This window comes from Terrapene carolina, unplaced genomic scaffold (genome assembly GCF_002925995.2).
Source record: "Terrapene carolina triunguis isolate 2854851 unplaced genomic scaffold, T_m_triunguis-2.0 Scaffold247, whole genome shotgun sequence".
NCBI lineage: Eukaryota > Metazoa > Chordata > Testudines > Emydidae > Terrapene > Terrapene triunguis.
In genome coordinates this window covers 5,514,124-5,584,487 of record NW_020664598.1, presented here as the reverse complement: position 1 = coordinate 5,584,487, position 70,364 = coordinate 5,514,124, and the positions used below count along the sequence as shown (strand labels likewise).

Here is a 70,364-nt window from a genome sequence, read left to right as displayed (position 1 = left end):
TCCCCCCCCCCCCCCCCAGTGTAGACCAGGGCTAACAAATTTATTAGAGCATAAGCTTTCGTGGGCTACAGCCCACTTCTTCGGATGCATATAGAATGGAACATATATTGAGGAGATATATATACACACATACAGAGAGCATGAACAGGTGGGAGTTGTCATACCAACTCTGAGAGGCCAATTAAGTAAGAGGAAAAAAAACTTTTGAAGTGATAATCAGGATAGCCCAGTACAGAAAGTTTGATAAGAAGTGTGAGAATACTTACAAGGGGAGATAGATTCAATGTTTGTAATGGCTCAGCCATTCCCAGTCCTTATTCAATCCTAAATTGATTGTATCTAGTTTGCATATCAATTCCAGCTCAGCAGTCTCTCATTGGAGTCTGTTTTTGAAGTTTTTCTGTTGTAAAATAGCCACCCGCAGGTCTATCATTGAATGACCAGACAGGTTAAAGTGTTCTCCCACTGGTTTTTGAGTATTATGATTCCTGATGTCAGATTTGTGTCCATTAATTCTTTTGCGTAGAGACTGTCCGGTTTGGCCAATGTACATGGCAGAAGGGCATTGCTGGCACATGATGGCATATATCACATTGGTAGATGTGCAGGTGAATATATATATACAGAGGAAAATATATATACACAGAGAACAAGTACTCCTCTCTTGGTAGGCACCTATGCCATTTTAGCAAGAGGTTAGGAAGGACCTCCCCTCTGATTTTTAGCCCAGTGGGTGATGGAGAGAAAGGACTTGAACAGAGATCTATCAGCTCTCAGTTGAGAATTCTAGCCATTGGGCTGTGGGACCTTCTGATGTAGGGCTACCCCAGTCTCTCCTTTTGAAGCTGCTCCACTGTGGCTAAATCATTTAAAAAGTCATTGGAGCAGGGGGACTGGATTCTGGGTCTCCGATGCAAGTGTTCTAACCATTCTAAGTCATTCTCATGCTTGTGAGCTCTCTCTCTCTCTCTGACTTTTTAAATTATTTATTCACAGTGGAACAGCTTCAACAGAAGAGACTGAGGAAGCTCCACTTAGACTATTCCACACCTGAGCGAGTTATGTCAGCGAGGGTAAGTCCCTGTTCAAATCCCAATTCCTCATCAGGTGAGGGGGGTACTTGAACCGGGGGTCTCCCACATCCCAGCTGAGTACCCTAACCCCTGGGTTAAAAGTTATGAGGGGGTAGGGCCTGCCACCACTGTCGTTTTGTGTGAGTTTGTTTGCCCATGGGAGCCCGAGCCCGTAGATGAGCTCTGAACACACTTACCGGATCAGGCCCTGCAGGTGAGTTAGGTGGAGGAACATCTATCTTCCCCTAGATGCATGTCGCTCTGAGACTTAGCTGTCAGGACAGCCAGAGTGAAGCTGCAGCGTGCATGTGCCCAGGCCTGAGGAACTTCTTCTGCAAACATTTAGGCACCTGCAGCATTCGGCAGCAGCTGAGCAGGGGCTTTGTGAATCTGCCTGATTCTGGAATTTAGGCATCTGAAGTGGCAGCTAGATGTCAGCTCCTTTTGTGAATCTAGTCCTGGGTTGTGTGTCAGTATCAGTATATAAAGCATTTTGGAATCCTTTGGATGAAAGGTGAGTAGAAGATATTTGTACTAGTTAGTCTAATAATTTTCTCTATTAGCCACAGGAGCGTTTAAACAAGTATGCAACAAAGTCACTATCATAAACAATCTCAGGGGTAGATTCTGCAAGCACATATTACCAGGCATGGTGCTTTCTACTCTGTGTACCCCCATTGAAGTCAGTGGGACTATTTACAGTAGTAAGTGTGCTCTCAGTATTAAGAACCTGATTCTTACCTCCACTAAGACCCCTTTATACCATGCTGGCAGTGTACAGGGGCCTTTAAGTGAGTGTGAATGTAATTTATGCCCACTTTACAGCTCCTTTACATTGCTGTAAATGAGAATCAGACCCCATGTGTTTTCAGGATCAGGCACTTATTCTGAACACACACATTTTTACCTGATAACAGGCAGTACAAATAATTATTCCTACTATTACAATTGTAACAATTGCCACCTGGGGAACTTCCTAGAGTGGGATTAGATGAAGAAATTATCTTTTTATGGTAATGGATAGAACCTGCATGTACAGGGGCATCTGAAAAGCGTCTGCCCCTTTTGTATGAAATTACAGGTGGTTCTTTACATGCCTCTGATAAATTATGTTCTCAAGTCCGGATGTGCAGATGCCTGTGTATAATCTTATTAAATTTCCTTTGAACAAGTAGAAAAAATATTAACCAAAGGCATAAAGGACACATACTGTGCTCAGTCTTATCTTTGCAGCTCAACAGGTCCGGTTTCTCAATCTCCAGAACCTCTTCTTTTGGTCTCACTGACTGGTGCCTCAGCCTCCTCCTTCTCCAGAAAATGTTTACTCGCTCTTAGCAATCAGATTCTCAAGGGCAACTTCTTCTAACTCACAGTGACTGGGAATACGGTAAACTAACCGACGAAAGCTGACAGTGACCCAGTGATTATTTCTATCAAGAGGGTTCCGTATAGCGTTGGAGATAAAGCGTTCTCACTTTAACATCTGAAAGCAAAAAATCCACTCTAGCTTTATCAACATAGCGTTTGAATCTTTCTACAGGATGGATACTGTGCAAAGAGAGGATAGCCTCAATATACTGTAACAGCTCTATCACATTAGCCACTTTCCACTTGGTGTTTGCTCTGCGGTATTGTTTACTATTCAGCCTCACATATGTGGTCACTACGGCGTGGCCGGGGCCTGATGCAGCAAACGACTTAAACATGTGTGACTTTAAGCATGCAAGCAGTGCCATTGACTTCAATGAGAATACGTTCACGCTCAAGTACCTTGCGGAATCAGGACCTATGTGTTTTGCAGACGAGTTTGACAAATGAGCCCCAGTTATGAAGCGTTTACAGTCTAGGGCACCAATCGTGCAAACGCTTATGCACATGAATGGTCCCATTGACTCAGAGGTACTACTCATATGCACAAGATTACTCTTGTGCCGACATATCTCGGAGGATCAGGGTCTCAATCCTTGTTTTGAACCGTACTATACTGGGCCGTATTCACTGGCGCCTTTAGAAACTGTGTAAGCACTTTGAGGCGGAGATTCTGCTATTTGCTCTGCGCTTTTCCCCAAGAAACATCTATGATACTGTATCAATAACCATTTATAATGAGATACTAAACTTATCTCTGGGCATAAACTGCATGCACTAAAATGCAAATGGCGGAAGTAGGCAGGGCATGTGGGGGCGACTGGAGTCACCACTGCATAGAGCCAATACACTAGAAACATTGAAAACTATACACTAAAGCAGTGTCATTATCCACAGCCCCAGAGCCTGGCTCCAGTGGGGGCTCCCTGGGAAGTGTGATGTCAGGAAATCCTGCCTTCTGGGGAGTTCCAGCAAAGCGGGAAACCACCAGCGTATTCAGAGGACCTGACATGAAATGAAAGGGAGGTTCTCAATGGTTCACATGCAGCATAGCACCCTCAGCCTGACTTGTGGGGGACAATTTGGCACATTGTACTACAGGAAATGGAATTTGCTGTTCTTATTTGCAGGTCACCTTTAAATAATTGCATGTGCTCCATGCAAGCCTCCCATCAACATGCCATGACCAGCCTGGTCTATCGGACCCCACAGCTGCTCCTCTTCTTTGCAGGGGCATAATCATTCATGGATCTAAAAGAGTTTTTTGCATGAAATCATCTCAGCTAATAAAACACAACAGATCAGCCTAATCTCCTGAATTCAAGAAGTAATTTAGAGCACTGATTCCAGAGAGAATGAGGAAGGGAAATAGAAAGACTTGGGCGGGATGGCCAGCTGGGTAATGAATTTTTGTAATGTATTTGTTGAGAAAGTACTGAGGTGAGAGAGACTGTTTATACTGTTTTGTTTTTGTTTTTTTTTCTCCTTCTCATTAGCTATGGACAAGCTGCTGCCTGAGATTTCATACAGGAAGGAGTTTTAGGAATCTACATATTCTTGGCTATGTTTGCTGCCCTTGGTCTGTGCCAGAACTCCTACTGAATGTTAAATCGCTAATCTAACTATGCATTTCTAAAGCACCTATTGCCATAGTATTGAAACAAAATTGGTAGTTACTGTCAACTCATTCTTTTTAAACAAGTACAAAGTACATTGACGCCATATTGAAACACTATACTAAGTTAGACTGGAGACACACTGCAAACATGCATGACTTGTTTCATCCCGAAGGATGGGGGAGCTTGTGCAGTCTAACCCATTGTATAGTTTTAGAGCCTAAATATCTTGGTGGTTAAGCTTCAGGACTAGGACTCAAGAGAGCTGGGTTTCATCCCAGCTCAGCCACAGATTCCCGGTGTGATTTTGTGCAAGTCACTTAATTTCTCTGTGCCTCAGTTTCCCAAGCTGTAGTATGGGGATAACATTTCCTTTCTCCCAACCGTTGTCTTGTCTGTACAGATCAGGGGTTGGCAACCTTTCAGAAGTGGTGTGCTGAGTCTTCATTTATTCACTCTAATTTAAGGTTTCGCGTGCCGGTAATACATTTTAATGTTTTTTAGAAGGTCTCTCTCTATATGTCTATATATTATATAACTAAACTAGTGTTGTATTGTAAAATAAACAAGGTTTTCAAAATGTTTAAGAAGCTTCATTTAAAATGAAATTAAAATGTTGCTCTTACGCCGCCGGCCCGCTACTGGTCTGGGGTTCTGTTCACCTAGGCCGGCAGCGGGCTGAGCGAGGCCTGTGGCCGGGACCCCGGCTGGCAAGGGTCCAGCAGCCAGAACCCCAGACCAGCAGCGGGCTGTGCGGGGCCGGCGGCCAGGACCCCAGACCGGCAGTGGACTGCGCGGCTCAGCTCACTGCCGCTCAGGGGTTCCATCCGCCGGCTCCTGCCAGCCGGGATCCCGGCTGCCGGATCCACTCAGCCCGCTGCCAGTCTGGGGTCCCGGCCCTCCCCACATACAGTGGGTACCTACCTTCTCCCTGGTTCTGGCCATTCTCTTCCTCTCTTTACACTGAGCTGAGGGTGGGAGTACACTGAGCACAGGGCTGGGGGTGAAGGGTTGGGCCAGGAGCTAAAATGAGGGACGGGGCTCAGGGTTGGGGCAGGAGATTCGGGTGTAGGGCACTTACCTGGGCAGCTCCTATTTGATGCAAGGGGTGCAGATGGGAATGTGGGGGGGGTGCAGGAGCTCCCATTTGGTGCTCCGGGTGGGGGTGGGGATGTGGCGGGTGCATGGGGTGTGGGGGGCTGGGGATGTGGGGGGGTGCAGGTGTCAGGGCAGAGGGGGGGCTGGGGATGTGTGGGGGTGCCAAAGTCAGGGCTAGGGTTGTAGGGGTGGGATGAAGGAGTCAAGCAGAGGGCTGGGTGTGTATGAGGGAGGTACAGGGCTCAGGGCAGGGGCCTGGGGGGTGTGCGGGGCTCAGGGCAGAGGGTGGGGTGTGTGGGGGGGGGGGTCAGGGCTCAGGGGAGAGGGCTGGGTGACTGCCACCCTAAGAACTCCCAACCCCCCTGCTCCTTGTCCCCTGACTACCCCCTCCTGGGACCCCTACCGCCAACTGCCCCCCAGGACCCTACCCCCCTACCTAAGCCTCCCTGTTCCTTGTCCCCTGACTGGACCCTACCCCCCTACCTGTCCCCTGACTGCCCTGACCCTTATCCACACCCCCGCCGCCAGCCAGACCCCCGGGACTCCCACGCCCCATCCAACCACTCCCCGCCCCCTGACAGGACCCCCAGAACTCCCGACCCATCCAACCTCCCCCCGTTCCCTGCCTGCCCCAACCCCTCTCCACACCCCTGCCTCCTGACAGGACCCCAGGACTCCTAACTCATACAACCCCCCCAGCTCCTTGTCCCCTGACCACCCCCCACCCTAACTGCCCCCCCAGGACCCTCCTTGCTCCCTGCCCCCTATCCACCCCCTGCCCCCTGACAGACCCCAGGACTCCCATGCCCCATCCAACCCCCCTTGCTCCCTGACTGCCCCCTCAAAAGACCCCCCCGCCCCTAACCACCTCCCCCCCGGGACCCCACCCCCCCATCCAACCCACCCTGCTCCCTGTCCCCTGACTGCCCCCACCCCTTATCCAACCCCCACCCCGGCCCCGGCTCCCTTACTATGAGGCTCCACGCAGAGCCAGATACACTGTCCCACGGGAGCGCACAGCCCTGCCCCCCAGAGCTCTGCGCGCGGTGGCAGGGCTCCAGTTGAGCGGGGAGCGTCTTTCTCTCCCCGCAGAGCCAAACACTGCCCCGTGGGAGCGCGCAGCCCCGACCCCCAGAGCGCTGCGCGCACGGCGGCAGGGCTCCAGGGGAGGGGAGAAGGCGGGGGAGGAGCCAGTAGCTTGCTGCGCTCGGCCCGGCGCTCCGGCCCAGGAGCGCAGACCCCGCGGCTTGCCATGCCGGGAGAGTGGGGCCATTTGCCTACCCCGTGCGCACGGCTATGTTTCTGCTTCTTGCCCCCGCGGGAGGAGCGGAGGGCAGAGGAAAGCGGGCCGGGCTGGGCAGGATTTTTAATGGCACGCTGGAGTCCCGGCAGGCTCTAGCGTGCCATTAAAAATCGGCTCGTGTGCCATCTTTGGCACGCGTGCCATAGGTTGCCGACCCCTGGTATAGATGGTAACCTCTTCAGGACAGGGGCTGTCTCTTACTATATGTTTGTACAGCACCCAGGACAATGGGGCCCTGTGTAACCCAGGGATTTCCTCAATGCCAACTGGCAGAGGGTACACCCCACCATAACTCACATCAGACCTCACACACTCATTGTCCCAACACACTGTGGCCATAATCTGTATCTAAAAGGGTTAAGTAAGGTGTCATATGCAAACCAGTAACACACTGGTCATTAATATTATTGCATGGTGTATGTACAGGGGGATCAGATAAAGAATGATAGATGTGTTTTGGAAACATATTCATAAAAGGTATTTTGCAAGCACTTCATAAGCCCAGCCTGTTCTAGACATAGGAATGTTACTTGTTTTGCCTGTTTTCCTGTTTCTTCAGTGTCTATAAACTGAGCCAGGTAGCACTGCAGAGGGCAGTGAAAACTACATCTACGTAGAAGGTAAACAAAGCCATCAACCTCAAAGAGCAGGGGGGAAGAGGGCTTAACGATCATAATGGGGAATGGATCCTGCACCCTCAGGAAGCCTTCCTGGCTCTTTAAACAGAGAAAATAGACTATGGGAAATAAAAGCAAAGGCCATAAGCCATTTTGGCATCCATCAGCTAGGGGACAAAGGGTGAGCAGTGCCCTATATTTGGATGAGAAGTGGATCCTCTTGGCCTGAAAACCCAGAGTAGATGGAAATGACTATAGGTGAGAAGCCAGCACAGACAACAATTATAAAGTTCAGTTTTAGAGTTCAGAGCCACGAGAAAGCTCGTTTTGTTTCCCTTGTAACCACATCTGTTGTCTTCTCTTTTTACTTATCTGTTCTTTGTTAATAAACTTACTCTTGCTTGATCACAAAATTGTCTCAGGGCTGTGTATTAAACTGAAGGGCTGTTGGTGTCACCTTGCAAGGAAAAACCAGGCTTGTGGAGGCCAGAGTGAGGCCATGCTGCTGGTGTCAGGGCTCTGAGCCAGAGGTACACAGCACAGAGGCACTCAGGGTTACAGGGCAGGTGGTGACAGAACCTCTGACTGGTCTCAGTGAAACCCAGAAGCATCAGACCCTGATCTCGGTTGCATCCTAGAAGCACCACTTAATGCACGAGAAACTTCCATTGACTTTAATAGGTGCTGCACACCCACAACTGACAATGTGATTGGGTCTTTATGGTTCCCACTAAATTCATAAACAATATATTTTTCCAGAAGTTTAGTCAATGTCAGTTAAAAAGGACTTATATTCTGGGGCAATCAGGAGGAAGATCATAAATCTTTGTAGTTCATAGGATCTCTTGTGCCCATGCAGTACAGTCCCACCCTTTTTAAATAATGTAGATAAGAAATATGTGAGATTCTCTCACTCCACCTATATTCTTCCTCTGTTAGGCGAAACAGGAGCTCTGGAGGAGCTGTGACTTAGGGAGTGTCTCTGAGTCACAATTCCTTGCCAGGGCAGTTCCTGGGGCATCAGCGCTACATGCCACCTGTTTCTGAGCGTGAGCTTTCAGTCTAGCTCTGTGGGAGCCATCTCATTTAACCAAATGCAGACACTCACAGTAGGAAGGCACAGTCCAACAGGTAAATATGCCCAATGGTCTGTGATGGGATGTTAGATGGGGTGGGATGTGAGTTACTACAGAGAATTCTTTCCTGGGTGCTGGCTGGTGAGTCTTGCCCACATCCTCAGGGTTTAGCTGATCGCCATATTTGGGGTCGGGAAGGAATTTTCCTCCAGGGCAGATTGGCAGAGGCCCTGGAGGTTTTTCGCCTTCCTCTGCAGCGTGGGGCACAGGTCAATTGCTGGAGGATTCTCTGCACCTCGAGGTCTTTAAACCACGATTTGAGGACTTCAATAACTCAGACATAGGTTAGGGGTTTGTTACAGGAGTGGGTGGGTGAGATTCTGTGGCCTGCGTTGTGAAGGAGGTCAGACTAGATGATCATAATGGTCCCTTCTGACCTTAAAGTCTATGAGACAGAACTGGGGTCCCAATTCCTTAAATCAAGGAATTCTCCACTTGGTTTTCTTTAGGACCACACATACAGTAGAACCTCAATTTTACAAACACCAGTCTTATGAATGACCAGTGATCTGAACCATTCTTCCCAAAGAAGGGGGAGGAGGGCAAAAAAAAATCACATAAGGAAAATGATGTGGATGAAGAACAAATCGACATCTCTTCACATTCTGATGCCTTCAGTGCATTGGGCATGGCTTAGGAGAGGTTTGAATGATGAGGAGAAAGTGAGGCAGTGCACCATGCTGCAATTTATGCAACATACCTACTGTAATTTTGAGATGTTCAATTTTATGAATGTTTCAATTTTAGGAATGTCTTAATCCCCAGTTAGTTCATAGCATAGGGGTTCTACTGTATTCCTGTATCCCTGATAGGAAAGTTAGTGCAATTAGCGACAAATTAGTTATTTCAGGATATTCCACCACCATCCTCCTGGACAAGTAGAAACTATGTCTTTGATGTTTTGGGAATCATTTACTTTTAGTTCCTACTACACTCTCAGCCAAACAGCCATTGAGCCTGTGTGCACAGCTCCCTCTGCTGGCTATTGGCAAGATGTGCTTCCTCACCTGTGGCCCCTACACATCCGTGCGTCGAGTGGGTAGCTATAAATGAATTAGCATCAGCACAGTTACTTGGATTTTGTTTTAATTAATCCCAGATTGAGCAGCAAAAGAACCACTAAGCGGAAGGAGAGAGGGGGAGGCAGCAAGAGCTGAGGAGTGTGATGGCTCACGGATAAAACTCCCCGACTGAAGGGATGATGTGGGCAATAAGCCAAGGGAAGTTTAGCTTCTGATGAGGGGCTTGCTACTATTAAAATCCCTGCTCCCCACTTCTCCTGGCTGGCACTGCCAGGAATGCCAGTCATCACCCGCTGCACAAGACATCCAAATCTTTTCCAAAGCGACTGACTGCGATGTCACAACGAACTACGACCGAAGTGGGGAAACAGGCAGCAGGAGCAGCTTGAAGTCTTTAAAAGACAAAGATCCCAACTGCATGTTAATGTCCCTCCCTAGTAATGAAGAACAATGCAGGGGGAGGGGGGGCGGGCGGGCAGGAATGCAGGATTTTAAAACCTAACAGAGCATGAACAGAGGGCCAGATACCCCAGCTCATCAGAGCCACATCCCACCAGATACAGGATGAAAAAACAATGGGATGTTAATGACACATGGATGTCTGCATCCACTGGTGTCACTTTAGAGTGCAAGCTCTTTGGGACAGGGGTTGTCTTTTTGTCCAGTGCCTAGCACAATGGTCCATGACTGGGACCCTTCGGCACTACGATTATACAAGGAATAAATACTGTAATAATATGCTCCTCTGCCAGCTACTTTGTGAGGAATGAGAGCTGCGTCGACATACCTCGAGCACTGTCTTGGAAGAAATACTGCACACTGAACCTTGGGTTTTCCAGCCAGGGCCCAATTGAACATCTTTGCAAATGACGGGAAGGGGGACTTAGATCTGTGTTAGCCAGCCTTGACCCATAGCATCTATTCTGTTCTGTTGAAATAAATCAGATTACTGTTCAAATGAACCATATATCCCCACTGTAGACCAATATCCCTATTTCCAGCATGAAAACAATGCATATCAAGAGCCTAACCTCTTGTACACCTATCCCTATGAGACTGTATTTTTCATTGAGGAGTTCCTGTGCTCCACATTAAAATACAGAAGCTGGTCGTGTCAGCAGCTCACTGCTTGAGTGGGGTGACTCACTGGAAGTACCTGACTCCAGTGTTCCAGGATCAGAACGGGCTGCCTATTGATCTCTGGGTGGAGTTTAAGGTGATGGTTATGGCCTATAAAGCCCCAAATGACCTGCCTACCTCTGAAATAGTCTCTCTCCCTGTGCCATACTGCTGCAGCTAGCAGAGACATTCAAGCTGGATTCCCACTCATAATAAAATAATGGGAGATGCCAGCAGGTGTTCTTTGGGAAGGCCGCAGGACTTTGGAATTTGCTCCCCCTTTGATCTGAAACAGCCTGGCCTTGATGACTTTCTGGACACGCCGTAAAAGATTTTTAGGTAACAGGGTTCTTGGCGAAGGTCGAGGGTGTGTTTTAGGGGGCACATGAGCTAAAGAGACATGTTTGCTGCTTTGATTTATTGACTGGCTGAGTTAATTCATTAGTTGTATATGGTTACGTAGTTGTTTATTCTTGCTGATGGGTGCTCATCATGTGCAACTGTAGATCTAACTGATGGTTAGAACACCTAGAACATTTTCCAGGGGTGGTTTTTTAATGGATATGTAATATCTATACTCAGGGCTTGTCTACACTTGTCTACACAGCTGTAGCACTTCAGTTTAGACACAACCTATGCTGACAGGACAGGAGGTGTTCTCCCATCAGCGTAGGTAATCCACCTACTCAAGAGGCAGTAGCTAGGTCGATGGAAGAATTCTTCCATCAACATAGCACTGTCTATATGGGGACTTAGATCAGCTTAACTACATTGCTCAGGGATATGGATTTTTCACACCCCTGAGTGATGTAGCTGGGTCAATCTAATTTTCTAGTGTATACCAGTGAGCCAAATACAATATAAACGCTGAGTCCAAAGTATATGTCACCAGAAGCCCTGAGCTCAAAACACAACCTTAGAAAATGTACAGCTTAGATGCACTTCATGCTTTCTCACACTTGGGTACCAATGAAAAGCAGACACTGAAAGCCTGATACAGCTGCCTTTGTAATCAATGGAGCTTTTCCATTGACTTTAATGGGAGCCGGATTGGGTCCTGAGTGCCCAGCGTTTCAGTTTTATTTAACAATGTGAGTGAAAATGTATTCTTCAGCTAGCAGTCGGGATGCTTTGATACAACATATTAATTCAAATTCCTTTTATTGTCCTTGGAGGCAGAGCTCTGTGGATTTAGTAGAAATTCTAGATAAGGAATTTTATGAGAGGGAGAGGAAGGAGGTTAGCCTTACTGAATGTGTTACTATTGATAGCCAAGTGAGAGATTATCTCTATTGCTAATAGAGCATTGATTTAGAGCTCATGGATTTTGGAACTGAAAATGTGAGTTGGCTCTCTGTTACTCACCTAACAGAGTGAGTCAAATACATGCTTTTGAAGAAGGAGAAAGTGGGCAATTAGGACCAAATCTTAATCTGATCTAATCTACATCATCCTGGTATCCAAATGCAAACCAAATTACAAAAGAATTCATAAACACTGCACTGCATTCTCCCCTCTACCGTGTAACATGTCAAGCAAATGTGTAGGATAATTTTTAAAAATTATTTGCTTTTCACAGGGAAGTGCTTGTAGAAAAGCTAATGTAAAATCTTGCCTACCTTCGCAGAGCAGAGATGGGCATTGCTGCATGGTCCCAGAACCAAATTAAGACACAGGAATGTGCCTAGGGCCTTAGCTCTGATTTGATGACATTAGAATCTCCACTTTCCTGTAGAAAACAGGTTTCTGGGCCTCTTGATTGTGAAGAGAAACTTGAAAAGGCAAGCTGAGTGTAACCGATGCAGTGATGTCTGCCTGAGTCTGCAGACAGCCTCCAGTAGAGGGAGAATCAGCAGCTAGAGCTGGTGGGGAAACTACTTTTTTCCCCCCATGAAAAATAAAGATGAAAATGAAAAAGGCTTCGTTTAGGTCTCAGAAATCTGAAAACTTCTTAGTTTTAAGCAAGTGAAAACTGAACATTTAAAATTTTAGGGCTTTCGGCCAATTTTTTTTATTTTTGGCAACCTAAAACCAAACTGTTGCAGGTCTTCAGGTTTTCATTTTTCACACACTCCTCCCCCCACCCCTTTATTATGATGATGATGATTTTATGAAAACAGACATTTTCTGTGAAAATTTCCATTTTGTCAAAAAAAAACCAAAAACAAAAAAAACCAAACCCACAACCAATTTTCCATCAAAAGAACATTTGGACAGAACATTTTCCTCCAGTTCTAGCAGCAGCCACTCGAGCTGCGTGGCCCCACCCCCACCAGTAGCGCAGATCAGGACTCAAAGGGAACCTAGCTACCAATACTGACAGGCATGAAGGAGCCATTGTCACCACTGGAGTTCCATGTGAGGGTGTGGCTAGGGCCCCCAAAATGCCTAATCTGGCCCTGCATGGTCCAGCTGTCCTGTACGCCATGGCCACAGAGGCTAGAAATTTCCCAGCTGCCTCCCTGTGCCCCCACAGGGGGGACAACAGAAACCTTCTATGGTTGGCCAGCATGGTCCCTTGTTCACACGCAGAGTCACAGATCTGGGCACTGGGTGTGTGCAATCTCTCCCTTACTTAGGGAGGGGTGATGGGTTCCTCCTGGGCTGTCCGTCCTCTAAAGAGACTGAATAGGCCACCGAGCCCAACCCAGGGGTCACTCAGTCAACAGCTCCAAAACAGAGCTCTCAGCCAGGAGTGAGGTTTGAGGCCTTCAGGCTGAAGAACATTCTTTCCTCCATATCAGATGAGGGAAGACATAGGCCCTGCAGTACCCCTTTGTGCCTTCCCCCTGCCTGAGAGGGTACCTATTTGGGGAATCCAGTCCTCCTTCTGCTTTCTCTTCCCACCCACCACAGTAGCACCATGGCATTTACTGAAGTCACATGGTTTCAGTAACCCCTGGGAGCTCTTAACAGACAAAGAGAAGGGCCTGTGACCCACAGAACAGGCTTCTCTGGGCTGTGGAGGATGGAGGGCACATGCAGATGAGTTACTCGTAAGTCACTCAATTGGCTCTGGTTGTAGAGCAAGCTCTTTCCCCTTCCATATTAACCTGACCCCTCCTCACGACCAGTCGGCATATGACCATGTAACTAAGGACAGTATCATAGTGCATGTGTACAGGCAACCTTAATTCTGGTATTTCCCAACTTTCCAGTGCTTGACTTTTCAGCCTTAGTTTATAATGTTCTTTGAAGGTAGTTGTCTTGTATGTCATCTTATAGATAAAATGCAAATGATGTACTTGATGCAAGGACAGTAGGACCCACAGCTAAAGCAACGCTGCTTTTGTTTTGTAGACAGCTGGGGGAAAAGCCGTGATGCCTAGGCAACTTCACAGCCCGGGTCGGGCGGCTGGTTCATCAGGGTGAAGCTTCTGAAGTGTATAAAGGAAACTAATTTAAATCACTTCTGCTCTTAGAGAAACGGGGGCGGGTTGGCTCCTGCTCGGAATGTGTTTTCATGTTTAGAGTGTGTGACGGCAGCCCTCTTGGCTGACATGCCGGGAACTGAAGCAGGGACCTCCAGAGCTAAAAGCGTGAGCAGCTGTAGCTTGAACTCTACAGCCACGGCTTTTTAGCTGCAGCTGTAACAGACTCACCTCCTCTGCGGAGCAGGTGCAGCGCGGAACACGTAACACACAGCCACCGATGGGTCACAGATGCACCTACCTAAACTTGTAAGTGTATGGGCAATTAAATGAATGCAAATATTGCAAAACATAATCAACCAACAGAAGTGAAAACCCAAGTCTGCCCTTTAATCGGTTACATCAAGAGTCTCCATACCCAGCTGGACTATTCATACCCATTCAACAGACCCATGTGCTTCTTCATATTTAAATGGATGGCTTGCCCTTATCCCAAGGAGTGGTGACATGCTGCTTCCAGCCTGTGACCCTCTGAGCCACAAGAGCCCCTCCTGCCCCTGCCATTTCAGCATGTGATCTGTCTCCCTCGGGAGATAAGACAAGGAAGTTGCTTAATGGGCCCCCCATGAGATATTACAGGGAGGTGCAGGAGTGAGGAAAAACATCAGCACATAATTCATGATCAGGCAGAAGGGGACAAAAAAAAAGAAAAGTGTCTTCTCCCTAGAGTGGATTACACAGGAGATCCCGCTGGAACCCATCAAAGAAAACAAAACACGGAGAATCTAGGAACACTGGGCACTTCACATTCTTCTGAACATCTCTAGGGAGAGGCTGGGGGGATTAGAACTTCCTAAAGGAGGAAGAGGGGGGCTGTTTTAGGAAGAGAGCAACAGAGAGATGCATACTCTCCCCAGCAAGGGACAGGAGTCTCCTTTGGTTTGTCTGTGTGTCTTTCTGATCTGCTACGATTTATTTAATTTCCACGTAAAGACATAAAGTTCTCTCTCAAGTTGTGTTGGAAGGTAGTGGATTGCTCTCTTGTTGTGGCAGGTTGCCAGCTGGTCAGCCTGACATAACTTTCTCTGGCAGAGACTGAAATGTTGATGCATCGTCTACATTTGGAAGTGACATTTTTCTCCAGCTTTCATAAGCAGAACTAATGGAATCACTAAAGTGCAATCTCTTTGGTTCCTTCTTGGAATTTCAGCTGAGTTTTAGTACTTCTGAAAGTGAAGCCTTGACAGCACTGGCAGCTGCCATCCGTAGTGTGGATAAGCCCTATGCAAGACCGAATCACGTGGGGCTCTGCCAGTGCACCTCACTCCTGACCCAGCAGTGCTTCCTGGTATTCAGGTCTGGAATCCCAGACAGCTCTGCCAAAGCACCTCACTCCTGCCCTGCAGCATCCCCAGAAATCCCAGGCCTGGATCCCACCCCACGGCTCTGTCACTATACCTCCCATTCCTAACCCTGCAGCGCCCCTTGCTATTAGAGGTCTAAGACAGCCACCACATGACTCTTCCAAAGCATCTCAAACCTCCCTTGCAGTACTCCCTGCTATTCCTGGCCAAGACCTACAGGTGAATTTGGACAATACAGATTACCCCTGACTTGCAGCACACCCTGCAGCTGAAGCAAGGCACTATCACACCCGGGTTTGTTTGAAACAGCCCCGATGTGTTGCCATATAGGGTATATGGCAAAGTCCACCAATTCTCTCCAGCTTTGGTGGGAAGTGAGGGGAAAGCAGTGAAGTTTAAGTCATGAGAGAGGGGGATCTTCTCTCTTGCTTGGTCATTTCTAGCCATGGGGGGTTAGAAGATATTGGATTTGTCATTGATAAGAAGTGAATTTTAAATTCTTGACAAGGGTATGTAGCTATCTGTCCATCCATCTACACACTTACATGGCTTTCCTCACCACAGTACCTGAGACAAGAACCCGGAACTATGCTCTTTTACATTTTGTATAAATCAGAAGGAGGAAATAAAAACATTGCATATTAGCAAGGCCCTCAGATCTCACGCAGACATCAAAGGGAACATATGGATCTCCACCCCCACAAAATCTCTCCGGAATGTCAAAAGGATGCCATCTCTTCCTCACCCCTACCCCTCCCCGGATTTCACATGAATATCAGAAGGCTCTTATGCCTCTGGATCTCATGCAAATAAGGGAAACATCTCACAGCCTAGGCTCTTATGTGAATATATCAGGAGGAGCCTTGCACACCTGGATCACACATGACTATCAAACAGATATTCCCCTCCTCCTCCCCCAGTCACATGCTGCTATCAGAGGTTCACTCCCTGCCCCCCTCATTCCTCCTCCACGTGAATCCCTCTGATTTCATATGGATATCAGAAAGTGTCCTATACTTCTGGAACTCATATGGCCACTGGAAGTCTTCCCATCCTCAAAATCTCAAGCTTATAACAGAGAAAAATCAAATCTTTAGTCAGAGGGAGCCTGAGGCATGGATCACAAATGGATATAGAAGAGGCTAGCCCATGGATTTCACAAAGTCACCAGCGTGATTCCTCTAGATCTCAGTGAGCAGATGCAGTCCCCTGAACATCACATGACCATCAGAGGGATTCTCCTTGGAACTCACATGACTGTCATAGGCATACCCCACTCTAACCCCAAATCTCCATACCAGAGCTTACCAGGAAGCCTGGAAAATGCACCCTGCCTTGACTTCTCCCTGTCTCCAGTGATTGTCAATATACCCTTTGTGCTGAGTTTTATAACCTCTCCAAAGCCCAGGTTCTCTCTGAAATGATTACTCATAAAGGCTAAGGTAAACATGGGTGACACTCAAAATTACTTCATCTAATACTTCAGAGTCCTTTCTTTTCAGCTAAATCCTTCCTATAGCATGTACTATTCTACCAACCCCAGAAGCCCATTCTGAAGTCACAGACATAGTCACACATTAACAATCTATAAATAGAACAAGCATTGTTTGCTCAACCAGTTAGACTCTCTAGCACCTTTACAAGGGATTAACCCTCATAAAGAGTGCACCAATAAGAATAGGTTTGGGCAGGCATTCGGTGACAGGGATGAGAGGAGAATTTATTTGCCACAGTGTTTGCCCAGCCCTACGTAAAATAACAATGGTTGGAAAGAAATGGAATATACCAAATGCTAGTTTGGCTGGGACGTAAATGGGCAAAGTTGGGTGGTGGTACACTTTGAATGTGATGCTAACTTTTGACACAGCCTTCAGCTTATCTGGCAGTGGTGACAGAAGTTGAAGGTCACATAATGGCTGCTCTGTTTGTCTTCACGGTTGCTTAACAACCAGTACCTAAATTATTGCTTGAGAAAATCTAGCGCATGAAAGATGCAGCATAAACCAAATCCTTACATGGTAAGTGAGCAGGTTTTGAACAGCTGCCTAAAGCGCTGGGAAGAAGACCATGGTTGAGAGCTCCCATTTCTCTGGCACAATGGAAATTTCTGCCATAAGGGTAAAGCTCATCAGTGCGGGAGGCTTCTAAGGGCCTCACAAACCTCACCCTCCTCCACTCCCAGTGCAAGGCACACGTCTTCAACCTGCCTCTCTAACGTAAACACACAGCAGCACGCACATAAAAAAAAAATCCTACCACACCAAAACATTTCCCTGCATGTACAATTCTTCCCCTGGGGAGAGGATGAAACACATGTGACAGACGTGAGTCATGTTGCTTAATGTACCGATAGAAAGCGTTCAGAGGCTACAGTGACAAGGGAGATATAAGAACCGGAGTAGAATAGACTTTTTGTGTGTGTCTGTACTAGAGCCGTGTAAATAACAGGTGTTTTGGTTCACTGGCAAGTCCAAAAAACTGGGGTGAGGGGGGGATTCGTTTTGGGTCAAACTGAAAATGAAATGTTTTGAGATTTTTGATGAATCAAAAAGTTGAAAATAAAATTCATTTCAAGCTAAACAAAATGTTTGGCTTCAACAATACCGAAACATTTCATTTTGATTTTGAGCATTTGAAAATGTTTCTCATGTTTTTAAAGGAAATTTTGAAATGAAAACTTTGCATTTCAAAAATACCAAAATGAAATGTTGCCATTTTTTCAGAATTTTTTTTTAATAACATAAACAATTTGATGAAACTGACACGAACGCCAAGACATTTCAGTCACTGAAACTTTTTGCCAAGAAAAAGTGTTGGACAAAATTGTAGCCTAGCTCTACTCTGTAAAGCCCCTAGCAGAATGGGGCCCTGATCTTTGATTGATACCCATCAGTGATGCTGCAATACAAATAATAACAATGACAACACAGCAGAAGGGTCTGGTGGATGGAGGGGCTGAATGTCCTCTCCACATCTGGGTGATGCAGCATTGCTCCAGGACACGGAAAGCTCATTTGCTTGCATAACTAAACACATTTATTCACTACCAACCTGAGGCCGCACAGTTTAGTCTCCTGAGGACTGAAATACTTTAGTCTATCTAAAGTCTTTGGGCTTAATACAGGGGTATACGGGTGAAATTTACTTGCCCTGTCCTAGATGATTTAATCCTGCCTTCTGGCCTTAAACTTTATGACACTATGAAATAATAAGTTAAAGGTGATATGCTCCCTATTTGATTCTGTTATCAATCCCCTGGGCTATTACCTTCAAGGATTCCATTGTTACCATACAAAGAGCCGCCATATCATAACAAAAGACAGACGTGTGTTCTCCATACTACTGCAAGGAGAGCTCGTGTTAATCACGTACGTTCTTGTTTATATAACTTTGCATTTACCTAACAGCACAAAAACTAGACCCAGCTTCTACCTGCAGCAGGCAGCTCTGTGTTCTGATCAGCAGTCAAAGCCCTGCACTGCCACGGAAAGGGTGACCCTTTGAACTCTCCAGCTATACCCACCCATACATAACAACGGCAGCTGTGCAGCACAAAAAGGCACCTGGACTCAAGCAGCAGGTTAAATAAAGTTGCATGGATTTGTACTGGATTTTTTCCCCAGTGGAAAACATTTATAAAGTTTTTAGGGGGAAAAAAAACGCCTCAGCATTACAAAAGGCGAGAATAACTTCAACTTGAATTGAAATTGTTAAAGCCCATCACCAGACTGTATAATCAACGTCCTAGACCTGGGGTTGGCAACCTTTCAGAAGTGGTGTGCCGAGTCTTCATTTATTCATTCTAATTTAAGGTTTCGTGTGCCAGAAATACATTTTAATGTTTTTAGAAGGTCTCTTTTTATAAGTCTATAATATATAACTAAACTATTGTATGTAAAGTAAATAAGGTTTTTTAAATGTTTAAGAAGCTTCATTTAAATTAAAAGACAGAGCCCCCCGGACCGGTGGCCAGGACCCGGGCAGTGTGAGTGCCACTGAAAATCAGCTCGTGTGCCGCCTTTGGCACGCGTGCCATAGGTTGCCTACCCCCCTGTCCTAGACTCAAACTATTTGCTCTTCTCTCTTTTCCAATCCCTTTGTTTTTGTTACTATTTATTTATTTACTCACTCGCTTCCTTACCGTGGAACAATAGCGCTCTGAGTCCATTTCACCTCGAGGGCAGGTGATGCCATCTCCACCGTCGGTCGATGATCATTGTGTCGTAAAATAAAACACCGTAAATGTTATCAGTTCAAACCCACAGGGCCGCTTTATTACCATTTATAATGTATGGGCTTGTTGGAATAGCTACAGAGACAACAGGGCCAATACAGCTAAGGTTAAAAGAACTCCGGAAGGCTGGTCACAAGGGCTTTCTGCTTGGATTGTTGCCAGCTGTTGAGCTTTGAGAAGATCGTTGCGACTGTCACTGAGGAGACTGTCAGACTCCAGTAAGGTGTAAAGGATGGAAGACAACCTACAAGGAGATGATGCTTCAGAGGTGACATCGACAATTTACAGCTGCTCTGCATCTAGCAAATGGCTTGTGCCTATGTGTGCCAGTGCCTTCGAGTGGCTAGAACGGCTCCTGATTGCTGACCAGGCTCAAGCTGTGGAGTTGCTAGCCATGAGGTCCATTCCCAGTGACAGCTGGCCATTCTGACTGTATGTGACCACAGATTGTTAAGGCAGGAGCTAAGGGAGGTGCCTAGGAAAATTGAATCCACAGCTTCAGGTGGAATCTCATTGAATTCTTCTCTTTAGATATAGAAGGGAGAAAGAGACTGAAGGGAGAGAAGGGAACCTTCTTCTTGTCTGCCACCAGCACAGACTTCGTTAGCTAACAGTTCTCTCCCTTGTAACAGGCTCTCTATAATAACAGACTCTGAACTGTGGGGCCCACTTAGATTTCAAGTCCACATGACCTAGGATTCTCAACTTTTCAGAAGCTAAGCTTTTAAACACCTGTAGATTTGGTTGACATAGGCAAAACCAGAAGAGGGACTCACCACTGCATGGATTCCCCTTAGAGAACTGCCTCTGGTGCTCAGCCATTCTGGAGGAAGATGTGGTTGCTGCCCCCAGGAGTTTACAATCTAAATTAGCTAACTCAGTAATTGTTGTTGCTGAAAGTCATCTGGGTTTGCAGTTCAAGTGGAACTGTAAAAACACACACAAACACCCCCAACAAAACCTGTAGCACTCAGGGCCTGGGTATCACTACACCCAGTAACTGCATAACCCTGTACCTTTAGCCCTTACTCCGCCCACCCTACTTCCCCACCTCAGAGTTTGTCACCGTCCTTGGTTGGTTATGTTTTTCCACAGACAAAGAGCAAAATGATACTTTCAGACAGAACCAGCCTCATAGTAAATAAGGAGAACAATGCAACAAGGAAGAATAAAAGTCAAGTCTCAATTAGAAAGCTCTGTGTGTGTGTGTGTGTGTGTGTGCGCACACGCATGCACACGTGCACGCACCTCAGTTGAACTCAGCTGACCACAAAATGTCTACAGGCTCTGCAAACAGCAGGGTCTTTAGAAATGTAAAGGTATGAACTGAGGCATAATAATAATACTTAGGTCTCACATAGAATTCCTAGTTCTTATAACTTTCAACAGGAGATCTCAAAGTGGAGGTCACCAGCATTATCCCCACTTTAAAGATTGGGGAAACTGAAGCACAGGGAGGTGAAGTGACTTGCGCAAGGTCACAGAGAGCCAGGAATACAGCCAAGCTCTCCTGAGTCCAGGTGCAGTGCTCTATCCACTAAACCACACTGCATTCCGCAATTAAGGTTTTGTAGCATAGAGCTATGTGGTGGACCCTGTAGGTATCTAACAGGAAGTAGGCTAGAGAGAAACATGGAGACAGGTGGAGTTTAGGGGGTTCTCTGAGTAAGATAATAGATCTGGGTTTTATCCGTCAGGTTGTTAATGTCATTTTGAATAAAAGTGTTGCACTGACCTGGAAGACTTGTAAATACTACAGTCTCCAATTCTTATTTCTTTAGAGTAGCATTTAAAGTAGGCAACCCTTGTATTCCTGGGGCCAGATCCTCAGGTGGTATAAATTCACATGGAGTAATGCCACCTAACGATCTGACCTCTTGTCCTGCCAAAAAAAGTGTATTGAACTGAATTGGCTGGGGAGAGTGACCAGTCGGTGGGCCATTTGTTGCCCTGAAATAATCCTAGCTCACTCACACAGCTGCTGTCCTCTGTATTAACTGACCCTTTCATTAGGCATTTTGCGATGAGTCATGCATCTCCTTGCAATTCCCCACCTTTCTCAGACCTCCAAAGCTCAGCCCTCTTGGAAGTAAAGAGGAATGTTTGCAACTACAAACCCAGGACAAAGCTCGCCACAGCCTTGCCTGGGCTTCTTCCAGCAACTACAGGAGGTAGGCAAATCCACGGGAGTGGGCTTTGATCTTTGCTGCTCCATGTCTACTTTGCAATTAAACATGCACAGCTGGCTTGTGTCAGCTGACTTTGGTGCGGGACTCGGGCTACTGGGCTTTTTAACTGCAGTGTAGATGTTTGGGCATAGGCTGGAGCCTGGACTCTGGGACTCCATGGGAGGAGAGGGGAGGGTCCCTCAGCCTGGTCTCCAGCCCAAGTCTAAATTTACACAGCAATTTTTAGCCCCACAGCCCCCAATCAGCTGACCCAGGACAGCCTGCAGCTATGCCGCAGGTCTTTTATTCCAGTGTAGAGATACCCTAAGGCTACCTGTGCATGAGCCATTGCCCTGTGCCTGATAAAACTGGCATAGTAGACATCAGAGAGTCACTGACTGCATCAATAGAGCATTTATACTGCACCAGGGTTGTCCTTGCCCTTTCTCCCTAAACAGAATCCGTTCAAACTGGTTTCCAGTTTACAGGTCAAGAATCACAGGGGAAAGAGCAAGCACACTCTACATGGGTTAGCAAGACCAAGTCCAGAGATGTAAGGTGTTCTCCCCATCCCCCTGCACAAACACATTCCCACCCCTGCCCACAAAGACAAGACTGCCCTGAATCACAAAGCGCTGTTCTAATTAAACACAGCGCTGAAATGAAACCCCATGCTCAGAGAGCCCAGGCAGAGCTACTGATGGAGCTAGTGCGCTAGACTGGACAGGCGCATTCACCCAACCTTCCAAAAGGCAGGTCAGAAAGACATGGCAACGCCCTTAAGCAAAGTGGTTAACAAGCAAAGGCGGCTAGGATGTTAAGGTACTCTCTCCAGGAGAATGGCTAAGGCATCTCTTACCTACAAAGGTATCCCATATGAGGATGGGTGAGAGGTACCCCTTGTACTGAAAGAAATCCAAGGGTTCCCTTAACCAGAGAGCTGTCTCATATGAGGAGGGCTAGATTGTCCCTTGCCCAGGAAGAAGTAGGGGCATCTTTTACACGAACAGATACAGTAGAGAGAAGGATGTGCGGGAAGAAAGAAAAACACGACCCATTTTCAACTCCTCCCTTTTTTATCAGTATGAAAGAGTTGCTTGCTCACCCTCCTGTGGAGAAATTTGATTAATAAAGTCAGATCACTAAATATGCTTCATTGTGACTCACTGCAGCATTCTGAGCCTTTCCACCACCCTTTTCCCCCCTGCCCTCGCTGCTTGCCCGGTCTCCAGAATCCCTGGAAAAAGCAAGTCTTTCATCTTATCAGGTGTGTTTTATTGCCCCCTGGTTACACAGTAATTTTGGTCTTAGCTCCACCAAGGGATCGCATGATGGGAAATCAGCTCAAGGATTGTCAGTTCATTGGACAAATAAGGAAGGGCCTGTCAATACAATTATAGGAGACAGATAAGGAAAGCACAAAAGGGGAACAAGCAGAAAAAGGGAGCCAGACCGGGGCAAGGGCAATCCCCGGAGGGTTTACCAAGGTTAAAAAAAAGTTTGACCAATTGCATGTTCTTCGTTAAATAAAGGTTAATGAGAACAAAGAAGTGGGGCAGAGGGGAATAACTGGAACTCTTCAGTGTTATCCAGGGAATTTCCCCCCTGGTTTAGACACCCAGCTGGAAGGAGGAGACAACTCGTGGGAGATTCCTCAACCAACCCTGCTGCAGAGCTGAGAAAAAGGAGAGCACTTTTGTGCAGGAGGCTTGACAGGGATTTCTCCTTCTGGCGTGGCTGGTTTGAAGGGAAGACGCTGACAAGGGCCTGTGTGGAAGTGTCAAAGGGTTCTGTGTTTGGAAGAGGAGAAAACCTGACTCAAAGATTGTGGCTGAAGGGGCAGCAGTAAACCTGCGAGTTACAGGCTGGGGAAGGTCCTTTTCTCTCTGCATGAGACAGTCTGATATTTTGGAAAGTTTACATTGTGCCCCTCCTGTTAGTAACTGGGCACAAAGGAATGTGTTGACTTAGCATTCAGTTATTTTCTCAAGTCATATTAATACAAGAAAAAAGATACTGGGACTTCTAACGGATTCTTGTGGAAAAGCGAAAAGGAAGATAACTGCCCCGTAAACATTATTCACCTAAGTGAAGCAACTCTTTCCTGGGCATTTTTGCCATGACTCTGCAGGGAACACTCCTCCTCCTGGGATTACAATGAGATTGTGCAGAGCCCTTTAAAGCTGCAGCGGTTTGGGGGCTGTTTTGATTTTTTTCCCCATCGTCATCTGGTGTTACTTTGCTAGAAACTCAGGAGCTATTCTTGGCCTTGAAGTGGGCTCCTGGGATCAGAAAGAGAAGGTGTGGGCTCTCTCACACACCAGTGGTCACCATTGCTCCCTCTGTCACTGATTTAGTTCAGGAGGGTGCCGGTAAGGAGAGGAATACACCCACTCACCTGTATTGCTCTTGGAATAAGCAAGCAGCAGAGAGCGCTCCAGTGGTGAGGCTTTTTTCTTCCCTTTTGCACCCAAAAAGAGATTTGGAGTTGGTCTTCTTTCCTCCTAGTGGGATGAAGATGTGTGACTCTGGGGAATGTGACAGTCGGGGGAAGCCTGCTCTGTCTTTTTCCATTGAGGAGATCTTAAAGAAACCCTCTGCTAGGACCTGCCTAAACAGTACACCAAGGACTAGCTGGAGCCATGCCAAAGCAGCTCCAGCCATGGGATCAGAGCCACAGCTGGAACTTGCCCTGGGTAAGCACCACTTCTACTACTTAATGAAAACTTTCCCTCTTTCTAAGTCTGTTTGGTGTGACTTAAGTAGAATTTGTAGCGTTGTGCCCTTGCAGGAATCTGGGAATTCATTGGTCAGGAGAGTTCAGGCCCAGCATATTTGATACACACATATGAATATAATCTTAACTTGAAACCAAAAAGATTTTGGAGAATTACTTTGCTTATAGCCATGGCTGCCTACTGCCACCCCTTACCCATCTATCTCATAGAGCTGGAAGGGATTCTGAAAGGTCATCAAGTCCAGCCCCCTGCCTTCACTAGCAGGACCAAGTACTGATTTTGCCCTAGATCCCTAAGTGGCCCCCTCAAGGATTGAACTCACAACTCAAGGTTTAGCAGGCCAATGCTCAAACCACTATCCCTCCCCCCTTTTGGGAATGCAGTATGCCACAAAGGCTCCAGAGCCCTGAGAGATGCACTATTTGAACAGGCAAGAAACAATGACCCAGATCCTCAAAGGTATTTAGGTGCCTAACTCCCATTGACTTCAAGTCTCACCTGATTTCAGTGGGAGCTAGGCATGTAAATACCTTTGAGGACCTGGGTCTATGTGACCTGTGCACAGCAACAGTGCGAAGTCCAAGAACACCTGGAAATTACAACCCAATAATATACCCTGGGACCTTTCACCTAAAAAAAAAATACCCTTATTATTTACTTTACATAAACATCTCCTCCTGGAAAAAAGGCCTGAGGGCCAAATTCAGGCCTAATGCAACCAGGTGCATACCAGGACCAGATTTTTTTCCAATAGAGCCAAATTCCATGTAGATGCCTTGGCATGATAAACTCAACTGCTCAGATTCAAACAGGACCAATGGACTGTAAGGAAAAGGTAGCTAAGTGGTGTTGGAAGTCAATTACTAGAACTCAGGACGAGAAAGCACTTTTTCTTTAAAATCTCTCTTTATCATGAGAGACAGAAGGGCTCCTTCATAAACTCCTGGAGCGAGCTAGGTAGCAGCAAACACGAGCATACTTCCAGTGCTGCAGAACAGCAAGTGTGTTGGCCTTCTTAACTCTCATTTCCTTGACTTTGGTCCGTTTAGCGCAGAGCTAATCAGAAAGGATTATTTTGTTCCTGCAGAAAATTTCAACTTTTTATTGAAAAGATTGAAAATCAACATTTTTGATTGTTCGGGTTTTTGACAAAAAGTTGAAATTTTCTGCAGAAAGCAGCCGCTTTCCACCAAAATAAATAAATACCCAATTCTGTCAAAAAACAGCTCATTTTTGACCAGCTGTAGTTTGGCCCCATCGACACACCTTACAACAGAGGTTAATAATTATGGTTTATTATTTGTAATACAACAGCACAGAGATACCAGTCATGGGCCAGGGCCCTGTTGCACTAAGCACTGTACAGACACATAGTAAGAGACAGTCCGTGGGCCCAAAGAACTTAGTCTAAGTAAGAACTGTTCTCCAGCATGATTTCCACTCTTTTGGGTCCGAAGTAGGTTCTAATATGGCTTGGATGGCCAGTATGAACAGGACCAAACCAAGGCAGCACAACTGGCTTAGGTAGGGATTTATAATGATACTCACAAAATATGTTCTAGCCTAACACACTTTGCCTCTGTCCACACTGGTTGACCAACTGTGTTGGAATCCAGTTTGGCCACAGCTGGGTGTTAACCATACTTAGCACAATGGTTAAACTCAGTCATACACTGGAATTTTGGCCCCTTTTACACAAAAATATCTATCATGTTTGGGCCTGGTTAAAACTTGGTCTGCTCTTTCAGGCTGCACCTCTGCTGAGAGTGTCTGAGATGTCCTCTGTCATGGCTCTACCACCAGCACAGCTCCACCAGTGATGGTGGAAACACTAATGTCAATCAGCCACCAATTTTTTATCATTGTCATCGATGGTGGTAAAAACTCTAGTGGCCTGTCTCCATTAGCATCTCCACCATCTATACCACTGGCTGTAGTGCAACGGTGGGAGATTTCCTAAGAATTGCCAGCATAGATGAAGCCTCAGTATTGGCAGCACCATACCCTGTTCTAACCATAGCCCTGAATCATGCTAAAGCCTGTTCTTTAGATCAGTTCTGAAACATGCTTAAAAAACAATGCAGTCCCATCCATACGGCCGGGCTTAACTCCATTTTAACAACGTTGGGCTCTTCTGTGTTGTAAGTGGGACAGGCAACGCAGTCAATTTCCACGGTGTAGACTGGACCTTTATGTCTTAACTCTGGCGTCTCTGGAACTGAGGCAGGCGTTGGAGTAACCCAGCTCTGTTTCAATTTGCATCCCTGTTGAGCTTGTCAAATCCCGGTACTAGCTATGACAAGTCCTTGCAGAGGACTCAAAGGATGTCAGGGATTCCATTACTGCATGTCACTACAAACACATTTTCACCCCAAACGGTTCCAGCCGAGAGCCCAGTCAGTTGTTCGACTTGTAAATGATGCAGCCAGCACAGCAAGACCCATCCCTTGACTTGATGAATTGTAATTTGTTTTTCCTTTTTGTTTAAAAAAAAAAATCAAGCGCAAGCGGAGAAAATTTTATCAGCTTAGAAACCAAAGGTGGCTGGAGAGAGAGAATGTGATGACTCTTCAGCCCACTACTGAAAAGCAATAATAGAGTCTGCACATCTGTTGTGTGCTAAATTAATGGCATTACCCATATGTTTATGGCAATATAAAATATATACTTTAAATAATGATACTACTTAATACTTTAGATGCACACACAAGCTAATTAATCACTGAAACATGGACAAGCTATGTAAATTATATAGATGTTCCCTCCTCTACACAAATATATCAAGTGGGTTTGTTGGTGTTATTTGTTCCACTTCATTGCCATCCTTGATCAAGTGGCTTTAAAATGCAGGACAAAAATGAAGCTTTTGATTGGCAGGCAGTGACATTGCATGCACGTTAACAACACCAAGGAGATACATGAGTTAATTGCCCTTCCACTTCTCCAGCAGAACCACCAGTTTTTTCCATGTAAGGTTTATTTCATAACAGCAGTGACACCCTCAGCTGTACATTTCAGGATAATTACTGTGTTTCATCAAAGTCACTCAACCTTATGCCACATAACACCGGCCTGGGGCATGTTACATAATGACCCAGCCCACTCCTGATTTGCGTTACGGCTGGTCAGGCGGGAACTGCAGTGCACTGAGAAACTTGTGGGAGACTCCAGGACTGGAACAGCAGTGGGGTTTGCAGGTCAGCATAATGGGTATTGGCAGAGGCGGCCTGCAATGGCAGGAGAGGTGCAGGTCAGAAATCAGCAGCATGAACAGAACTGTGCGAGCGCTTAGGAGTGGAACAGTAGGAAGTGCTGCAGGTCAGGGTGCAGCTGCACGGAGAAAGGAGCTGGAGGGGCAAGCAGGACCAGAATAACAGAGCATACAGTCGATCAGAAATGAGGTGGATTAGCAGATCTTATGTGGGAACCCTTCTCTGGGAGAGAAACGGATGCTGCAGCTCAGGTGTGAAATCCATTGCCAGGGCCTTTTGAAAAGTTTCCACAGCCCCTGCCCACAGCATGCTAGGCTCTGTGAGTCTGATTCAAAGCTCACTGGAGTTAATGGGAATCTTTCAGTTGACTTCCATGGGATTTGGATCAGGCAACATCTGTTCTTCATCCCTCAGGTTCCTCGGTGCTTAGATTTAATGAATTTACTTTGCAAAAATTCCCACCAGATGGCCGCTTAACTGCAGCATGGGATCCAAAGCACATTGGAATTGGCCATAGCATGTGTTTGAAAGAGTCCTATGGAGTTAAAGATGCAGGCCTCTGAAGTAGAAGCCCATTTCATCCTGTTTACCATGTTTTTGTCTTTAGTTTCTCCCTCCCCATCCTCCCACTGGGCCCGGATGGAGTAACCATCACCTTTTGTAGGGGCACCAAATAACATCAGTCATTAGCCCTCTGTTCCTCTCTGACCAACTCCTCCACTTCCCCAAACAGCTCTGGGTGCCATCTGCAAAGCAGACTCCCACGGGTCAGACAACTTTTCCTGGCCAAGAACAACTGGTGTGTTGGATCCTTTTAATTCAGAAAGAGGGAGCCCTGTTACCGCCTATGGTGGGTGAGCTGATTAGCAGTCTGACTTTTCTTCTGCTGACATTCATGGGAGCTTGATTTCAATAGGAGGGGAAGCAGGCCTGAAATAAAAGTTTGGCCTGTACTTCTGGCAGCAGCATTGCAACATCAGGAGCTTTTTTGTCTTGCCAGAACAGTTCGGGCTGGGGAGTTTGGGTCTGGGGAATTAGTAATAGTAGCAGAAACAGTAGTATTGGTATTATGCGTGTATTGTTATAGTGCCCAAAGTCCCCAATCGGGATCAAGGACCTCACTGCCCCTGTCCTGAGAAACTTGTATATGTTGGTTGTTTTACCTCACCCATAACTGCACTCCACCCAGGGCCGGCCCCAGGCACCAAGCACCCAAGCCGGCCCCAGGCACCAAGCACTCTGGCCGCCGGGGGGGTGGGGGGGGGGGAGCCGAGCCCCAGCCGGGGCTCGCTGCCCTGCCCCCGGCGCTCTGGCCGCCCTCCCCCCGACGCTCTGGCCGCCGGGGGGGGGGGGTGGGAGAGCCGAGCCCCAGCCGGGGCTCGCTGCCCTGCCCCCGGCGCTCTGGCCGCCGGGGGGGGGGAAGCCGAGCCCCCGCCGGGGCTCGCTGCCCTCCCCCCGGGGCTCCGGCCGGTGGCCGGAGGCTTTTTCACCTGGGGCGGCGAAAAAGCCAGAGCCGGCCCTGACTCCACCCAGTTTATTGCAGAGGAGAGGCTAGATCAAGGCATGTAACTGAGTAGCTACCATCTGTTCAATATTGCCAAATCACCCAATCCATAAAAAGCACTTTTTTATATAGTTAGATATAGAGTCAGGAGGAAAAAACCTCACAACCCTCTCGCCACAGTTAGCAACATTGCTGACAAAAATTGTTTCCCGATGATATTTCACCACCACTTGCTGTGAGAATGAAAGCCAGGACAGAGAGGCTGTTTTGAGCCAGCTGTCAAGGCCATTTCTCTGCACATGACTAATGCTCCTCTCAGGTTGTGCCAGGCTGAAATGTCACCATCCCTGCAGCAAAAAGCTGCCTTCGCCAAAGAAAATTTCTCCCTGGCTCAAATTCATAAATACTTTTTAAAATTCTCTCATGAATATTCCCTACAAAATTTGGCTGCTCTGAATGCCGCCACCACCTCAGCCAGACTGCTTGCTCCTTCTAGGAAGCGTGACCAAATAATAGGAACGCCAAAGTCACAATGAAAGTTGCAGCAGAGGTGGGAACAGAACCCAGGTCTTTTAACTGCCAGCTCCGTTCCTACCGACAAAATATCAGCCTTCTTCCCTCCATCCTTCTTTTCCTAGTAACTTCCTCTCCATTTTCAATCCTACTGCAGAACTACTCCCTTGATTTTTCCAAACTCTCTGTATGCTTAATTCCACTCCATTCTGCCTCTCTGATCTCATAACTGCTTGTTCCCTGCCTGCTCAGTCTTTTCCTCCAGTCTCCACAAATAAAGGTGTTCTTCCCTCTATCTGTCACTCTCTTCCTCTGAGTCTTTCTCCTCTTTGGCCTATGATTATTCTATTGAGGTCCATATATCATGCCCATCTCTGTGGTATCTGAGCACTTCAGTTAAGTGCTTTATGATCTTTTGTGCATGAAAGACTAAAGGATGGGACAGCATGTGAAATAGAAGTTTACTGTATTATGTTAGTTATAAAATGTTTTAACTGCTCCCCCCGCCCCAAATGAATCAATCTATCTTAGATACTTCTAGTTGGAACACCTCACAATCTTTAATGGATTTATCCTCACAACATCCATGTAAAGTAGGGAAGTGATATTATCCCCATTTTACAGATGGGAAAGAGAGGCTAGATCAGTGGTTCTCAACCAGGAATACGTGTACCCTGGGGGGTACCCAGAGGTCTTCCAGGGGGTACATCAGCTCATCTAGTTTTACAACAGGCTACATAAAAAGCATTAGTGACGTCAGTGCAAACTAAAATTTCATACTTGTTTATACTGCTGTATATACTATACACTGAAATGTAAGTACAATATTTATATTCCAATCGATTTATTTTATAATTATATGGTAAAAATGAGAACGTGAGCAATTTTTCAGTAACAGCGTGCTGTGACACTTTTGTAAGCAAGAAGTTTTTAAGTGAGGTGAAACTTGGGGTACGCAAGACAAATCAGACTCCTGAAAGGGGTACAGTAGTCTGGAAAGGTTGAGAGCCACTGGGCTAGATGACTTGCCCAAGGTCACGAGGAAATCTTTGGCAGGGCAGGGACTTGAAGCAGGTCTTCTACGTCCTAGAGCACTAGCCACTGGACCATCCTTCCTGTTTGCATAAAATGACCTTAAAAAATAGAGAGACAAGATGGGTGAGGTAATATCCTTTATTGGACCAACTTCTGTTGTTGAGAGAAACAAGCTTTCGAGCAGCACAGAGCTCTTCTTCTTAATTAGTCTATTTAAAAAAAAGACTAATTTTAATCACCAACATCAAGAACCTCCAAGGCCCACAAAGGAATGAAGTAAACATCAACCCACACAGTGCTCCCCCTGCCCTCCCTACCACGTTTGAGAGAAGAGATGGACCTTGCACCAGGGTCTAAAGGTCAACATGCTTGGGCTGTATTTGATTGTCTGTAGAAGTCTCTCCAAAGACTTGTGATAATTTGAAAAGATAACATTTGAACAATTGTCCCTTATTGCTAAGAAGCTTTGGGGAATTTCCAAAGCTTTTTCTGACTGTATTTTCTTTGGATCAGTTTCTGCCCTCTGATACTTTTGTGCAACTCCCATTGAAGTCATTGTGTCTTTGGCCCTTTGTCTCAAGATGATATAACTATAGCCACTGTGTGGGTGATTATCAATAGAACAGAGTAAAACGTATTCAAAAGTGAAACTCCACAAAGCCTAAAGTGTTCGGTACTTTGTCAAGGCCAGAAATAAAATACATATTAAAAGCCAAATTTTCTTTCCATGCAAATAGTCAGGTGAAAAGTATATTGCTATGGGAACAGCCTCACCTAGCTAGACCAGATTAAAATTCAGCACAACCTCATTTTGCTGTCAGCTCAGATGCTGAGACAGGAAAGGAACAATACCCAGGGGCAGCTTGATAATGGGACAAAATCTTGACCAGAATCCAGAGTGATGGGCTACCAGCAGTGCAGGGGGAATGTAAATTCTGGACTCATGCTCAGTTCAAGGCTGCCAGAGGTGTGTGGATGAGGAGCAGCGAGGTCAAAGACAAAACTTACACAGCTCTACAGCGCCCCTTCTGGACAGATGAGGCTGTGCAGGTAGCTACATCCAATCCTTGTAAATCAGGAAGATGTTCATATAATGTGCATTTGGAGTTTCCAAAGAGTTCAGGGCCTGGTGTTCAAGAGCACAGCACCCCCAATTGAAAACAGATTTTCAAATGAGCTCCGCTCCCATTTAGGTACCTCTAAACTCTAATTAAGGTTTATCAAAACTACTTGGTATCCAACATCTCCCTTTATGACGCCAGTTTTTCAAAACAGCGCCGCCTCCAGCATGCTGACCTCTTTTGAAAATCTGGCCACCTATTTAGGTTCCTCACTGGGAGCTGAGATCTCGTGACCACCTAGCCCTAACGCAGGGTGCTCTTTTGAAAATCTAACCATGGGGCCTGGAAAGTCGAAGGGGTGGAGGATAGTAGAAAAGAGCGGCTGGCTCCTTGGGGCTCAAAGCTTCACCTGAACCTGTATTCACAATGAAAATGTCAATGGAACATGTAGTTCTAGCATTGCTCCACAGTTCAGCAAGTACAAGCCCATCCCCACCAATGTCTACCTTGACTAGTTCAGACTTCTCACCTCTCTCCCTGCCCGCATGCTGGTCTGAACTAGGTGCCCATGTTTCTGGCTTTCACTGAAACAGAAGTGGAGGGTGCCCACCCCTGACACAAAGCACTCATGTACCACCCTGTTGTATCCACCAAGCAAAGTATTAACAACTTCAACAGAACTTTATTTACAGTGGAAGTCTCTTTTCCAAGCTGTAGCTGCACACTCTGTAACTCTCCCAGCCTCCTCAACTCCTCCCCCCTCCTTCCTGTTTCCTGTCCTTTCAGACTCCCAACAGCCAGTGCTCCCAGTTCTAATAATCACATGCAGCATCTAAACACCACATTCCCTCCTCTCTTAAAAAACTTTCCAAATTAAAATAAACATTGTTGTTCTAACCACAGGAACAAATATGAAACAAGACACTATACTGTTGGCAGGAATATTACACTGCAAACACTGTAGATACTACATAACATAGTCTTTAGTCCAGGCAGGTGGTCATCTGAGTCTGACAGGCCGTCTCTCAAGCCCCGGTTCCAGTGCAATGTCTTGTTGTGTTGGTTCTACAGTGAAGTCATCCAATGCAGACTGGGTGTTGGCATAATCTCCTCTTGGTGCATAGGCAGGTGCAAGATAAGAAGCATTCCATACCCTCCCATCAGAAAGTCGATAGGTGTAAGGTCCCTTCTTCTCTATGATTTTAAGAGGAGCTGTGAATTTATGGTCCCCTTTGCATAAGAGTCCAGGTTTTCATATTCTAACAAAGGAACCACAGTCAAACTTTGGTTCCTTAGCACCCCGCCATTTGTCTGTGAAAGCCTTAGACTTTGCTTGGTTCGGTTCAACTGTCTTTCTCACATCATCCTTGTGTGGGGCATCAGGTCGTGCCTTTAACAATCCAGCAATGTTCAGTTTAGTAGTCATCTGTTTCCCATGAAGTAACTCTGCAGGTGATCTTTGCGTTGTGGCATGTCGTGTAGCCCAGTATGCTTGCAAGAAATCAGTAGTGAAGGGTATCCACAATCGCCCTTCCAGTTTAGCTGTTTGCAAACTCTCTTTTAAACTTCTGTTAAATCGTTCGATTTCCCCATTGGCTTGAGGGTAATATAGGGATGACCTCCTGTGTAAAATGTTCCTCTCTGCTAGAAAAGTTTCAAACTCCAGGGAAGTAAATTGACTACCATTATCTGAAACCAGTTCTTTGGGGTTACCTTCCCGGCTAAAAACTGAAGAGAGGAACTTAATTACTGTAGCAGAAGAAATTTGCGATGTAAACGCCACCTCAGGCCATTTGCTGAAATAGTCTATTAAAGTGATGGCATAACGACAGTCAAGTGGAGCAGTATCAAAGGGTCCTACAATGTCAATCGCCACTTTTTCCCATTCAGATTCAGGAAGAGGAACAGGCTGTAATGGAGGGGTACATGTCACTGCTGTCTTATCATGCATTTGGCAAGTGACACAGGATTCTATGAGTGCTTCAGTTTGAGAGTCCATCCCTGGCCACCAATACAGATCCCGTAGTCGTTGTTTGGTTCTGACAATTCCTTGATGAGTATCGTGTGCCAGGTGTATGAGTTTTGACTGTAATTCTTCTGGCACAAGTAGCCGGTGTGTACCTTGGAGCACACAGCCATCGAGCAAAGAAAGTTCATCACGAACTCTAAAATAAGGCAGCAAAACTGGGTCAAGGTTTTTAGGGTTACTGGGCCATCTCTTTGTCAGAAATTCCCATAATTTTTGTTGAATTGGACACGCTGAACAAGCAGCTTGAAATTGTTCTCTTGTAACTGCAGTAAGAGTGCTTGTAATAAGTGCAACTACTACATCCTCATCCTCCGGTGGACCATCTGGTGAAGGCAAAGGCAGGCGAGAAAGGCAATCAGCTACCACATTTTCGTTTCCAGGCTTATATTCCAGTTCATAATTGAAAGAGAGTAGTCTTGCAGACCATCTAGCAATATGATATCCTGCTCTTCCCAGTCCTTTCGTGGTGAGCAACATCGTCAAAGGGCTGTGGTCTGTGCGCAACTTGAACGTGCGGCCCCACAGGTAAGTTCTCCATTTTTCAGTAGCCCAGACACAAGCAAGTGCTTCTTTTTCAACTGTAGAATATTTTCTCTCAGCATTACTTAGTGTCCTTGAAGCAACTGCAACAGTCCTCTCTGTGTTGTCCTCATGAAGTTGTGTGAGGACAGCCCCAAGTCCATAATCAGAAGCATCAGTAGTTACAATTGTGGGCAATGCGGGACTGAATAATGCAGTTACTGGACTATGTACAATCAAGTCTTTCACCCTTTCGAAACTAACTTGTGCATCCGTTGTTCACACTAAGGTTGAACTTCTCCGTAGTAATTCTCGTAACGGTTCAATGACAGAAGCATAATTGGGAATGAATTTTGCATACCAGGAGGTAAGACCCAAGAAGGAACGTAAGGTTTGCAAATCTGTTGGAGGAGGAGCATTTGAAATTGCCAGGATATGATCTGGATCAGGTTTTAGTCCAGCCTGTGAAATTGTATGCCCCAGAAAGGAGAGTTCAGTTTGTCTAAATTTGCATTTGGACCTATTGAGCTTGAGGCCTGCTTTGCTGATGCAGTTTAGTACAGACTGCAGGTTATTGTCATGCTCCTCAGTAGTATTTCCAAACACAATAATTTCATCCAAATAGCACTGAACTCCATGTTGATTCTTCAGAATCAATGACATCATTTTTTGAAAGGCACTTGGGGCTGATGCGAGACCATATGGAACACGTTTAAAACAAAATAGTCCCTCATGTGTAATAAATGCTGTGAGGTCTCTGCTATCTTCATGCAACATAACCTGGTGGTATGCGCTCTGCAAATCAAGAGTAGAAAACATCTTTGCTCCACGGAGTTCTGCAAATACTTCCTCTATGTGAGGAAGAGGATGGCTGTCAATCACAATAGCTTTATTTGGCTCCCTTAAGTCCACACAAAGGCAAATGTCTTTGCCTTTCTTCTGCGTCACTACTATAGGTGAAACCCATTCCGAGGAGTTAATCTCTTCAATAATGTCCTTTTGAACAAGTTTTCTAAGTTCCTCTGAAACAGCTTCCCTGACTGAAAATGGTAAGCGCCGTAATTTCTGTCATACAGGCAACACATTATTCCGCATTTTAACTTTATGCAGAAAACCATAAGCACAGCCGAATTTCTCCTTAACCTGGAGTTGGGTCCCAGCTGAAACTGGTGTGTGTACCGCAAGAGTGCTTTGCTGAGGAAGATCAATTCGTCCATTAACTACCCTGAGATTTAAAGCAGCTAATAAATCTCTGCCAAGGATAGGAGTGCCTTTGTGAACAATGTAGAATTCCGCAGTTACACAGCGATCACCAAAAGTAACTATTGCTGGCAAGCAGCCATGTACTGGAATATGGTTTTTCAAATAGCACACCAAGTGAAGTTTGGGTTCAGTAAGAGGCACATCTTTAAAGTAATGCAAATAGATGGAATCAGGTAGTATAGATACTGCTGAGCCAGTGTCCAACATTAGCTGAATAGAGTGTGATTTGCCTGAGGGTATGGCAGAAACATTTACAGTGCACTTTATCTGTTCTGGAATATGTGCAGTAGTGCTTTTGTCTACACTCAGCACAGTAACATCTGGTATTGTAACTGCATGCACCTGTTGATTGAACTGGCAACTGCGACATACTTTAGCAAAATGCCCAATCTTTTTGCACTGAGCTACTTTTGCTGGACATCCTGTGTAGCTTGCAAGATGTTGTGGGGATCCACAGCTAAAGCATGCTTTTACTGTATTTTGCATTTGCTGATTCAGTGGCTTTTCATTAGTTTTCCTTTTGCAATTGTTTGTCTGCAGTGATAGTGAACTTTTCTGCAAAGGAGTCACAGCCTGGACTGGGCCTCCTGTACCCTGGCTCATTATTTTGGCTTCAGCTGTAGCTGACTCAATCTGAGTAGCAATGGTTATTGCTTTTTCTAGTGTAAGTTGTGGTTCTAGAAGTAAGCGTTCTCTTACATGAAGCATTGTTGTTTTCTCAATGAGCTGGTCTCTAATCATCTCATCTGCCATATTCCCAAAGTCACAAGTTACAATCAAACTCCTCAGGGAAGCCATATACTGCATTATAGTCTCCCCTGGTTTCTGCTCACGCTGGAGAAATCTGTAGCGATTAGCTACTACATTCACTTTTGGCACAAAAAAGTTCTTTAATGCAGTGAGTGCAGTCTCATATTTATCATCGGCAAGGGGAAAAGTGTAAAATATACGCTGCCCTTCTGCTCCAAGGCAGTGGATTAGCAGAGCATGCTTTCTTACTTCAGAAATCTCTGTAGCACTGATTGCAAGCAGATAAGTCTCAAACATACGGATCCAGGCAGTAAAAGCAATTGGAGGTTCACCTGGGCTTTGCAGAAAGGGTGCAGGTGGGTTCAGAGGCAGAAGATCCATCCTCTTCGCCAAAATGTTGTATCCACCAAGCAAAGTATTAACAACTTCAACAGAACTTTATTTACAGTGGAAGTCTCTTTTCCAAGCTGTAGCTGCACACTCTGTAACTCTCTCGGCCTCCTCAACTCCTCCCCCCTCCTTCCTGTTTCCTGTCCTTTCAGACTCCCAACAGCCAGTGTTCCCAGTTCTAATAATCACATGCAGCATCTAAACACCACACATCCCCTTCACAGATTCCAGCAGCATGTGGAAATCAGACAATGCCTTACCTTCAGCAAAGATGCTTCGCTCAGCCTCACCCTCTGCACTTGTGGCCAAGGCCAGCGCAATGTGGCCAGTTCACTGCAGAAGACCCACTGCCCTGGATGCAAGCCCAACTGCCTTTCTCAGTGAGGATGAGGTACATGAGCACCTAGGAGGCAAGAGAAAACATGAGGAAGAGGAAGCTCAGCTGTGTGATTTCCCAGCAGACCATCCACTCCATGGTGAGTACACTCAGATCCTACCTCTTGGAAGGGTACTTGAAATCACAATGGTTATGGTGCCTTACATATAGGGGTCACCATTAAATGTCAGCCATTACTAGCCATCACAACAGCTTTTCCATAACATCAGCTCGTGGGTGGGTCAGAACCTAGAACCTTTTGTTCCCAAGAGCAGAGCTCTGCCACTCGAGCTAAAGGAGTGACCTCAGTGGCCATGGACAGCAGCAAGGAGCAATCTGTGGCTCTGCAATAGCAGGGTGACCTTGTGCATTACACATATTTTTAGGGTAGGAGGTAGCTGTATGGGAAACATTGACCTTCTTAGTAAACAAGTTGCAATTTCCTCCTAGCACACTAGGTAGTGTGCAACCAGAAAGATGAGGTCCACATATAATAGAGAAGGAAGGGCTGGTTCTAGGCTGCAGCAATGAGAAGTTATGGGGCGGTATGTGGATAGTCCTAAAAAGTCAGCGCAGCGTTTTTAAAATGCCAGTGCAGGGGACTGTGCATTTTTTTAGTTCCTGTGTGTGAACGAGTGAAGCCAGGGAAGTTGTAGGACGCGGGATTGTGGGGCTGGCATCACTGAAAGAAAATTCCCCTCGTTTTTCTCAGCCCATATGCTAATGTTTATAAGGTAAATGCTTCTCACGGAATAAACTGTGACCTGCCATTGAAGGAAAGGGCTGGCTCCTGCTGTCATTCTGTTAAATGGGAGCTTTGCCATGGACTGTGGCGCACAGCAGAATCAGGCCCACAGTTTGTAATGAACCCCCTGCCAGAGAAGGCCATTTTGCTGTAATGGGGCAGTGCAGGGAGAGCCCAGTGGTGGAAGCTGTGAGCCAGTTTCTGTCTCACTAGCACTGATTTAATGCCCACAGGAAGAGCTCACTATGAGTGGTTAAAAATAAACATTTCTGTAAGTTAGAGGGAAAGCTAAACTGCAACGTCTAGATGCTGAGCTGGAGTCAAATTTCCCCAAAGCTAATGGGGGGTTCTGGTCCAGCGTTCCAGTTCAGCACCATCGCTAGTTTAGTCACACAAGATTAGCGTTCTGCTGCTGCCGTTAAACCACTATTAAAGCAGGGAACTGATTGCTGCCAGTGTCAGAAACGATTAGGGCTAGCCAGACACTTTAGATGACAGTTGGTGTGGAATTCCCTTGTGGGAATTCCTGATGGAGATTTTAAACTAATGCCTTCTGATCCCAGGTGTAACTGGGTTTTGGAACAGAGCAGTGGGTCTACTGGTCTGCCACTTCCTGGGACTAATGATTCCTGCAGCTACTGATCCTCCTGTAGAAACCCACCGTAGGCAGCGAAAGGATTCTAATGGAGGCCACTGGAATGTCTGGTGCACACAGATTAGGCTCGACAGGATCCATTTCACAGGGGATGGCACTGCATCAGCCTCAGCAGGTTCACTTGGGGGGTTGGATTTTGTAGAAAATCCCACCCCATAACTGTACACTCATACCCAAAGGTCCCAGGAACTCTTCCTTCACTTAGCTGTATAGTCTTCTAGGGAAGAGGGGCTGGTGGCCTTCCCCTATCTTCTCCTGCCCTCAACTATGGCCTAGAAGCTCCGTCTTTAGAGGTGGTTGCTCCCCTACGCAGTAACAGTGTCTCTAGGAAAGGCAGACAGGCAAGGGCCACTAAGTGTACACCCACCATCCTTAGAGTCGGATCCAATGTTCATTGCACTTCCATTCCACTGCCATTGACTTCAGCGGGCTTTGGAGCAGGCTTTTGACGCAGTAGCTAGGCAGCCACTAGGGATTACCTCACAGTGCAGTAGCTGGTACACCCAATAATCCCCAGTGTGTAGTAGCTAGGGAAACCCCGAGCTACAATGCCAAGGATTCTGAATCATCTCTGCATCTCAACTCATTGCAACAGTACTGGTAGCAGGAATGGGGGGGGGCGAGGGGTCCTCTGGTCCTGCTGCCCTGTGGGAGTGGGCATGCGTTTCCTGCCCCCTGAAGAGCCTTTGAATTGGGAAACACTAATCCTTACCTGGGACCCCACCCCAAAGACCCTATTTCCCAGAACTCCCTGATAATCTGGGAAGGATGTCACCAGGCCCCAGAAAGCAGCTGTGTGTGTGTGTGCACGTGAGAGACAGAGAGAGATCAAGCCACTTCTAAAGGTAAGCTGTGGGGGTGTTGAGGGAGAAAGAGGACAATGGGGTTGTATGATCAGTATCACATTCACGGACTAGAGGCTGATGTCTGCAACCGAACCCTGAACGCATCCTGAGTCTGGAGTGAGCACTTGTTTTGCTACGAACCCATCACACCACAGCATTACAAGTGATAAAACTGTCTAGCAAGATGGCCACTGCCAATAAGGGGTTAGAAATACCGTGTCATTTATAATAAACAGAATTATAACCTTATTACAGTTTATTTACAGTGACAAGACTGCTGGAGTGAGCAAAACAGATAGAATATTCCTTTATGAGAGCCCAATTCTCCCCACTCTGGAGAAAAGTGATTTCCTATCCATTGATTTCATATCCTGGAGGTTGGGACCAGATATGTTGGAATTACTACACCGACAGCTCTCTTAATTTTGCTAACCACTCAGCTGGATGCCAGTTATAATGTGATTGACTTTGCTGCATTGCTTGCTATGTGAAAAACTCCACAGTGCTTTCTCTGAACAGTTTGCGCTAGTAGCTGAGCTAGTGGAATCTGCTCCATAAAGTGACAAGATAGGGAAAGGCCCTGCTTTAGAGCTGTGTGTGCTGTGTGTGAATGCTGATAGTAGTGGCTCTTTGTGAAATGATTAATAACTGGTATTGGGGTATGTGCAACTATAAATGGTTAGCAAAACAGGCCAGGAGTGCAGTGGTTCTAATGCAAAACTTAAATACAAGTGGGACAAGCGTTCTGCTGTAAATTGACACGGCTCCACTGAATAAATTCAAATCCTGAGCTCCTGCCTCTGTTTTAATTCAGGCTGACCTCAGACAACCCCCCGTTGATTTAAATCAATGGTTTGGCTGTGTAAGACCCTTGAAATTTGGCCCTTAAATAATGCAGTGTTACGGTTATAGATTTAACCACACTAAAGTCAGGAAATGATTAAGTTAAGTTTCCCATGCAAACTTAGCCACTGCTCAGCCACTGCCAAAGGCAGGATAGGGGCTGAATAGACCTTGGGTCTCACCCAGTATGGCAATTGCTGAATTCCTTACACATACTGGGCTTGGTTCTCCGGTGCCTGGTGCCTTGTGTGGCCATTTACATCCACGCAAAACTGCAAGGCAGTGAACAAACAGGCCCAGCATTGTAATTATTTGTTAGTCTGTTAAATATGTACTGTGGGCCCAATCCTTTGCTGCCACTAAAGAGCACTTAGTGCAGATGTCCAGCAGAGTAAAGATGACTTTAAGCCACCATTGCATCCTTGATTCTGGTGCTGTTCTCTGCTGGGCAAGACTTCTGGCATACGGTAGAGCAGTCTGAAGGTCTCTCTAAGTCAGGGGTCGGCAACCTTTCAGAAGTGGTGTGCCGAATCTTCATTTATTCACTCTAATTTAAGGTTCTGTGTGCCAGTCATACATTTTAACATTTTTAGAAGGTCTCTTTCTATAAGTCTATAATATATAACTAAACTATTGTTGTATGTAAAGTAAATAAGGCCAGGTCTACACTACCGCGGTAGTTCGACGGCTGGCAATCGAACTTCCGGGTTCGATTTATCGCGTCTGGTCTGGACGCGATAAATCGATCCCGGAAGTGCTCGCCGTCGACTGCGGTACTCCACCTCAGCGAGAGGAGTGCCGCGGAGTCGACGGGGAGCCTGCCTGCCGCGTGTGGACCGCGTCTGAACCGCGGTAAGTTCAAACTAAGGTATGTCGACTTCAGCTACGTTATTCACGTAGCTGAAGTTGCGTACCTTAGATCGAATTGGGGTGTTAGTGTAGACCAGGGCTAAGGTTTTTAAAATGTTTAAGAAGCTTCATTTAAAATTAAATTAAAATGCAGAGCCCCCTGGACCGGTGGCCAGGACCCAGGCAGTGTGAGTGCCACTGAAAATCAGCTCGCGTGCCGCCTTCGGCACACGTGCCATAGGTTGCCTACCCCTGCTCTAAGTTGTGCTGGCTACTCATTGCCCCCATAGGACTGGAGATGGCTGGGGCACAGGGACAACCTGGTCACATTCCTTTCCTTCATGCCTCTTGCACTGACTATGGATGGGGGATGGGGTAGGAGTTGCTTCAGTGGCTCAACATCACCCAAAGCTCTCCCCTCCTCCAGGACAGGAGAAAAATTTGGCCCAAAATGGGCAAAGTGATCGAATTCATGCTACTGTGGAGCTTTCTCTTCTACTTCCTCATGTGTGTGAGCTGAAATCCGTAATTTTAATGTTCGGGGGAAAACACTGAGGAGATTAGTTAGTTGGTTCATTTGTTCGTTCCAAGAGACATTTAAACCTCTCCCAGGAAAACTAGCCCAACAGTGTGAGAGCAGCAGTACCTGGTCCCAGTCTCCTATGTTACATTACAAAAGGGGAACAAGGTTTCTGTCTGTCTGTCTACCTTAAGGTTTCATACTGCCGCCCATCACCATAGGATCTGAGCACCTCCCATGTAAAATTGATAACAACGGCACAGTGCTCAGGGGGCTTCATGGAGTCTCTGGCACTTCTCCCTTTCTAGGATGATAACTCTACTTGGGGTAGGGTTTTTTTTGTTTGTTTTTTAAGAATGTTGTTTGTTTGTTTGTTTATTTTGGGTCATGCTGTATTGGGTTCTTATTATTAATCATGTATATTACGGCAGTGCCCAAGAATGGGGCCCCACTGACCAACCAAGAATGGGGCCCCACTGTGCTAGGCCCTTCACAGACATGGACTAGTAGACAGTCCCGGCTCCAAAGAGCTTCCAATCTCAGTAGACAAGGCAGAGGCAGGGTGTGGGAGAGGCTAGAACACACAGGCAGAGTGATCAATGTGATGGTGGCAAATGTCAGATTAGTGCCATGTTTTTATTTTTGTGGCTTTACTTTGGAGGGGATCAGCTAAAGGGAAAGAAAACTGAAGGGAAGGCTGCTGAGGAGGACAGGGCCGGGGAGAAGAGTGTAAAAGGGGCAGGTGTGGAGTGAAACTGAGGCGGAGAGGCTGTGGGGGGAAGGGAAGCGTTGGAGCAAACAGCCAATCAGCACAGGGCAGAGAAAGTCCACTCAGACCTGTAGAGAGTTTTCAGAATGGCCAAGGAACAAACCAGGGTCCTTGCTTTGGCTGCTTCTGGCCTTAACCAACCTGAGTCTCTGGCTGGCTCCTTTATAGCTTTCTCCCAAGCCCACATGGGGGTGGGAAGGAGACACCACCTGGGTCCTAGTGCCTCCACAGTGCGGGGAGGGGCTGCAAAGTTGTGGGGCTGAGGGGGACATTGGCGGTGTCAATTTTGTGAGTGTCATTCTTATGGTGGAAAGGCCTTTTCAAAGAGAGGGGTTTTGCAGCAGTTCCTAAAGACCATCAGACTCTGGAGTTGCTGGTCTCCTGTACTGTTCCATTGCTGGATCCCCTCGAGGGAGAACACTTTGTCCGCAGCTCTCACCCACCTTGTCCTGGGCTTTGTGATCTGCATTGTCCCAGAGGAATGCAGATTTCATGGTGGTTCATCAATTATAATTTAATCTTTGATGAAGCTGGTGTTTGGTCCATGATTCGCTTTGAAGATTAGGATCACAGCCTTAAACCAGCAGTGGAAGCTGACTGGTAGCCACCAGAAGGACTTGAGCACAGGTCTGATTTGCTTACAGTAGCCTAACCGCAGAGAAGTCGGGCTAAAAATGCTAACAGATACCCACTGAACAGGTCAGCAGTGATTTTTCATTTGTACAGACATGTTTTATTTTATTTCATTTTATTTTTTCACCAAACTTTGTGAAGAGGCTCTGTCATGGGGAGTACAAGCCACATCCTGAGGTTTTGTGTGGGTTGCCACAGGGCTGGTAGGAGGACAAAAGGCATGAATGCATAGTTCAAGGATCAAGCATGGAATATGTAAGTGGGGCCTTCACTAGGCATGATCCTTACATGTCACTTTGAATAACTGATCCTGCCATGTTTTGCATCATCTCTGCGAGGTCCATATATGTTGGTTGGAAAGGGGATCCATTTTTGAGTTACTGGTGAATGATGATAATTCTGACTTTCTTATTTAAACTGAAAAGTATTCTGAATTCTTGTGTAGAGTCGCACACACACACTTGAATGGATTTCTATCACGCATAAAAATCTGTTTATCATAGCATATTACCATAGCACCTACTAACCCCAGTCATGGAGCAGGACCTCACTGTGTGTGCACGGTGCTGTACAAACACAGAACAAAAAGATGGGCCCAGCTCCAAAGAGCTTACGTTCTAAGAAATCTCAGTGTCCGCACTGATGTCAGACACAGACAATTTCTTTACCTTACAGCTTGAGCGTATTATTCAAATTCCCAAACCTCATCATGTGTACTTTCTGCCCTTCCTGAATCACACAGTCCAATTTCAGAAACACCTGTGACATCATAGTTTTTCACTCTAAAACAGGAACTTTATTAAGACATTCATATATTTAATAAATGTGTAAAGCGCTTGTCCAACCACAACAAAGCATCCGTCAATAAAATATTGCAAACCATTCCAATCCCAAATAAATATTGGTCCAGCCAGCATACACTACACTGCTTACCAGAGCCAAAGGATCTGGGACCAGCGCAGAACCAATACCCCACCCCGCTGAACAAAAGGGAGCAATTCCTAAGGAACAGGGCAAACAGGGAAGAAAAGAGTAAATGTTCATACGTACATTTTGTTGCCACTGTTTAGCTCACCAGTTCGCTGCAGACCGATATAATAATTCCTGCGTTATATGTGTTGTTAATGTGTAGCACTCACATATACAGGTAGGAATGTGATATTCATATTTCCATGTGTTGCTGGGTTTACAGCCGGGAGCTGTTGGAAGCTAGTGCTTTTTCTTCTCACTCTTCCAAGGGTAATGCTGCTTTTAACTACTCCTCCTGCCTATTTAATGGAAGGCATTAAGGCTAAATTCTCCCCTCTCACTTCTCAGCACATGCGCGAGCGACTCTCAGTGATGCCAGTGGGCACTGAAGCATGCAAACATGTAGACAGAGCTTCTCAATATCGTAAATGTTGTTTTGGGGGTTTTTTTAACACGGTTTTTAAAAATTGAGACCATTAAGCAAGGATTCGGTACTTCCCTCCGCCAATCCCCATTTTCCTAGCATGGTACATTTATAGAGCACATTTTCCAGAGGCTACAGGGCAATAGGCTCCTGATCATAGGACCTGTGTGATGTGACCATTTGTAGGTGAAGGGTGCTTTTGATAAATTTATCTTGAAGGTCTTCTGTGTTTTTTATTGGTTTTTGCAAACTGGTTTGAGAACTTTCAATCGCAACACCAAGATTTGGGCTTTTAATACTTCCACTTTGAAATTGAGGGCATGCCTTTTCTCTGTTGTTTTTCACAAGAGTTTTAGCCTATAATCAGGCAAGAGCAGAGGCTACATAACAAGTTAATGACAGAATCAAAGTGCAGAGGAGGAAGCAGGAACCCTGACTGAGACAGCAATGTAAGCAAGTGTGCCCGATGTGTAAAGGTTCCCAGGTGCAAGTAATAACAACTAGCCAGAACAAGGTAGTGAAGGATCTGTCTGAGACCCCCAATAATAGCTCTCATCCCTGTGTGAACAGTGTGTTTCCTACAGAGCTGGCTGAACAGTGTAAAAACCTGTTTGCCAAACTGGAAACCATTATTTGATTTGGCCTGTTGTTATCACTTTATTAGGCATTGTTTGTGAGCATCCTCAGAACTAACGTTTGACTTACACAGATGTTCACAGAAAGCAAAGTTCAAGCCTGTAGCTGATATTTATTGAAGCAAGAAAGGAAATTATTGATATAACAAACCCAAATTCTCTCTGGCTGGAAGCAGTTTACAACCATTCTGGTCATCCAATTGGGGCACAGAAACAATACCATGTGGCGGAGGCAACCAGTCACAAAGCTCAGGTAATTACGTCCAACTGTGGACTGAATACTCGCTCCAAGCATTTCACAAACAATCCAGTGCTCCAGCGTGTCTGTAGGAATTAGTGGCACCATGATCTCTTTGCAGCCAAGCAGAAGATAAGGGCTAAAGTCATCACAGGCTAGATTCTGACGTTAGGCACAGCCCTGAGCAAAAGAGTGCTGTGTGATTTGCTACTCCCAAGAGTAGCCCCGGGAGGCACTGTGAGTCAGAGTCCCCTCTGAGTTACAACTCCTCCCCGACTCCTCTTTTCCCCCTGGTGGTAGTTACTTACAGCTGGCCTATACCAGCAGCACATTGTGGCACTCCTACAGTGGCTAGCCAATAAGGAGGTGGAGCCAACCCTCCATCCACTGTTCCTACCCACCTGCTCCAGGGAAGAACTAAAAAGGCACATAGCCCTACTCATCTGAGAACCTGAGGTCTGGGTTGCTGTGTTGTGGTGTAAGAGGAATTCCTACTCCCTTGCATGGGTGCATAGTCCAAGTCACAACCTAGCCCCAAGTAAATTGTTTGCAATGAATAATTTGGCCAACTCTAATTTCTTAGGACCCATGTGATCAGCAGTTTTGCCAGGTGACCTTGGGCAAGTCTCTTCACATCTCTGTCCTCCAAATCCCATATCAGCAAACCAGGGCTCATGGTACTAATTGCATTTGTAAAGCTCTTAGAGATCTACAGAGGAGAAGCACTGTATGAGAGTCAGTTATTATTATTTAGTGCTGTTTTGCTGATTTTGAAGGAAGGAAGCGGAGATGTGAAGTGAGTGGTTTTTCCGTCTAGCACATTATCGCATGCCCCTGTGTGCATTTTTATACATACACACACGTATATATCTTTATGGCAGGTGTTTGGTGGTCAGCACTTGAAATCGCTCCTCTGTCTAAATAAACAGAACCCAACCGTCAACAAACTCCAGTAAAAAAAGTTCTCTAACAGTTCCTCAAGTTTCTGTGACTTCTCCGAACCAAAGCTGCCGCTATTTTGCCCAAAGCAAACAGGCTATCAATTATCATTAAAATTCTTGATGGTAATTGATTTGATCACTTTAGTCTTCAAAAGTCCCCACCACCACCGCCCCCCGCCATTGCTTTTTGCTGCAGTGGCAGCTCAGCAAGACCTGTTCCAAAACATGGTCCACATTTAATGGTCTCTCATTAGGGGGGAAAAATGCTCATTATTCTGCTTGCCTAAAGATGTGTCTGACCTGGTATTTTTAGCTTTCCTGCTCACACAGCTTAGGGTCCCCACCTATCAGTTTTTCAGCCACATTATCTGGTAATTAAGCATTGTGTTCAGTGCCAGGGTGAAGGCAACTTTATCCAGAGTGATTTGGGTGGAGGGAAGGGAAATCAAACCTTTAAAAGCTCTTGTGTACTGCTGCTCCATTTCTGCAATGCCTCAACAGATAGCAGCAGGATGCTAAACGCTACGCTTCACTAGCAGAAAGCTCTACCAAGAGCAATTTGTACATACCCAATTAGAATCAGTCTCCCTGCTTTAGCCGGTCCCTTTTAATAAGGGGTAAGGAACCACTTTAATAATAAAGATTAGCCATGCTGCCGTATGTCTACCTAAAAACCGCAGCACAAGCTCTTTGAAATCAGTAAGCAGTCTCTTTAAGTCAGAGGTGAGCCCCCACAGATATCTCTCCGTACCCAGACAGACAAATTTGGTTTTAACGCCGTCAGTGAAGCACAACATAATAACTGACTCTTTTAAAGAAGAGTGATCACTTCCACCCTGGTGTTGGCTGACACTAACCAAGTGTCACCATGAAAAACATCATTGAAAGTGACCTGAAGTACCAGCCTGGAAGTCCTGTAATCAAAACAGATTAAAAAGAGAAAGGAAGTCTTTTTTAAAGGATTTTAAAAACAACAACGACAGTGATGCCCAGTATGAAATCTCTTTTCTAAGACACCAGACATCCAGCCAGCTCAGGAACACAGAGAAAAATTGGTTCAAAATAACTATAACTAAACCCACCCCTTCTTTTATAACTATTTCCAAACATACTGTCACAAAGCAGGGCGAGTACTGGGCCCTGATCCTTTTGTACCCTAAGGCCTCTTTACAGTAGGCAGTATAAAGGGATCATTTATATGTCGGCTATGTCTACTGGTGTGGACAGCGCAATGTCAGCAGGAAACGCTCTCCCGTCGACATAGCTACCGCCGCTCGTTGGGGGTGGTTTAATTATTCTGACAGGGGAACTCTCTCCCGTCAGCATAGAGCAGCTACATAGGAGATCTTACAGAGTGCCTGGAAACCCTTCCATGGCTCTGACAGCATAAAGGAGACTTAAAAGTAGAATGAAGTAAAGGGGCCTTAGAGTAACTGAGACTCAGGCCCTTTGAGTTGTGAGCAGGACTATCCTAAAGGTACTGGCGTCCCAGGAAAGGAATTTTTGGGTGGCCTCTTTCCACTTTCCCTTGGCCTAGTGGTTTGGGGCGAAGCTTTAGATGTGAAATATCTTGATTTTAGTAAGGCTTTTGTCACAGTCCCATACGATGTTTTCATAGGCAAACTAAGGAAATGTGGTCTAGATGAAACTACATAAGGTGGGTGCACAACTTGTTGAAAGACCATACTCAAAGAGCAGTTATGAATGGTTTGCTGTAAAACGAGGGATATGTATCTGGTAGGGTCTCACAAGGGTCTGTCGTGGGTCCAGTATAATTCAATATTTTCATGAATGACTTGGATAATGGAGTGGAGAGTAGTACATTTATAAAGCTTGCAGATCACGCCAAGCTGGGAGGGATTGCAAGTGTAACCCACACACCTTCTGGGTGTGGTGTTCTGTCCCATCTAGTGGCACTGAGACCACTTAGAGAGAGTTAAATGAGATTGCTCTACAGGCTTAGCTAAGAGCCAGTTGGCTTTTAGCTCATGCTGTAGAGGCTCATGCACTAAGCTCTAGAGGTCCCCGGTCGTCGGTGTTACACAAGCACTTTGGAGGGCAGGATTAAAATTCAAAAGGACCCTTGACAAATTAGAGAATTGCTCTGAAATCAACAAGATGAAATTCAATCAAGACAAAGTACTACAGTTAGGAAGGAAAAAACAAATGTAAACTACAAAATGGAGACCTGTTCAAATATGTTAAGGGCTGTTATAAAGAGGACAATGATCAATTGTTCTCTGTATCCTCTGAAGATAGGACAAGAAATAATCTGGTTAATCAGCAGCAAGGGAGATTTAGGTTAGCTATTAGTAAAGGCTTTCTAACTGAAAGCATAGTTAAACTCTGAAGTAGGCTTCCAAGGGAGATTGTGGAGTCCCCAGCCTTGGAAGTTTTTAACAACAGGTTGGACAAATGCTTGTCAGGGATGGTCTAGGTTAACTTGGTCCTGCCTCAGCACGGGGATGGACTTGATGACCTCTCGGGGTCCCTTCTAGCCCTGCATTTCAGTGATTCTATATTATCAGCAGAGATGAAGTGGGAATCGGGATCTAAATTTCCACAAAGTTCCTCTGATGTTCTGATTTTATCCCAAATCCAATTATAAATAAACAGTCAGATCCTCAGCAGGTGTCAATTGGTGTGTTCTCATTTATTTTAATTCCACTACATTGATTTACACTAGTTCATGACCTGGCCCTTTCAATGTTAACCATATTTTCATTTAAAGACAGCTATATCTCTGCAGCATCTCTGAATGCTGACATAGCTAGCTGCCTGCGTTTTGTGGGGTTGGTTTCAGCAGACGATGAACCTGTGACTGAACGCCTTTCACAGGACACACTGCCCACTTGAATATCACTGGCTTCCAGGGGCACCCCCGGACATTTTTCACATGGTATGAATGATGCTCACTTTAACTTAGCATGGAGTCTACCCATATGCCTTCTTATCTTACACTAGGCAAAACCCTAGCAAACCCCCCTCAGGTCTGCCCCCTTCAGGTCTCCCCGCCACCCCTCTCCCGGCCGGCTCCCCTGTGTGGGCACTCATCACAGCTCCCCATATTTATAGCAGGTCTTGATGCTGTGGCTGAGTGAGTCCTGCAGGTGGAGCAGAGAGGACACAGGCTGCTGGAAGCAGGAAAAGGCCAGGCAGGCCCTTGTGGGGGCCTGGTGCAGGAGCCAGCTACATGGTAGCAGAAGCAGGAAGCAGCACTGGCCTCCTGACTGCCCACTCAGGTTTGGCTCTGTGGCCCTCCACCATGACTGGGGGTGTTGGGGGCAAATTTGAGTGAGTGGCTTTGCGACCTGGTACATGGGGGGGCACCGCACTGGTCAATTTTGGCCCCACCGCCCCACATCATGATGGAGGGCAATGGGGCCAAACCTGAGTGGGTAGTGGGGTGGCCAGTGCTGCTGCTCCTCACCACTGCCATCGATCTGGCTCCTGCACCAGTACCTGAACCACACCAGTCAGAACTCCGTTTGGACCCCCTCCATGAATTGGGCTGCAGGCCCATTAGGTTTCCTGTGCCCCGCTCCGGCCCTGCCAGTGGAAAACACCCTGCATAACATGCATAGGGCTGCAGGTGCCACTGCCAGCTTTTACACATAGAAATAGCTCAAGAAAACTCATATGTATTCTTATTTCCCCAGAGACTTTGGAAACAAATTTGTAAAGCCAATGTTACACTTCCAAAATGTTCTGTCTTATATCTTCATCCCACATTCTTTATTAGACTAATTTTGAATTCTGTTGTTTGCCATGGGATCTCTAAGCTAGGGTCCCAAGGCCAAAAAAAAAACCTATCAAAACTACAGTCAGAGAAAGTTTCATCTTGCGGGGGAGAATGCTAATGTACAGTCCCCGATTTTTTTAAAAATAGATCTTGTTTGAAAACATAAATAAAATGACTGATTAGATTTAATTGAAAATGCAGTCTTCTAGCTCTCCTCGTGGCAAAGTCCTTGATTAGTTCACGGCATTCTGTTTCGCCAGCCATTTCATTTCCAGTTGAAATCAAAGCCTGTCCACTCATTCTCTAGTGATCCATAGTTGACCTCAGGTTATTTTATTTTATTTAATTTGATGAGTTTCAGCTTTGAGAAACTGCTCTCAGCCCAAGTGACGCTCCCAGGTACTGTATGTATGTTCCCCTGTACAATACACATATTGGAAAACAGTTTGCCAAGCCCTTTCAAGAGGGATACCAGAATGGAGGATTAGGGCTGTTAGAATAATGCTGGAAAGATTTTTTTCAGCTCATCACAAAACCCAACATCATTTATTTCAGAGGAATAAATATGACACCACAAGCTCAAGAGAGCCTTCTGTTTCTGAAGGACATGCTGCTCCTGGACACTTCGCCGTCCGCTGATGTGACCGAGACCATTGAAATGGACACTGTGGGGGAGCACTTTCATTTGCTCAAATGTTGGCATTGTTTGAGAATACTGAAACATCCCAGGCAGTGGGACAGATCCTCAGCTAGTCTAAACTGACATAGCTCCACTAATTTGGAAAAACCGATTTCCACCAGTTCTGGATATGGCCCAACGTTCTCCAGATCATTCCCATTCCCACATTTTCCTTTTCCTGTGAATGAAACCTTAAGTTCCAACCAATCTTATCGATTCGGGAACAGTACTGACCTCTATAGCTGATCCTCCTCTGTAGGCTTGGCATTGTTTCTCTGGATGTTTTTGAGAAGTTCATGTAGCTGCCTGATTCCTGTGTCCGGATCAGCTGATGAACTCCTACCTAGTTAACTCTGCACCAAATGCCATGCTAGACAGCCACAGTACTCAGCACCTGGAAGTTTTTTAAGCTGGCATCCAGGACTAGAGGCTTCACGCTTCACCAATTCCAGTTTCTTGTCATAATGTTACTGACTCAAGTGTGTGTGAACATCTTATCCTCTAAGGGGCAGTTTACAGAGAGGAAACATAAATAGAAGGCCTATTGCTACTGTGGTCAGCTAATATGGCCATTCTTTTTTTCGCTCAAGTAGTAGAGGCTTGTGGTTTGGGGACTGAAGGTTCTAGCCCTGGTTCCACATTATGGGATATAAGTGATGACCGTGATGTCTATACATAAGCTGTTTAAGCAAGGACTATCATTTACTGTATGTTTGAATGGTGCCTAGCATTGTGGGGCTCTGACCTGGCTGTTGTTTAGGCGTTATCACAATGTAAATGTTAAATGACAATATCAGTATAGCATGTGGATTCATTACAGAGTGAGAAAGCATCACCGGCTTGGCAGAATATTGCCAATACCGTAGATCTTGCTTTTCTGCTGTATTTCACACGAGGGTTTGATGGCCAGCCACACTCATGGAGTTGTGTGGTGAAAATCCTCCAATGAGAATCCCAGAACTAAGTTCAAACTGAGACATCCACATGGAACATAAAGTGCCTAGAAATTCCTATTCTCAGCACCAAACGCCCATATTTTTTCCCTCTTCATGATGGAACCATTGCTGTTATATCCCTTTTGGCAACTATTTTCCATAGAGACTCCAAGCTGATTCAACGCTATAATCAGGGCTTCTGGGAGATCTTGACTACTGCTACCTGCAACATATGTGCACAAAAGTGTTTCCCATTTCAGTTCACTGCTCTAATAATGTCAAGAAGACTTGGTGTAAATGACATTTGCTCCTTGGGGCTAGTGTCAGGGATGAAGTCTAATGAATGGTGGCTTGATATGCTAGTGAAAAGTCCAATAGTTTGGATTTAATTCTTTGAGACGGGAGCTGTATCAGTTCATTCTGAATGAGATGCAGAGCTCATGACAACTGATGCTTCTCACATATATTCTTGCATAACTGGATCCATTTTTAAAGTACCTGAGATGTGCCAAAAAAGCTGGCATGTTTCAAGTGGAATAATTCACTTACCAGTCTCCAAGAACTATATCCCATTAGCCTTTCAAAAATCCCCTTATATCCTATTAGCCTTTCAAAAATCCCCTTATATCCCATTAGCCTTTCTGCCAGGGTATGGTCTCAGAACTGATTACTCATTGGTTTTCTATGTCAGCATGGTGACAAGGCAGTAGACGGGATTCCAGTTCAGACCATTTCTGTGCAAATTTTATTCTGTAGCCCAGAGAGCAATTATGTTCGTTAGGAAGCTGTGTCACATCTTTCCAAATGTTTTAGCCCCAAAGAGGTAAGTTTTATTTTAACAGTCAAATCTTCAACCAAAGCAGAAAAGGTAACTGGTTTTGAGAGAATGCAGTAGCCCTCTCCAGATAACTTTTCCCATTAGGAAGGATTTGCTTATAATTAAATTGGCAGTTGTCACCAGACCATGGAAGGTCAAAAGCTACTATTCAGATAGGTTGTTTTCTCCAGCAACATGCATTATACCAGTGCTCTGACTGCAGTCACCTCAGGTCAGAGTAGCAAGATCATCATAGTCACTCATGAGATTAGAAATGGTATGTTCTTATCATGCTTCAATTTTTCAAGTTCAGAAAGAAAACATGAATCGCAATACTAGGGGTGTATCTTCTCAAGCGGATCGATCAACAGCATCCTATTTAGGTGGAGAATTCTCCATTTCTGAACCACAAGTCCAACTACACATACTGCAAATTAATTAATTGAGATATCCCATCTCCTAGAACTGGAAGGGACCTTGAAAGGTCATCGAGTCCAGCCCCCTGCCTTCACTAGCAGGACCAAGTACTGATTTTGCCCCAGATCCCTAAGTGGCCCCCTCAAGGATTGAACTCACAACCCTGGGTTTAGCAGGCCAATGCTCAAACCACTGAGCTCTCCCTCCCCCCCAAATCAGCTGGCTCAAAACTGACTGCTGCAGACCCCTGCTCCTGCTGCCACTGCTCTGTGCAGGGCTTGCCTCCTTGTGCCACGTTAGAGCAGCCTGAGGGTTACTCTAACTTACGCTGCAAACAAACACTTCCTGCGGCTGTTATGCAGGCTTTAAGACCACTTTGTGCTGGCAGTTTGGCACATAGTAGTCACACCATAACAGAGTATCTGACCATGTAATTTGGCATTTGACCATGAGTCTGACTGACCATTACAATGTCTAGAACCAGATAAGGCTGTGTTCTGCAGAACTGTTCACTACATGGCTTTCCGCAAGGTAACTTTAAAAATGCAGCAAACACCCTGCTCATTATTAGTTGCAAGACTTCTAGTTAGTGGTATATAATGATGAAAGAATGGTATAGAGCAGTGGTAGGCAACCTATGGCACACGTGACGCCTTCGGCATGCGAGCTGATTTTCAGTGGCGCTCACACTGCCCGGGTCCTGGCCACCGGTCCGGGGGGGCTCTGCATTTTAATTTAATTTTAAATGAAGCTTCTTAAACATTTTAAAAAACCTTATTTACTTTATATACAACAATAGTTTAGTTATATATTATAGACTTATAGAAAGAGACCTTCTAAAAATGTTTAAATGTATGACTGGCACGTGAAACCTTAAATTAGAGTAAATAAATGAAGACTCGGCACACCACTTCTGAAAGGTTGCTGACCCCTGGTGTAGAGAGAGCAGGAACAAGTGATCCAAGCTGGAGGGGCCTGCTTGCACCGCCAACAGGAGATCATACGTAGACTCTGTACAGAATTCTGCTCTTACTGGTGTAAATAAGGAGTGATCCCATTGAACTCAATGGAGTTACACTGGTGTAACACTAGTATAAAGTCAGAATCAAGCCAAGGAGCCATCCACGTGACCTGTAACTTCTAAAAACATACAAACATGCGTACAATTGAGCTTGTAAGACAAATATTCCAACTGGTGGTTATTATTATTATTTATCATAGGTATTGCAGTAGCACCTAGAGGCCAGAGTCCCACTGGGTTAGGTACTGTACAAAAACATAATAGATGGTCCCTGCCCAAAATAGCTTAATCTAAGTTTAAAAACAAGTGGCAACAGGAAGATACATCAGACAAACCGAGGGAGCACAAATTAACAAAGAAACATACTAAGCAGTAGACACAGTGGTCACAGCAGCCTCATTGTGTGCAGTGGTTTTGTGTAGTAGGCAGAGGAACTAAGCTGAGACCAGCAAAAAAACTTCACTCGTGACCTTAAAACAAGATTTAAACACAGTTCACCAAAGGCAAACAGCTACTGCATTTGTGCATTGTGCCATTTTTCTTCAGCCTGACTCAAGATCTCCAGGTCAACAGAAAGAACAGGAGTACTTGTGGCACCTTAGAGACTAACAAATTTATTTGAGCAGTTTGTTAGTCTCTAAGGTGCCACAAGTACTCCTGTTCTTTTTGCGGATACAGGCTAACACGGCTGCTACTTTGAAAACTGGTCAACAGAGAAATTAATTTAAGTCAAGGGAGAACTTTGAATGCTTGTTTAAAATTAAACAAGTAGGAGAACTTGTATGCTCAGACTCCCTTAATGGGAGTATTCTATTTTCAGAGCAGAAAGCCATAGATAATTACAGCAAGGTGAGTCTGACTGGTAAATTTAGGGTTGGAAGACCATCTGGGTAACAGAGAGATTGTGATTGGGTTTTATGATCGGCACAAGGACAGGTGAAAAGGATGCTGCATGAATGAATCATTCAGTCATTTTACATCAATATATACTACAAGCATGTTATAGACTTGAGCGTTATGTGATATAGATGATTATAAGCACATTATTAGAAAGTAGTGTAGAGATGGTTATAAACAACCTGTTGGACTCTGTAACAACTGATTAACCATTTTAAAACATCTATAGTCATAATTTATTAACCCTTTATAAACTATTTATAACTGTACCCTTATAATACAGCGTGACTGATCTTTCACTGCTTGTACAGATGAGAGGAAAGGGAAGCGGAGAATCCGGACGACATTCACAGCAGAGCAACTCCAGGAGCTAGAGAAGATTTTCCAGGTCACTCACTATCCCGACATTCACATCCGCAACCGACTGGCAGCAAAGATCAATCTCCCCGAAGCCAGGGTCCAGGTATAGTCTGTGCCCCTAAAATGCCAGATGCATCACACCAATCCAAACACACACACACTGCAGCCATACCTTCTAGTGAAGATACATTTATAAATTGTCTATTATTAATCATTATTATTATTATTCCTGGCTCTTATATAGTACTTTTTCATCTTTAGATTTCAAAATGCTTTACAATGGAGCTCAGTATCATTATCCCCATTTTACAGATGGGAGGGAAAAGTATCTTTCACCCTCGATGGGATTAACCAAATGGTTAATAAATAACAGATGTAATAAGCAGCATATCACAGACATAAGTAATGTATTATAAATGTCAATAAGCAACCTGCTGGACTCTATAACAACTGACTGGCCACTTATTAAAATATCTACTAATTATTTATCAATCCTTTACAAACTCTTTATGTACATTCAATATGAAGTGTGACCCACATGCCTGTTCCGCATCATCTCAAAAATTAGCCCAAATGGAAACATAGTCTGTTACCTTTGGTAGTTCTCTGTTTGATACCATATGTGGTAGACCCATGGGCCACATTCACAGGGGGCATAAATCAGCATATCTTCGCTGGGCTTTAATAGAATTACGCTGATTTATGCCAGCTGAGGATCTGACGCCATAACCTTACTGCATGTGAGATCTATTACATTTGAAAGATATTAGCATGCAGCAGATTTGGACGCTGTTTACAAGACACTAGAGGGGAATGCCACGTACTTTATAACTGAAACGTGCTTAGCCCAATTCTGTATGGAAATCTTCCATCTGCAGGGCTAATCTACTCGCAGGATGCTGGTTCTGGGCTCTCTCTCCTACTCTGTGGGAAGGGTTTCCATACTACGAGGCATCCGTGTAAATGAATCCCAGTATAATACATGACGTTTAACACAGAGGACAGTTTATATGACTGGGACTGACTTTCAACTAGCTATCATTTTATTGCCTAATATTTCGATGACAAGAAGGCATTAGAATGGAACAGCCATACCACAGACATCGGCAGGGACAGTTTACTCACAATGCCCTACCAGTATATAAAGCACAAGAAGGGGGGCTATTCAGTGTCTGCTGTAGACCACCAAATCACACTGGAGAACAGGACGACCGGCTGCTGAAGTACCTATCTAGAATGTGTAGGGAAACAGCTGCATTATCATGGAGTACTTCAATTTGAGTGGCATATAATGGAGCTCTCATGCTGCCAACACTAAAACATTCTTAGAATTTCTAATAATTATAGATGACAGTTTCCTAACTCAAGCACTGTTGCACTTGCATCCATTATTTAAATGAGATTATAAGTTTGGTTGATAACAGTAACAGTATTGATGTGATATGCTTAGACTTCCGGAAGGTATGTGATTTGGCATTGCACAACATTTTTATTAAGATACTCGAATGATGTAAAATCAACATGGCACCTATTATATGGATTGAAAGCTGGCTAATTGACAGGTCTAAAAATGTAATTGTAAATGAGGAATCATCTCTGAGCTGGTGTTTCACGTGGCGTCCTGCAGGGTCCTGCGCTATTTATCATTTTTATCAATGACCCAAAAAGAAAACTTAAAATCATTGCTGATAAAGTTTGCAGATGACAAAATGACCAGGGGAGTAGTAAATACTGAAGAGGACAGGTCACTGATACAGAGCGATTTGGATCGCTTGGTAAACTGGGTGCAAGCAAACAATATGTGTTTTAATACACTAAATATAAATGTATACATCTAGGAACAAAGAATATAGGCCGGGGTGGGCAAACTTTTTGGCCTCAGGGCCACATCGGGGTATGGAAATTGTATGGCGGGCCATGAATGCTCATAAAATTGGGGATAGGGGTGCGGGAAGGGGTGAGGGCTCCAGCTGGGGGTGCCGGCTCTGGGGTGGGACCAGAAATGAGGAGTTCAGGGTGCAGGACGGGGCTCCGGGTTGGAGTGCAGGGGGGTGGGGTGAGGGCTCTGGGACGAGGCTGGGGATGAGGGGTTTGGAGTACTGGAGGGGGCTCCAGGCTGGGACCGAAGGCTTCAGAGGGCAGGAAGGGGATCAGGGATGGGGCAGGCTGTTGGGGCATGGGGGGGTGAGGGCTCTGGCTGGGAGGGGGCAGGCTCTGGGGTGGGGCTGGGGATGAGGGGCTTGGGGTACAAGAGGGGGCTCTGGGCTGGGATCGAGGGGTTCAGAGGGTGGGAGGGGGATCAGGGCTGTGGCAGGGGATTGGGGCACAGGGGCGTTCAGGGTGCAGGCTCCAGGCAGCGCCTATCACAAGCAGCTCCAGGAAGCATGTCCCCCCTCTGGCTCCGAGGCACGGCCAGGCGGCTCTGCGCACTGCCCCGTCTGCAGGTGCCACTCCTGCAGCTCCCATTGGCCGGGAACCGCGGTCAATGGGAGCTGTGGGGGCGGCGCCTGCGGATGGGGCAGCGCACAGAGCTGCCTGGCCATGCCTCTGCGTACTACGAAGAAGCCGGAGAGGGGTGATGCTGGCTGCTTCCTGGGCACCATGCAGAGTGTGGCAAGCCCCCAACCCTGCTCCCCGGCTGGAGCACCGGAGCGGGGCAAACCCTCGACCCCGCTCTCCGGCGGGAGCTGAGGGCCGGATTAAATGGTCTGACGGGCCGGATGTGGCCCACAGGCCGTAGTTTTCCCACCCCTGATATAGGCCATACTTACAGAATGGGGGACTCTATCCTGGGAAGCAGTGACCCTGAAAAAGAGTTGGAGATCATGGTGGATAACCAGCTGAACATGATCTCTGTGTGATCCTGTTGCAAAAAGGGCTAATGCACATAGGCGCCGACTCCATGGGTGCTCCGGAGCTGGAGCATCCACAGGAAAAAAATTGTGGGTTCTGAGCACCCACCGGCAGCCCCCCTACCAGAACCGTCCCCTCCCCACAGTGTCTCCTGCCTGCCGGCGGGCCACACAGATCAGTGCCTCCTCCTCCCTCCCTCCCAGCACCTACCGCCTGCCACGGATCAGCTGTTTTGCGATGTCTGCAGGTGCTGGGGGGTGGGGGGAGGAGCGAGGGCAGAAGTGGGCAGGGAAGGGGCGGGGCAAGAAGAGGTGGTGAAGAAGTGGGGCGGAGCGAGGGTGGGAAGAAGCAGGGTGGGGCCTTGGGGAAAGGGGTGGACTGGGGGACAGGGCCTGGGCAGAGCCAGGTGGCGCACCCCTTGGCAGATTAGAAACTCGACGCCTATGCTAATGCATACCTTAGATATATAAACAGGGAAATCTCAAGTAGGTGTAGAGAGGTTATATTACTTCACACTGATGCAATCACTGTTGAAATTATGTGTCCATTTCTGGTGTCCACAATTCAAGAAGGATGTTGAAAAACTGGAGAGGGTTCAGAGAAGAGCCTTGAGAAGGATTCAATGATTGGAAATCATGCCTTCTAATGAGAGACTCAAAAAGCTCGATCTGATTAGTTTAACAAAGAGAAGGTTAAGAGGTGATGTGGTCAGGCTATCAGTACTTACATGGGGAACAAAAATTTTATAAGAGAGGTCTCTTCAATCTAGCAGACAAGGGTATAACAAGATCCAATGGGTGGAAGTTGAAAATTCTAGCCGGAAATAAGGTGTAAATTTTTAACAGTGAGGGTAATTAACCATTGGAACAAGTTACCAAGGGTCATGGCAGATTCTCCATCAATGGAAATTTTTAAAATCAAGACTGGATGTTTTTCAAAAAGATCTGCTCTAGTTTAACCACAGCTATTGGACCTGATGCAGGAATTAACTCAGGGAAATCTTATGGCCTGCATTATGCAGGAGGTCAGACTAGAGGATCACAATAGTCCTTTCTGGCCTTATAATCTCTGAATATGCCTCAAAATACTAACTTTGGAAAGATCACCATAAAGGGTGAGAAGGTAGCTGAGTCTTCATGGCCCATTCCATCTTTGACCATTCTGTAAATAATCCAGAAAGGGGTTATTTTGTGGTGCATTTTGTCATAGGAATCCTGTCCACTAGATACTGGACTAAGTTGTTTCACACATATGTTCCAATACATATACAAACTCATACACAAGTTTGTCTTTTCAGGAGCTTTTAGCCAATAGCAACATAGCAGACACCTGACATTCCAAGTAATTCATGTGAAAGAGATGCAGAAATAATTAACCTGTTTGTTGCTGGATTTTATTAAAAAATCACATATTCAACAGTAACTACTTTTGGTTACTAATTTCCTTTGTTCAGTTTGAACCACTTACCAAGGAATGAAAGACTTGCATTCCATTCACGAGCTCCTGACACAAAAGAAGGTGGGTTTAAATATTTTTGACCAAGCAATGCAACCAATGATACACCCATGTACCGCTATAGTGGTTAGTCTGTAAATATTTAGCCATGTCTCTAGAACTAGCCAGGAAGATCAAGTCAGCTGGTAGACAGATGCTTCTTGGAGAAAAGTAGGAGTCTTTTAGCTAGGGCAAGTTTAATGGGTAAAATTTTCAATAGCACTTGAGTGACTTAGGCTCAAGTCCCAATGAGACACAGACTCCTTAAATCATTCTAGTGCTTTAAAATTTTTTACCTGGTAGTATAGAAAGAAGTGTCATCAATATAGTTCAGTTGGTAACACTTTCATCATGAGCCAGTAGATCATCCAACTGAACCTTCCACCAGGTCTTTCATTGTTATGTCCGCTGCTAAAACTGCTCTCCCATGCTGGGGAAAGGAGCAGTGTTGTACTAGGGGCTATGCCCTTCAGGAAAAGCATTAAAATAAAGCCCCCTCAATATGTCTCTGATTGCTGTTTATAGATCCCGTATCACTTTCCCAAAAGGATAATGGAAAGCCCCTGTATCCTGGCTGACAGACCTCGCGCAATGTGCGCTATTGCTGATCAAACAATGGTTGCCATGTCTGTCCAAACACAGATACTACACAGCCTGTCCATTACCTATAGTATGAAAGGTGTATTGTGAAAGCAAATTCTTTTCGGTAGATTGGGCCATTAGCCATACAGGCCTCTCCACCCTGGACGCTTGTCACTCTCCATCAAGTCTTCAAAGAGTATCAGAAATGGCTCTTTGAAACAGATGTGAACTTTTCTTTTGACCTGTCTTATTCCTGCCATACCTTCATTTGCCTTCCCTCCTTCCCCCCCTGCACCCAGATCTGGTTCCAGAACCAGCGAGCAAAGTGGAGGAAACATGAAAAATTTGGCTATTTTGGTGGTCTCCAGCATCTGACCGAAGCCGATTTCATTCCAGCTCCAAAGTTGGAAATCACAGTGAGTATGGGAGGCCATGTGTAAAGGAAGTGAGCAAGACAGAGAGACTCACCCTTTTCAGTATCACGCCCTTGTCCAGCTGTTACCTGAGGGAGGGGGAAGAAAAGAAAGAGTCTTTGTGACCCAGAAGAATTCCATTTTTTCTCAGAGAGAGACATTGTGTCATTCCTCCTGAAACTAAGTCTATTCAGTGCATATTTGGGGAGGCGTCTCTTTGCGGAAATATTGTTTCCTCCTTTTATTTCCAAGCCCTTTCCCCAAAAAGTCTGCACTGGACCAACCTGTCCTTCCAGATGAACTTTAATTAGACACATGGAGATCAATCAAGAGTAATACAATGCACTTCATCCCTTCAGGGGCTGAACATGTTGTCTCTGGGGCCCTCACCTTTTTGATATCCGTTTTTGAGCAGCCATTTGAGAGGAGGAACACCTTGCAGAAGCCATAGGCTAGAAGAGGACTAGATAGGGACTTTGGTGTAGGCAACCATACCACCTCATTTTTGTACAAAATCCTTGCTATGTTCACCCTGTTATGTTAATCTGTGCTTGTTTGCCCTGGTATTGTTCCCTAGATTGGACAGCTTTATCCAGGTTGGTACACGCGATATCTCTCTCCTATTTCAGGAGTGAGTGAGGTTCTGTGGCCTGCAATGTGCAGGTCCGACTAGATGATCAAGATGGTCCCTTCTGACCTTAAAGTCTACGAGTCCTTAGTTTTCATTGCTGAACACTGGGAAAATTCCTGGGCTGCTCGTAAATTACATCTAACTAAAGGTCTGCCTTGACTTTTTAAAGAATTCTCTTCTGTTTTTTTCCCCACTTATGACAGGGTTCCAGCCCGATGCCCAGCAACGTCCGTGCTGCAGGCCCCCCCATTGAGTATTACTCACCAGCCCAAGGGTATCTGACGTCAGCCTGGCTGCCCAACACATTGCCTTTTGCTCCCACACACTTGGACCCGCTGCCCTTCCCTAAATGTTATCTGTTCTTTGACTACCTCCCTCCATATGGCATCCCTCTGCCCCAGAAGACTGAATGGAACAGTATTTGTGCCAGTTCCACATAAAAGAGGATGAGGAGGAGCAGGAGTGGGAGACTCGGGGGGCATCCTTTGGTCATTTCTGACAGATCATATTCATGGGCAGGTGGGGTTCTCTTTGGAACAGGGCTGCTCAGCCTTTGGATGGCGTGTGGTGCGAAGCCAGCTTGGCATAGCAGTAATATTGTAGCAGAAAACCAAAGCCACGCTAACACCATAGAGCACCACTGAACCTTGGAAAGTGCTCTATCATCATCCTTAAGAAGAGTGTACTTTGAAACAATATGACTTTACAGAGGTCATGTACCTAATGGGATAGTGCATTAAGCAGTCCTGGTGAAGAGCTGAAACTTTCTTCAGCCCTCAGAAAACACCGTATGATCTTGTTGCATGGATGATCTGAGGCATTGAGATTTTAGCAGGTTGAATTCCTGTGCTGAGGCCCACTAGTGATGGTCACTACAAAAACCCTGGCTATTCCACTGACCAAAATGGCTGACCCAAGCAGATGTGGGTCTCTTTCCTTGCAAATTTCACATTGGTCCTGTTTCTCTGGATGGAAGAAAATTTAGGTCAAAATTCAACCTTAACTTGTTTTCTCTGGAATGGGAGGGTTTGATTTGCTTGTTGTATTTTGACTTGAATAAAAGAGGATGAATACAACTTGTGCTTGACTATAACAATCCGAGAGGGATATCCATATTGAGCTGAATATTTAATATCATAGCCTCTGGGGTAGAGAGATTTCTGTAGATGGTTAATTAAAATGTTTGAGAGGAAACCTCTCTTTTTTGACCTGAATTAAGTAAGCACTAAAATCCCATCAAAAACAACACTTAAAAAGACACGGGCTAATTGGTTAATCTATTAGACATAATAGAATGGTTGTAGGCAGTGGTGTTGTAGCCATGTTGCTCCCAGGATATTAGAGAGACAAGGTGGGTGAGATAATATTTTTTATTGAACCAACTTCTATTGGTGAGAGAGACAAGCTTTTCAGCTTACACAAAGCTTTAGGATATTCTGGGACCAACAAGGTTACAACAACATTACATATTACATATTCATACACACTGTACATAATATAACTATACTTCTAAGATATGGCTGTTTTTCATGCTTATTAGGTGTATCGTCCTGCATCCATTAAAATCAATGGCAAAATTACCACTGGCAAATCAGTGGTGTAGGGTCCAAGACTCCCTGAACTCCCTGCCAAAGTAATAGATAGCAACATTGTGACAGGATGTATAGGCCCCACACAGATGAGGAACGGGCCAGAGAGGCCCTGGCGGTGGGGCTAGTCCCACCCCTTTCGTCTGTCAATCATACATGATAGGGAGGAGGCCTTTAAAAGGGAGGAAACTGCAGTCTGCAGGGAGGGGGAAAGAAGCAGGATTGCCCTAAGCAGCAGACTTCAGGAGCGACTCCTGACGCCACAGAGGCAACTCCTAGGCAGGAGACCTTCACCCCGGCCCTGAGGACAGTACAGCAGACTCCCTGGGTAAGACCCAGCCAGAGCAATTTCCCTAGACCCATTATATTCGGGTTGGATTGTTGGCAGCACTGTAGACTCACCACCTCGGCCCTTTCTGCTGGGACCAAAGGGAGACAGTATTCCTGAAGACATGGGGGTCTGTGACTTCCATTTTGATCCTCCAGCCAGCGAGATTTACAGAGGCCCACCAAAAGAAGAACACACACCCCTTGCAAATAATAGGGAAGTGGGGTTGGTGTTGCGACCCTCCATTGTAGATAACTGGGTGTGGCCAGGTTTGCCCACCCCCTGAGGGAGGAACCACTAAGAACTCTGTTACAGCCATCTTCAGTGCTGTGGCTACCGTAAGGATTACACCCCGAAGGTGGAAAATACTGATTGGCCAGAGTTGTGACCTCACTCCCACTCCCAGAACTATCACTCACTAGTGACACTATTCAAAATGGCAGCTAAGAAGTAATGGGAGCCATTAACCCATAGGTTTGCTGGATAATTTGTAGCATGCTCATGGACATGCAGGTAAGTTGGTCATCCCAAACAGAGTGTTTATTTGAGAAATGCCTGCGAATAGCTAGATGCCACCAGCATTTCCATTTTTTTTCTGTCCATTGACTGGTGACCACATCCTAGATCACATTTCCAGGGTCTACTAGCTGGGCTCACTATGTGGGCTGAGACTGAAATTGGGATCTGTAAGCCAACAGGCCAACTCACTGGCAAGTGCATCAACAACACTCCCAGAAGCAATAGGGCTTCTGTCATTTCTCTTCAGCACTGAGTTTTATGTCTCCAGATCAAAACAGTTCAACATAAATAAAGCAAGATCCAGTATAGGTCCCTGATCCGGCTCCTGCAGGTGTCCCTCTCAGTTGAGCTTCTTGTTGGCCCTTTATTTTAAAGACCACGTGGGGCCTGCAGGGTGCCATCTGATCCCTGCCCTCAGGCCCATCACCCGGGAGGCAGCCAATTAGTCATAAATAGGATTCTCTTTAAGAGAGATCCTGTGACAGGATCTTTGTAGTCTATAGGTAATATCTCTACCAAATAAGCCTTTCTCTGGTCAGGCCAAAAGTGACTAGATTCTATGGAGGGGATTCCTTTCTTAAAATTGTCATGAAACAGGGTTTAGTGCAGGGGTGGGCAAACTTTTTGGCCTGAGGGCCACATCGCGGTATGGAAATTGAATGGCGGGCCATGAATGGTCACGAAATTGGGGATAGGGGTGCTGGAGGGGGTGAGGGCTCTGGCTGGGGGTGCAGGCTCTGGGGTGGGGCCAGAAATGAGGAGTTCAGGGTGCGGGAGAGGGCTCCGGGTTGGAGTGCAGGGGGCTGAGGGCTCTGGGGTGGGGCAGGTTCTGGGGTACGGGGGAGGGGTGTGAGGGCTCCGGCTGGGGGTGCGGGCTCTGGGTTGGGGTTGGGGACGAGGAGCTTGGGGTACAAGAGGGGGCTCTGGGTTGGGATCGAGGGGTTCGGAGGGCGGGAGGGGGATTAGGGCTGTAGCAGAGGATTGGGGTGCAGGAGGGGCTCAGGGGTGCAGGCTCTGGGCAGCATTTACTGCAAGCAGCTCCCAGAAGCAAGTCCCCTCTCCAGCTCTGACACGCAGCCAGGCAGGTCTGCACGCTGCCCCATCTGCAGGTGCCACCCCTGCAGCTCCCATTGGCCGTGGTTCCCGGCCAATGGGAGCTGCGGGGGGCGCCTGTGGACGGGGCAGCACGCAGAGTCTCCTGGCCACGCCGCCTTGTACTACGTAGGAGCCGGAGGGGGGTCATGCCGGCTGCTTCCTGGGAGCCACATGGAGCGGGGCAAACCCCCGACCCCGCTCCCTGGCAGGAGCTGAGGGCCAGATTAAATGGTCTGATGGGCTGGATGTGGCCCGCAGGCCGCAGTTTGCCCACCCCTGGTTTAGTGTCTAGTAATGGAATCAGATAGGGGGCTGCTGTTTCTAGGAAGCTACAGTGTCAGGGGCCTGAATGGAGGAGGCCTGCTTATGACACCGACCCACACACTGGCCTTCCTGTTTCCATCCCCTTGGCCTCTGCTTCCTCCTACCATGACACCCTCCCCGTCCCCTACAGCCCTTACCTATCTTACCTAAGAGGAAAAGAGGCCCAGTAGTGTCCTGTCTGTGCTCAGCCCCGATATGGCACTTTCCCTTGAACGGCTGTGCCCTCTGGTGTTTTAGGAACAGACCAGGTTGTGTGAAACTGGAACTTTGGGGTGCCTCAGACTCCATGGAATGTCTCAGGCTTGTAGTGCTGCATTGGGCCTAAATACGCCTTGACATTGGCTGTCAGGGGAAGGAGATGTTTGAGGCAGGATGGCGACCGCCGTTCAGGAGAGATCAGCGAGCTGTCTAATTATAATGCAACCATTGTTTAGTCCTAATTTCAGAGTAATTGTCTGAGGCATTCCTGTTAATAATAATTAACGACTAATTAATGTGTCATTTGCATTCATATAACAGCTTTTGTAAGAAGATTTTAAAGTCTTTTACCAAGATAGGTGGTTGGTTTTATCCCCGTTTTGCAGATAGGAAAACTAAGGCACAGAGTGTTTCAATGACTTGCCTCATTCAGTCAGTGGCTGGAAATCAGGAGCCAGGTCTCTTGATTCCCAGTCCCTTTGTCTCACCGTGCTGCCTCACAGTAAACTCATCCGGCTGATTGCCCTGAAGCTCTCCTAAGCTTATGTCAGTTGGAAATTACTCTTTGAAATATCTCAGCCATCTCTACCCACTTCTAGTATAAAATATGGCTAAAAAATCTACCCAAAGGGCCTGGCAGAGAACATGGACTCAAAACTGACAACAATAACATCTGTTCTCTTAGCAGTTCTGATTAACTTCTCCAAGGCAATGACAATGAGAGATGACAGGGATGAAGCTGCAGACATGATACAGTTGGACTTCCTGAAAGGCTTTTGCTGCGGTACTAGATATCAGGTTACATTATTCTAATAGCATCACAGAAATGAGTGATGGAAAGGGCCCAGAGGTTACCTCATCCAGTCCCCTGAGAATGCAGAACCATTCCCTATTGCATATTCTTCAGAGTTTTGTCCCATCTGGTTTTAAAATGCTCCCACCAGCTCCATAGGGAGATTATTCCACAATCTAATTGTTTTCAGCATTAGGCAACTTTTCCTGATATTCAGCCTAAATGTTCCATTTGTCAGTTTCATCCTTTTAATCCTATTTAAAAACCCTTTGCACCCTAAACAATTCCTCCCCCTCCTAGGGCCCTGATTTTTCCATCTTTGCATTGAATAACACCTGCCGCTGTGAACAGACCCATTGGTTCAATGGGGCTGCTCATTTACAGCAAAAGGAAAGCAGAATCATGCCTTTGGTGTTTACACTCCACAGATACTTGAAAGTTATCATGTCCCCCTGATTTGTTGTTTAACTAATCTGTATATCTAGTTCCCTTAATCTTCCCTCATAAATCCATCTGGTGCATAGCCTATTGAGGGTGACATTTGCAATTGGATTAAAAACGATTGGACTGCTGACCAAGGTCAGAGAACAGCAGTAAATAAGCACAAATCAGGAGGGAGGGGCCAATCCAAAATACACATAGGGTGGTAAATAGGCAGGAAGATGAATGGGCTGAGCAGATTGTGGCAGGGTTTGGTTTGGGGGCCAGCTTTGTTAACACATTGGTCACTTAGAAGAGGGAGTGCACTGTAAGCTTGCAGAGAACGTGGAAAGGGCATGCCTGTTCCAGAAGAGGAAGACCGGACTTAAAAAGGGACCCAGATAAAAACAGTGTCTTATTTATACAATTTAAGGTGGAAAGCATGCTGTCTCTCAAACTGAAATTCACAGCAGTGGGCTGAGCAGGAAGGAATGCTCTAGAAAAGATAGATATTATTACCTTACGTTTCTCCTCCACGCTGAATTCCTCAGTATATACAGCAGGTCATGGTGTTTGCCGGCTCCGTTCCTTTTTGTCTCCATTGGCCAATGTTTGTGCTATCAGAAAATTATACCACCTTCACACACAATTTATAGACAAGGGGCCAGATTATGCCCTGCCTATACTCCCCATGGAGGTCATCAGTGCTGAATGCATGCAAATGAGGGCCTGATCCAAAGGTTACTGAAGCCAATGGGTTAGTTTAATGGGCTTTGATCAGTCCCTGGGAGCAGAATTTGGCAAAGGCAAGCAGCTAGTTCCAATACAGCCTCCTGAAGCGCTTCCTCCACCCTGTGTCACTGGACTTCCCTTTTTCTGATGCTCTTTGTCCCTCACTCACTTTTTAACCCATTTCCATAGGATGTCAAACTTTCTTGCCTTTGATTTTGCTGAAACTGGTCACTTCCAGTGTCTGTCCAAGGATCTCCATCCAGCCTAGTGTCATCTCAAGTGACTAGCATTCTAAACTAGCCTCTGTGGCCTCTTGAAACCCAGCAGAACATAAGAGGGGGGGAAGGGGAATGGCTTTCATTCCATCTCTTCAGAGTCAGTAGTTTCTGAAAAGAGCAAAGTCCGGAGTTATTTCATTTCTATGATCAAAAAATGAACTCAGAGTCGAATCTACAGGGGATTTTAGATTAAATGCTTTTTTAAAAAAAACCAAATCAATTTCTTTATCAGCTCAGATAAATCCCGGGTCTCAACATAGCCAAGAATTCATCATTATCATCCTTGTTTTCATAAATGTTCCAGGGATAGAATGCCCCCTATGGATTAGCTTGCATTGGCCCCTCCTGAGACCAGCATTTCAGTGGCCCATGCTCGGATACTTGAACTATCCTGTGGCCTATGAAAAGAATCAGACAGGTGATCAGACAGGCTCTTCATGCCAGGAATCCACAGTGACTGTCCCTGACTGCTGCATTGCTAAGCGAGCTAACAATTTCATTCATCATTGCTTCCGGTGCCTTTGCCACACAGCTGATGTCAAGTTTATGGTAGCAGTTCCCTGAATCCTTCCTTATTCTTGGATTAAATATAGGCGCTGCTATTTGCAGCCCTCTTGACCTGGGGCTTTGTTAGCTTCTGGAGGTTTTGAACAGTTCTATCAGCTGTAATGGCCATTTCATCTGGAAGAGCCAATTTAACAGTTCTCCCTCTTTCTCGCCAGGAAACACGTTTCTGTGTCTGGGATGTTACCTGCTGCTTCATTTGTGTCCGCTGAGGCAAAGAAATTGTTTGGGACCCTCACTAACAGCAACCTCGTCTGTCACCAATTTTCTAGTCTGGGCCCTCAGCAGCCCTGCAGTGCTCTCGCCTGTCTCTGGTTTACCACACGCATTAACAGAGCAGCTGCTGCTTTTCCTTGACTTACTTTGCTGGTCCAATTTCTTCTGCTGCTTTCAAATTCAGGGTGAGATTGTGGCCATCCTGCATGCACACACAACCGAGTAAGGGGGTGCAAGCCACCCCCTTTCTTCCCCTGCAATGGTTATTCATATCACAGGTACCTATGCAGAAGGGAGAACACTCTCTGTGAAGCTGCTATGATCACCTGTGGGAGGGGAAGAGGTGGGATATGGGGGAGGAAGAGGCAGAGCATTGGCACTCTCATCCCCAGCACGCTGGCCAATGCAGCAGGGGCTGTACCCTGCACCAGATGTGAGACTGGCATTGGATACCTCCCCCCGCTGGGGCACGAGGAAACCAGGATGTAGATTGTGAGGCCAAATGAAAGTTGCACAGGCAACCTTCATGCTAGCATTCTTAACTTTGGAGTGCTTGACTTTGCAGCCTTAATGGTATTTTAATGTACTTTGGGTGTATGGGTGTAAAAGGCAGTGAAGGAGCATGGAAATTAATCCTGAGCCAGCAAGGTGCTGAGTGTCCGCAACTGTCATTGACTCAGCTGCAGAGGATTGGGCTGGCTGGCTCAGAAGATATTTTCCAACGCTATCTGCAGTTCTATGACTGGTTCTTCATAAATATTTTTCCTTAAAGGGACCCTTCATGTTCTTTTGGGCAAAAGATGATCCTGTTGGTAAAATTGCCTATTTTTGTAGAAATCTGGGAAGTTTTTCCAACTGTTAAATACTTAATTGCTTCTTTTAACTCAATCCTCCCTCTGCTGAATGATCAAAGTAGGGGTGAGGGGAGAAACTTGGAATGCAGTGTAGGTTCTGCACACAAGCCCGTTAGAGCACAAACGGTACGGGTGCATGATTGGGTGCATGAAGAGACCTGTTTATGGTTAGGCTCCAGGGTGTGAGTCTCTGATGTTTAGAGCTGGAAGAATCCATTTTAAAAAATCCACCCTACTAAATTGGACTTGGGCTTCACTGCATGGGAGATGGTGCTGATTCCGCCTCCCTTCCTCGAGCTGAATGGTGGCTTACTTCACATGTAGAGTGACTGCATGTAAAGGGACTGCTCATGGAATAAGGTATCACTCAGTGTGAGGAAGGGCAGCAGAATGGGGGCCTTCATTTATAAAACGACTTAAGCAATGTTTTTCAATCACACATTGGAACGCCTTGTTCCTCCATGTTTTTTTTGTGCTACTACGCTGTGTATTTAGCTAGCTCATGTAAACAATTGAACATGCCCTTGTTTCCCCATGGCAGCTTCTCTCTCCCATCTGTATTTCTTGTTGGCCATGCCCATTCTCAATCATTATAGTCCAGAAACTCAGATAGACTGTGATGGCTCTCTCCACGATTTTCCCCCTTCTCTTTAGGTTCTCAGTTGCAGCCTCTTCCACTCCCAGGTTGCTGAATAGTGAGTCTCTTTCTGCTCTATTCCTACTCACATCCATGCACATGTAGGTGCTGGTCCTCAATGACAAAACTTCCACTGGCTTCAGTGGGAGCAGCTCTGGACCTATTGAGAGAGAAAAGCAACCCGAATGCCTGCTCACTAAACGGAGCTACAGCCTCAGGCCCTGAGCCTACACTGAGAACATTATGGGAGCACCCATGTAGGATAGAAGCCTTAATGTCCCTCCACCCAATTTGTTGTGGCCTAGCATTAAAGTTGCTGTAGAACACTCCAGACTTTTGATTTTGAGCCCTGCACCCTGATGGCTTCTTAAAAAACAGGCTCAAAGCAGCAAGAGAACAAGGAAATAGCTCTGTCTTCATCTCAAATATTGAGGTTTACAGGAGTCACTTGCCCCCAGTTTACTCTCAGTAACATTCAGATCATTTCATTAAGAAGTCTCATTGCTTTTGGGCCTTTTCACGCTGCTCACTTGCCCCTAGGGTTGCCACCTCTGAGGGTACAAAAGACCAGGACATCCAGGAATAAAACTGAACAGCTGGCAGTGTGTACAGAGCACTCTGAGAGATTTCCAAGGACAGCTACCTCAAGAAAGAGAGAATACTGGCAAAACGTGGACAGGTGGTATCCTACTTGACTGGTCCTTTCCTACTCCATTGTCTTTTCTGGTGAGGTGGTTTCAATTACAATGGATGTCTTGAATAGGTTTATGTGACAACACTTTCAGCTATGATTTTCAATTAAAAAATTAAACAGTGATTACTGAAAACTAGAGACAGGGCCAAACTAAACCTTAAATCAAACACCCTACCAATTCCATATCTCTGCAATGCCCAAATAATCACGTCTAGGCGCCAGGTTTGTCCTTGAAAAAGCTGCTTTGCACCACTGGCAGCACATAAGAGCCTTCAAAGTGGCTAGCTGGGGATTTCCCTGATGTGAGGGAAATCCCTAGTTGGCATAAACCAGCCCC

At 46.0% G+C, this 70,364-nt stretch overlaps 1 protein-coding gene across 1 annotated transcript; it reads left to right on the top strand.

Moving 5' to 3' along the window:
• The first annotated feature begins 24,001 nt into the window (after window positions 1-24,001).
• ISX (intestine specific homeobox) lies at window positions 24,002-61,226 on the top strand. The gene is made up of 5 exons (XM_024216787.1): window positions 24,002-24,185; window positions 36,728-36,979; window positions 54,765-54,916; window positions 60,042-60,158; window positions 60,990-61,226. Exons 1-5 carry the CDS (start codon window positions 24,002-24,004, stop codon window positions 61,224-61,226), a joined length of 942 nt encoding a protein of 313 aa, XP_024072555.1.
• The last annotated feature ends 9,138 nt before the right edge of the window (window positions 61,227-70,364 follow it).

Excerpts from the sequence above, each read along its gene's own strand:
- ISX (XM_024216787.1), top strand. The coding sequence starts at position 24,002 with ATGAAGATGTGTGACTCTGGGGAATGTGACAGTCGGGGGAAGCCTGCT. Across the intron at positions 24,186-36,727 it reads ACAGCTGGAACTTGCCCTGG|ATTCCAGCAGCATGTGGAAA; the intron begins GTAAGCACCACT and ends TCCCCTTCACAG. Across the intron at positions 60,159-60,989 it reads CTCCAAAGTTGGAAATCACA|GGTTCCAGCCCGATGCCCAG; the intron begins GTGAGTATGGGA and ends CACTTATGACAG.